The following is a 72089-nucleotide window of genomic DNA, read 5'->3' as shown; positions in this document are numbered from 1 at the left end:
CCCAAGCTTTTGGCTAATTCGAGGCCTGCAATCATGGCCTCATATTCGGCCTCATTGTTAGTCAATTTGTGACGACCCGATCGGTCGTCTTGAGAGTTATAGCCCCGATCCCCTATTAACTACTTCCCCATATCTATTTCTTCTATTGTGACTTTCCGGGAGGTTTCGTTTTGGTTTTTGGAGTGTTTTGAGACACTTAGTCCCTAAATGGGAGCTTAAGCCTTAGGATTTGGACCGCAATCAGAACTTTCTGAAGATGACTCCGAAATAGAATTCTGTCGGTTCCGTTAGCTCCGTTAGGTGATTTTGGACTTAGGGATGTGTCCGGATTATATTTTGGAGGTCTGTAGCACATTTAGGATTGAAATGGCGAAAGTCGAAGTTTTGGAGATTTTGACCTTTAATGGAAGTTTTTATATTGGGGTCGGGTTCTGATTTCGGAAGTTGGAGTAGGTCCGTAGGGTTGAATATGACTTGTGTACAAAATTTGGGGTCAATCGGATGTGATTCGGTTGGTTTCGGCATCGGTTGTCGAATTTGAAAGTTTCAAGTTCTTTTAGTTTGAATCGGAGGTTGATAAGTGATTTTAGCGTTGTTTGATATGGTTTGAGGACTCGACTAAGTCCGTATGGTGTTTTAGGACTGGTTGGTATGTTTGGTTGAGGTCCCGGGGGCCTCGGGTGTGTTTTGAATGCTTAACGGATTTAGTTTGGGATTTATGCAATTGCTGAAGCTGCTGCACCTGGTGTAATCGCAGCTGCGCACTTTGGGCCGCATGTGCGGCACCGCGAAAGTGGCCATGGAGCCGTAGAAGCGGTTTTGGCCCTGTCCAGTTGGGGCCGCAGGTGCGGCGATAGATCCGCAGAAGCGGAAGAGGAGCGCATGTGCGGGCTCGCAGATGCGGCCCATGTTCGCAGATGCGGACCCAGTTCCCGTTAAGTGATTTTTGCACCTGCGATGGTATTTCCGCAGGTGCGGTACCGCATATGTGATTGAAGGCTCGCAGAAGCGAGATCTCTGACAGAAAAAAAGGGCTAAGTGCGAGGGTTTTATTTCATTCTTCATTTTTGGAATTGAGTGCTCGGAATTTGGCGATGTTTCGAGGGATTTTCAGAGGAAGCTTTGGGGTAATGATTCCTAACTCATTTTTGGTTGTATTCCATTTATCTATAGTTGTCTTCTCCATTTAATTTCGGATTTGGGGTTGAAAATTTGGGAAAAAGTTGAGAAAAGTTCTTACGTCGAATTTTGGGATTTGGATTGAGATTTTGGTATCAGATTTGAGTAATTATGGTATGAGTGAACTCGTGAGTGAATGGGTGTTCATATTTTGCGACTTTTACTCGATTTTGATACGTGGGACCGGGGAGACATTTTAGGGCAATTTTCCAATTTCTTGCTTTAGCTTTTTTTTTTGATTAGCTATATTAGATCCTTGTAGTTATATTTATGATATGTAATTGATTTTGGTTTAGATTTTGGCCATTCAGAGTTGGATTTTCGTGGAAAGAGCATTGTTACGGATTGATTGAGCTTGTTTCAAGGTAAGTGGCTTACCTAACCTTGTGTGGGGGAATTCCCCTTAGGATTTGGTATTGTTTTGATATGTGCGCACTGTGTACGTGAGGTGACGAGTACGTACACAGGCTAATTGTTGTAAAAACCCGATTTCTGCTAAGTAATAACCTGTTTTCCTTCTTATTTGAGTCATATCAGCATGCGTAGTATCCTGTTAGATTAGAACAACATGACTGCTTGCCTTAATTATTTATCTGAACTCCGTGCATCATGTCTAGTAAATTTCCTGTTTTTCCTTGTCTTGTACTTAGTTTAAATTGTAGGATCCCATGTTGTAGCTATTGAATTCTATTGTTTGAGCTGTGTATTTACTTTTGGGACTACGGAACAGTATTCCGGGAGATCCCCCTGCATATTTACTTTTGGGACTATGGAACGGTATTCCAGGAGATCCCCCTGCACATTTACTTTGGGACTACGGAACGGTATTTCGGGAAATCCCCCTGCACATTTATGTTTGGGACTACGAGACGGTATCTCGGGAGATCCACTATTGTTATTTTTGTGTACTGAGCTGTTACCTTTTTATGTTTTCATTCTTGTTAAATTGATGCCATTATTTTATTTCGATATTTCACTCTGCCTTGTTTTTATTGTATATATTCTAGTAGGTCCCTGACCTGACCTCGTCACTACTCGACCGAGGTTAGGCTTGGCACTTACTGGGTACCATTGTGGTGTACTCACATGTATATCCCTGCACATGTTTTTCGTGTGCAGATCTAGGTTCCTCCTATCAGCCTCGTTCTTAGTTGCAGTCGCTGCTGCTCCGGAGACTTCAAGGTACATCTGCCTACACCCGCAGATCCTCGGAGTCCCCCTATATCCCCTATGTAAATTCTTATCTTATTTCTATAGACACTAATGTATAGAACAGTTAGAACTTTGTAGAAGCTTATGACTTACGGTGTTTCGGGTCTTGGGAGTGTTAGTTATATTTCGAGAGTTGATTATTGTATATGCCGATCGGCATATCAATTGCTTATTTAAAGTATCTGCTACTGTTAGTTGTTAATATTCATGTTTTTATTTATTTATTTCATCTCCGCAAAGTGTTAGGCTTACCTAGTCGTAGAGACTAGGTGCCGTCACGACAAATTCACGAAGGAAAAATTTGGGTCGTGACACAATTTCACAGTCTTAATAGATTGCCTAATTATATTACTTGTCGGTGGCTTTAGTACGATGCCAAGCTCGGACCCTTTTGCCTTTGAGGCGCCATCCGTGAAGAGGGTTCACATTCCCGAAGATGTCCCCGAGTTAATCAATAACTCTCTTTCGACCTCGGGTATTAAGGTCGGCGTAAAGTCAGCCACAAAATCTGCCAAAATTTGTGACTTAATGGCGGTCCGAGGCTGGTACTCAACATCATAACCACTTACTTCCATGACTCATTTGACCAATTGGCCTGATATTTTAGGCTTATGCATAACGTTCCTTAATGGGTAAGTTGTTACGAAACATATGGGGTGATATTGGAAGTATGGTTTTAATTTCCTGGAGGTGCTTAGTAAGGCAAACGCCAGTTTTTCTAGGTAAAGGTACCTAGTTTCTGCCTCACCTAAGGTCCTACTAACATAATAGTTCGGAAATTGCGTAACTCGTTCTTCCCGAACTAGGACTCTACTTACTGCTATCTCCAAGACCGCAAAGTACAAGTATATTTGTTAGTCTGTCTTTGGTGTGTGAAGCAGCGGTGGGCTCGATAAGTATATTTTGAGCTCCTCCAGAGCTTATTAACATTCAGGAGTCCATGAGAAGTTATTCTTCTTTTTCAACAATGCGGAGAATCTGTGGCTTTTATCGGACGACCTCGAGATAAATCACCCAGAGCGGCTATTCTTCTTCTTCTATGGCTTTGATCTTGTCGGGGTTGATCTCGATTCCTCGGTTGGATACCATGAACCCGAGGAATTTACTTGATCCAACTTCGAACGCACATTTCTCCGGGTTCAGCTTCATCTTGTATTTCTTCAATATGCTGAAGGTTTCCTACAAATGTTTTAAATGGTCCTCTGCTTGTAGGGACTTAACCAACATATCGCCAATGTAAACTTCCATTGATTTTCCTATTTGTTCGTCGAACATCCGATTTACTTAGCGTTGGTATGTGGCACCAACATTTTTTAATCCAAACGGCATTACATTATAACAGTATGTGCCATATTTAGTGATGAAAGAGGTTTTTTCCTGATCATCTAGGTCCATCCACATTTGGTTGTACTCGGAATAGGTATCAAGAAAACTAAGGATCTCATGGCCGGCTGTAGTATCGATCATACGGTAGATGTTGGGCAAAGGAAAGGAGTCTTTGGCGCATGATTTATTCAAATCTTTGTAATCTACACACATTCTTAGTTTACCCTTTTTTATGCCCTACCACTACGTTTGCTAACCAATCTGGGTATTTAACCTCCCGAATAGACCCTATTTTAAGTAGTTTAGATACCTCGTCCTTGATGAAAGCATGTTTGACCTCGAACTGAGGCCTCCTCTTCTGCTTGACCGGATTGATTTTTGGGTCCAGGCTTAGTTTGTGAGTGGTTATCTCCGATGGGATCCCTGTCATATCAAGATAGGACCACGCGAAACAATCTATATTAGTTACAACAAATTGAATAAGTTTTTTCCCGAGCTCGGGAGTTAATCACGTGCCCAGGTATACCTTCCGATTGGGAAAATGCTCGGCCAATATAACCTGTTCCAGCTCTTCGACCATTGATTTGGTTGCGTCGGAGTCACTGCCCTTATGTTAAGCATTTATTCAATTTAACACTTGGTGAAGAGTTGAGGGCACTTCCCTCATATTATGGATCCACGGCCTTCCGAGAAGGGCATTGTACTTCATGTCTCCTTCGATCATATAAAATTTGGCCTCTCGTATGGTTCCGGTGATATTGACCGCTAATGTTACCTCCCCCTTAGTAGTTTCACATGCCATGTTTAACCCATTTAGAATTCGGATTGCAAGCACGACTTTGTCTCGTAGACCGAGCTGTTCCACGACCCTCGACTGAATGATGTTGGCCTAGCTACCTGGATCAATCAACACACGTTTAATTCGAGTTCTATTTACAATTACAGATATTACCAGTGCATCATTGTGAGGTTGTATAATCCCTTCCACATCCTCATCGCTGAAAGATAAAATTCCTTTTGGTACGTAATATCGAATTCATTTCTCCCTAGTGATGGATACTTTGGTGCGCTTTAACATCGGCCCTTGTGGGATGTCGACTCCACTGATGGTCATATTTATGATGTGTTGAGGTTCGGTATTTTCTTGTCCTGTCTGTTTGTTAGAATCCTTGTTTCTAAAGTGGTTCTTGGCTCGGTCGCTCAAGAATTCTTGAAGGTGCCCATTGTTGAATAAACGGGCTACTTCTTCTCTCAGTTGTCGTAATCCTTCGTTCTATGACCATGAGTGCCATGATATTTGCACATCCGGTTAGGGTCCCTTTGAGCTGGATCGGATTGTAGAGGTCAAGGCTATTTGGTATCACTGATGCGCCCGATAACAAATACGATGACTACAACAACGATATTAAAGTTGTATTTTGATAGCCTCGGTGCTTCTTTAGGCCAGGTGGACCTGTCGAAGCTGTTTTTGGTCATGAGCCCCCGGTTGCTTTGACCTTGATCATTTCTCCTATCATTTCTTATGGGGTTCCACCCTGACCCACTGCTCCTTCGATCTCCATTATATGATAGACATCGATCCCTGTTTGATCTTAGTTCACGATCGATGTCTCTCTTGACTCTGTCGAGGGTTCTGACAGGATAAATAGACTCTGAGGGGGGCTCGTGTTGGTCATCCTCGACTCTAAATTTTGATTGATACCGGTTATGTACATCTGCCTAGGTAACGGCAGGGTATTCTATCAGATTCTGCTTCAGTTGGTGTGAAGCCACCGAGCTCCGAATATTGAGTCCCTGAGTGAAAGATTGAACAGGCCAATCATCAGCTACTAGCGGCAGATCCATTCGTTCCATTTGGCAACGGGACACGAATTCTCTGAGCATCTCGTTACCCTTCTATTTAACTTTGAAAAGGTTTGGTTTCCTGGTTTAGACCTTGATTGCACTAGTATGTGCTTTCATGAATGAGTTTGCAAGCATAGCAAATGAATCAATGGAATTAGGAGGTAAGTTGTGATACCATATCATAGCTCCTTTTGACAAGGTTTCCCAAATGTTTTTCAGTAGAACCGACTCTATCTCGTCGTCTTCCAAGTCGTTCCCTTTGATGGCGCACGTGTAAGAAGTTACATGCTCGCTTGAATCGGTAGTTCCGTTATACTTAGGTATTTCGGACATACGGAATATTTTGGGGATTGGATTTGGAGCCGCGCTCGGGGGAAAAGGTTTTTGCACGAACTTCCTGGAATCCAATCCTTTCAATATCGGAGGTGCTCCTGGGATTTGATCCACCCTAGAATTGTAGGTTTCCACCTTTTTGTTGTTCGCCTTGATTTTCTTTTCCCCTGATTCTATCCATTTTGTCAGCTCCTAGAGCATCTTTATAATCTCGGGATTAGTATCGGACTCTTGTTCATTTGACCTTACTATTACCGGTTCATTTCTGCGGACGACCTCACGGAGCGGATCAGGTTCAACCCTGCTCGACGTCTGGCTTTGGCTCTGCAACTGAGCTATCGCCACTTATTGAGCTTGCAGCATTTAGAAGATCATCCATAGGCTAACCCTGTCTTCTTTATTATTTTGTGTGTTTCGGGTCGCCAATCGGGTCCCTCCACAGATGCTGTTTTCGGGGTTGGTAGGCAAGTTGGCATCGATCGCCATATGTGAATTAATATCAATCGGATATGCGATCGAAATTCCAATGGGACCAACGGGTGACCCTACGTTACCGGGCATTATGTTGTTATACTCACCCTGATGACCTGACTCATTGTCGATATGTAGGGGGTGCTAATTGAGAGTTTGACATTTTTTGCCTGAAATCAAAGATACTTCAAAGAGCAAGTGTAAAGTAGTACATGTTATGAAGATTTGTATCAAATAACCACTATTATCCTTAGCCCCACGGTGGGCGCCAAACTGTTTACCCTAAAAATTGGATAACAATTGAATTTGTACGTGGTTTTAAAGATACGTGATATAATTTGATACAGAGTGATAAATCAGATCAATTATGGAAAATAAAAGATAGAAAGGTAAATGCAAACCACGCAAGTTTGAGCAACCTTAGCCTTGTGAGATTAATTTTCCCCGAGCTAGGAATAATATAACTTCTAATATTATTGATGTTGAAGTGCAATGACAAAGATAGAAACGATAGTATTTTGCCTTTTGATATCAATTACAATGCGTTTTGTGAATTGTCAAGTCTACCTTATATATTAGGGGATATCTTCCCTTTAAGACATTATTTTATAAAAAACATAAGTCCTTTATTTTGTAGACCGTTGGCCCCCTTTTTGACTTAATCCCGTAATTTCTACCATTATGATTAATGGCGAGAATCACGGATCCTTGTCGGATGAGTTGGCGAATCTTTTCTTCAAGGCCGTTAGAAGCAGGATCGGTCGTGCCTTCGGTAATCTCAAGGGCAAATTTGATGGTCTCGATGGCATGTTTTGACGATGCTTTAGGTCCGAAAATATCATATTCCGATCTTGGCTGACCATGTCGAACTTCGAACCTCGATATCGATCTCGGCTTCATCCGTAACTTAGATCTCTTGCGGATGTGTCGATCCTGGCCTACCATTCCAGATGCTCGATCAAGCATCGAGCTCGATTTTACCTGTATACACTCACAAAACTTGTAAGAATTCGTGGATAGAGCCCTATAAGTTTGGACCCCAATTTATTTTTTGTTTATTTTTGGCCCAAGAAAATGCTAATTGAGGGTTTAAGTTTGATCGAGGCTTATTTTGAATTTTTTATTATTATTTAAAAACCAATAATTCTCTGAGGTGTTAGGACTTGTAGCAAACTAGAGCAAGAGCTGCATATACTTTGGAGGATTTTCAATGGATATTCAGCAAGAAATAATCCAAGACTCGGGCTTCAAATGCAGTTGATCAAGAGTGTGCGGGTTGCAATCCAATATTTCTGGTCTCGGGTCTTTCCTCAAACAAAAATAGTACTTCACAAGATTGAAACAGTCTGCAAAAGAGTCTTATGGACACGAAAAACTACTGCAAAGAAGAAGGCTACACTGGCATGTGATAGGTTATGTTTGCCATAGTCTGCAAGTGGCTTGAATGTTATTGATTTCACATGTAACAAGGCTGCACTTCTGAAGCATCTTTGGAATACCTGTAAGAAGAAGGAGAGATTATGGATTCAATGGATACATACTTATTATATAAAAAGGAATTCGAGCGACGAGCTCTGAATTGCCTAAAATTGTGTAGCCTATCATAAATGACCTAATGAACAATGGTAATTGCTTTATCATGGGTATTCCTCATTTTTTGGTGTTTTAGGGCCATAAAACATGAATTCAGGATGACTTCCAATTTTTCATGTGCTAATATCCAGAACATCTTCATGAATTCCGGTGACGAGCCCCAAATCGCCAAAAGCTTTGTCGGCTCATCATAAACGACATAATGAATAACTTCGCCTTGATTGTTCCTCGTTTTTTGGCATTTTAAGGCCATAGAATAAACGCTTTCCAATTTTTCGTATGCTAATATCCAAGCCATCATCATGAATTCGAGCGACGGGCTCCGAATCGCCTAAAATTTTTGGGACCATCAAAAATGACCTAATGAACAATAATCATTGCTTTGCTATGACTGTTCCTCTTTTTTGGCATTTTAAGTTCATAAAATAGGAATTTAGGACAATTTTCGACTTTGGTATGCTAATGTCCACGTCATCTTCATGTATCCGGGTGACGGGCCTTGAAACGCCTAAAATTTTGTGGGTCCATAAGAAACGACCTGAATAATGGTCATCGATTCTCCATGAGTGTTCCTTATATTTTGGTGGGGCCATAAAATAGGAATTCAGGATGATTTCTAATTTTTCGTGTGCTAATATCTACACCATCTTCATGCATTCTGGTGACGGGCTCCGAATCGCCTAAACTTTTATGGGCTAATCATAAACGACCTAATAAACAATAGTCATCACTTTGCCATGGCGTTTCCTCATTTTTTGGCATATTAGGGCCATGAAATAGGAATTTAGGACGCTTTCCAATTTTTCGTGTGCTAATGTCCACGCCATCTTTATGAATTCGAGCAACGGGCTCCAAATCACCTAAATATTTATGGGACCATCATAATATTGTCATTATATTTTCCATGACCGTTCATCATTTTTTAGAATTTAAAGGCCATAAAATAGAAATTTAGGATAAGTTTTGACTTTTCATGTGCTAATCCATGTCATCCTTTTGAATTCGGGCGACAGGCTGAAAATCTGGGAATCATCCTGAATTTCTATTTTATACTCGAAAGCGTTAAAATACCACGGGCTAGCCAGTTTTCTGACTGGTAATTGACAAATAGCCAGCGTTTGCAAGGTCATTAAAAACTAGCCACTATTTTGCTGCAACACGGAATGTTCCAGCATAATATACTGGATATTGGAGCACATGTGTATGAACTTCCAGCATATTATGCTGGAACTCCAGTAGACGAAAAGTTCCAGCATAATATACTAGAGATCAAAGCACATGTGTATGAACTTCCAGCATAATATACTCGAGATTGGAGCACCTGTGTATGATCTTACAGCATATTATGTTGGAACTCTAACACATTATGAAATTCCAACATGTTATGCTGGAAGTTCACATGTAAAAAATTCGAACTCTAGCATATTATGCTGGAATGTTTTCCGAATTTTGAACAATGTATTTGTTCAGATATATCTTTACATAAAAAGTAGCTAAATTTTGATTACTTTTGAAACTGTGACTATTTTTTAATTACCACTTTTAAATCTGGCTATTTTTGAATTTCACCCCTCTAAAACGCCAAAAAATGAGAAACGGTCATGGCGAATCGATGACTATTTGTTCATTAGGTTGTTTTTGATGGGTCCATAAAATTTTAGGAGATTCGGGCGAAGAGCTTCGAATCGCCCAAAATTTTGTGGGCCAATCAAAAATGAACTAATGAACAATAATCATTACTTCTCCGTGACCGTTTCTTATTTTTGGCATTTTAGGGACATAAAACAGGAATTAAGCATGATTTCTGATTTTTCGTGTGCTAATATCCACGCTATCTTTATGAATTCAGGTGACCAGCCCCGAATAGCTTAAATTCTTATGGGCCCATCAGAAACGATCTAATGAACAATAGTCATTTCTTCTCTATAATCGTTCCTCGACTTTTGGCATTTTAGGGCCATAAAATCAAAATTCACAACGATTTCCAATTATTCGTATAGTCCATGCCATCTTCATGAATTCGGACGACCGGCTTCGAATCGACTAAAATTCTGTGGGCTCATCATAAATGACCTAATGAACAATCGCCATTGCTTCTCCATGACCGTTTCTTATTTTTTGACATTTTAGGAGATTCGAGATTGGTCGCTCAAATTCATGCAAATGACATATGAAAATCTAGGAATCATCTTGATTCCTATTTTATGGCTCTAAAATGTTAAAATAGCACGGGTTAGCTACTTTTCGGACTGGTAATTGAAAAATAGCCAGTGTTTGCAAAGTCATTAAAAACTAGCCACTGTTTTGCTGCAACACGGAAAGTTCCAGCATAATATACTAGAGATTGGAGCACCTTTGTATGAACTTCCAGCATATTATGCTGGAACTCCAGTACACGGACAATTCCTGCATAATATACTAGAGATTGGAGCACCTGTGTATGAACTTCCAGCATATTATGCTGGAACTCCTCCAGCATATTATGGTGGAACTCCAGCACACGGAAAGTTCCAGCATAATATACTTGAGATTGGAACACCTGTGTATGAACTTCCAGCATATTATGTTGGAACTCCAGCACATTATGAAATTCCAGCATGTTATGCTGGAAGTTCACATGTAAAAAATTTGAATTCCAGTATATTATGCTGGAATATTTTCGGGATTTTGAACAGTGTATTTGTTCGGATTTATCTTTATATAAAAAGTTGATAAATTTCGATTACTTTTGAAATTGTGGCTATTTTTCAATTACCACTTGTAAATCTGGCTATTTTTGAATTTCATGCCTCTAAAACGCAAAAAATGAGAAACGGTAATGGCGAAGCGATGACTATTGTTCATTAGGTTGTTTTTGATGGGCCCTAATTCATGCAGATGGCATGGATAGCACACAAAAATGTGAGAATTATCCGGAATTCCTTTTTTTTGTGTCCCTAATATGCCCCCCAAAAAAAGGAACGGTCAAGGGGAAGCGATTACTATTGTTCATTAGGTCGCTTTTGATGTTCCTAAAATTTTTAAGAGATTCATGGCCGGTCGTCCGAATTCTTGGAGATGGCGCAGACTCATGAAAATCTGGAAATCATCCTGGATTCCCGTTTTATGACCATAAAACGCCAAAATTGAGGAATGGTCATGGTGAAGCGATGACTATTGTTCATTAGGTCATTTTTTATGGGCCCAAAAAGTTTTAGAAAATTCGGGGCCGGTCGTCCGAATTCATGCAGATAGCGTGGACTATTATAGCATACGAAAATGTGGGAATCATCCTGAATTCCATTTTATGGTCCTAAAACACCAAAAAGTGAGGAACGATCATAGAGAAACGATGACGTTCATTAGGTCACTTTTTATGTTCATACAAAATTTTAGGGTATTTGGGGCCGGTCGTCCGAATTCTTAGAGATGGTGTGGACTATAACACACAAAAATCTATAAATCGTCCTGAATTCCTATTTTATGGCCTTAAAACGCCAAAAATGAGGAACAGTCGCCATGACTATTGATCCTTAGGTCATTTTTGATGGTTCGGAAAATTTTTAGGCGAATTTAGGCAGTCGCCCGAACGCATGCAAATGGCGTGGAATATAGCACAAGAAAATCTAGGAATCGGGCAGAATTCCAGTTTTATGGCCCTAAAACGCCAAAAAATGAGGAATGGTCATGGCGAGGCGCTGATTATTGTTCCTTAGGTCGTTTTTGATGGTCAGGCAAAATTTTAGGCGATTCTGGTCCGGTCGCCCAGATGCATACAAATGGAGTGAGGTTAAGACTTAATCGAGAGAGGAGTTTTTGCTGAACGTTTGAACTAATAATTGAGTGAATTCAAGAGACTCACTTGAATATTAGAAGTGAATTATCTAGAGTTAGATCCTAACAATTATCTTGCACCTATTCTATCAACCCTTATTTTCTCCCACTAATAACTTCCTTGCTTATCTTTGTTTAGATTATCATTAGTCAATAGCTTTATATTCTTAGTAAATTTTAGTTAGAAATCATATAAACCTCAATTGTTGATTCTCTTGGATAGCGATCAACCTACAAACTACGAGAATACTATTTAAATCCAATCTCTGTGAATACGATATTATACTATACTATATTTGATTAGCGAGCATAAATTAAGTGTGTGTTTTGAGCTCGTCATTAGGGCTATAAAACTAGAATTCCACCCGATTTCCAGACTTACGTGTGCTATAGCACACGCCATCTGCATGGGCCTGGACGCTCGGACCTGGATCGCCTAAATTTTTGCTGGCCCATCAAATACGACCTAAGGAACATTAGTCATCGCCTCGCCATGACCATTCCTCATTTTTTGGCATTTTAGCGCCATAAAATTGGAATTCCGCCTGATTCCTAGATTTTCATTTGTTATAGCCTATAGACCATGCCATTTGCATGGGCTAGGGCGCCCAGACCCTGATCGCCTAAAATTTTGCCGGACCATCAAAAAGGACATAAGGAATATTAGTTATCATGTCGCCATGACCATTCCTCATTTTTTGGTCATAGAACAGGAATTCCGCCTGATTCTCAGATTTTCATGTGTCCACGCCATCTACATGGGCCGTGGCGCCGGGACCCGTATTGCCTAAAATTTTACCGGCCCATCAAAAATAACCTAAGGAACGTTAGTCATTGCCTCTCCATGACCATTTATCGTTATTTGGCATTTTAGGGCCATAAAACTGGAATTCCGCCCGATTTCCAGACTTTCATATGCTATAGCCTACACTATCTGTATGGGGCCAGGCGTCCAGACTCGGATCGCCTAAACTTTTTTTCGTCCCATCAAAAATGACCTAAGGAACATTAATCATCGCCTCGCCATGTCCGTTCCTCGTTTCTTGGCGTTTTAAGGCTATAAAACTGGAATTTTGCCCGATTCCTAGAATTTTATGTGCTATAGCCCACGCCATCTATATGGGTCCGGTCGCCCGAACACGAATCGCCTAAAGTATCCCATCACAAATACCCTAAGTAATATTAGTCATCGTCTCGCCACGACCGTTCATTAGTTTTTGGCATTTTAGGGCCATAAAACTGGAATTCCACCCAATTCTCAAACTTTCGTGTACTATAGCCCACGACATCTGTATGGGCTCGGGCGCCCAGACTCGGATCGTCTAAGATTTTGCCGGCCCATCAAATACTAACTAAGGAACATTAGCCATCGACTCTCCATGATCGGTTTTCATTTTTTGGCTTTAGGGCCATAAAACTGGAATTCCGCCCGATTCTCAGATTTTTGCGTGTTACAGCCCACGCTTTCTGCATGGGCCCGGGGGCCCAAAACTGGATCATTTAAAATTTTTCCGGCACATAAAAAATGACCTAAGGAACATTATTCATTGCCTCGTCATGACCGTTTCTCATGTTTTGGCGTTTTAGGGCCATAAAATTGGAATTTCGCGTGATTCCAAGATTTTCTTATGTTATAGTCCACGCCAGCTGCATGGGCCTGGGCGCCCAACCCTGGATCGCCTGAAATTTTGCCGGCAAATAAAAAATGACCTAATGAACATTACTCATCGCCTCGCCATGGCCGTTCCACTTTTTGGCATTTTAGGGCCATAAAACTGAAATTTCGCATAATTCTCAGATTTTCGTGTGCTATAGCCCACGCCATCTACATGGGCTCGAGCATCCGGACCCGAATCGCCTAAAATTTTGACATCCATCAAAAACAACCTAAGGAACATTAATCGTCACCTCGCCATGATTGTTCCTTATTTTTTGGTATTTTGGGACCATAAAATTGGAATTCCATCCGATTCCCAAATATTCGGGTGTTATATCCCATGTCATATGCATGGGCCAGAGCGCCCGGACCTGGATCCCCTAAAAATATTTTGGCCAATAAAAAATGACCTTAAGAACATTAGTCATCGCCTCACCATGATCGTTTCTCGTTTTGTGGCATTTTAGGGCCATAAAACTGGAATTCCGTCCGATTCTCAGATTTTCGTGTGCTATAGTTCATGCCATCTATATGGGCCCGGTCGGCCGGACCTGGATAGGCTAAAATTTTGACGGCTCATTAACAATGACCTATGAAAAATTAATCATCGCCCCACCATGACCGTTCCTCGTTCCTACGCCGTTTGCATGGCCCAAGATCGTTTAAAAATTACCTAAGGAACATTAGTCATTGCATCGCCATGAACGTTCATCATTTTTTGGTGTTTTAGCGCTATAAAATTGCAATTTCACCCGATTCTTAGACTTTCGTGTGCTATAGCCCATGCCATATGCATGGGCCCGGGCGCCCGGACCCGTATCGCCTAAAATTTTGTCGGCTCATAACAAACGACCTAAGGAACATTTCTCATCACCTCGCCATGATCGTTCCTCTTTTTATAGCATTTTAGGGCCATAAAACTGGAATTCAGTCCGATTCCCAGATTTTCGTGTGCTTTAGCCATACATGGGTCCAGGCTCCTGGACCTGGATTGCCTAAAATTTTGCTAGCCTATCAAAAACAACCTAAGGAACATTAGTCATCGCCTCGCCATGACAATTCCTCATTTTTGCATTTTAGGGCCGTAAAACTGGACGTCCGCCCGATTTTCTAAACTTTCGTGTGTTATAGCCCACGCCTTCTACATGGTCAAAGGCACCAGGACCTGGATTGCTTAAAATTATGCCGACCCATCAAAAACGACCTAAGGAATATTAGTCATAAAACTAGAATTTTTGACAGTTCATCAATTTTTGACAGTTTAGGACCATAAAACTAGAATTTTGCCTGATTTTCAGACGTTTGTGGGCTATAGCCCATGCCATTTTCATGGGCTCGAGCGCCCGAACCTGGATAACCTATAATTTTGCTAGCCCATCGAATATGACCTAAGCAACATTAGTCATCACCTCGCCATTAGCGTTCATCAATTTTTGGTATGTTAGGGCCATAAAACTGGATATCCGCCTGATTCTTAGATTTTTGTGTATTATAGCCCACGCCTTCTGCATGGGCCCGGGGGCTCGGACCAGTATCGCTTAAAAAATTTTAGTCCATCAAATACAACCTAAGAAACATTAGTCATCGCCTCGCCATGACCGTTACTCGTTTTTTGGCATTTTAGTGCCATAAAACTGGAATTTGCCAGATTCACAGATTTTCGTATGTTATAGCCTACATTATCTGCAAGATCCCCGACGACGGGACTCGGATCGCCTAAAAATTTTCTGGCCCATAAAAAAAGACCTAAGGAACTTTAGTCATCGGTCACCATGATCGCTTCTCATTTTTAGCGTTTTAGGGCCATAAAACTAGAATTCTGCCTGATTCCCAGATTGTTGTCTGCCATTGCCCACGCCATCTGCAAAGGCCCGGGTGCTCGGATTGCCTAAAATTTTTCCATCCCATCAAAAATAACCTAAGGAACTTTAGTCATAGCCAGCCATGATCGATCCTCATTTTTAGCATTTTAGGGCCATAAAACTGGAATTCCGCCTGATTCTCACATTTTTGTGTGCTATAGCCCAGGCCATCTACATGGGCCCGGGCGCCGGGCCCGGATCAACTAAAATTTTGTCGGCCCTTCATAAATGACCTAATGAACATTAGTCATTGCCTCGCCATGTCCGCTCTTTGTATTTTGGCGTTTTAAGGCCATAAAGCTGGAATTCCGCCTGATTCCCATATTTTCGTGTGCTATAACCCATGCCATATGCATGGTCTTGGGCGCCCAGACTTGAATCGCCTAAAATATTTCTGGCCCATAAAAAATGACCTAAGGAACATTAATCATCGCCTCACCAAGATCGTTCCTCAGTTTATGGCGTTTTAGGATCATAAAACTGGAATTCCGCCCCATTCTTAGATTTTCGTATGTTATAGCTCACGCAATCAGCATGGGCCCAGGTTTCTAGACTCGGATCGCCTAAAAATTTCCCCGCCCATCAAAAATGACTTAAGGAACATTATTCATCGTCTCGCCAAGACCGCTCCTCCTATTTTGGCGTTTTAGGGCCATAAAACTGGAATTTCGCTTGATTCCCTAATTTTCATGTGCTATTTCCCACGCCATATGCATGGGTATCGGAACTCGAACCCAGATCGCCTAAAATTTTTCCGGCCATCCAAAATGACCTAAAGTAAATTAGTGATCGTCTCTACATGATCGCTCCTCGTTTTGTTTTGAATTTTAGGGCCATAAAACTGGAATTCCGCCCGATTTCTAGCTTTTCGTGCGTTATAGCGCGTGCCATCTGCATGGGGGCCCAGACCCGGATCGCCTAAAATTTTGTCGGGCCATCAAAAATGACCTAACAAACATTTGTCATCTTCTCGCCATGATCATTCCTCTTTTTGGGAAGTTTAGGGCCATAAAACTGTAATTCCACTCGATTCCCACACTTTAGTGTGCTGTAGCCCATGCCATCTGCATGGGCCAGGGTGACCGGACTTGGATCACCTAAAAATTTTTGGGCCCATAAATAACAACCTAAGGAACATTAGTCATCGCCTCGCCATGACCGTTCTTCAATATTTGGGGTTTTAAGGACATAAAACTAAAATTCCGCCCGATTCTCAGATTTGCGCCTGCTATAGCCCACCCATCTACATGGGCCCGGGTGCCCGGACCTCGATCGCATAAAATTGTGCTGGCCCATAAAAATGATATAAGGAACATTTGTCATCGCCTCGGCATTTCCTTTCCTAATATTTTGGCGTTTTAGTGCCATAAAACTGGAATTTTGCCTGATTCCCAGATTTTCGTGTGCTATAGCCCAGACCATCTGCATGGCCCATGCGCCGAGACCTGGATCGCCTAAAATTTTGCAGGCCCAAAAAAAATGACTTAAGAAATATTATTCATTGCCTCGCCATGATCTTTCCTTGTTTTATGTCATTTTAGGGACATTAAACTAGAATTCAACCCAATTCCCTAATTTTCGTGTGCAATAGCCCACGCTAGATGCATGAGCCGGGGCGCTCGGACCCGGATTGCTAAAATTTTTACTGGTCCATAAAAAATGACCTATGGAACATTAGTCATTGCATCGCGCTGACCGTTCCTCTTTTTTGGCATTTTAGGGCTATTAAACTGAAATTCTACACGATCCCAGATTTTCGTGTGCTATAGCCCACGACATATGCATGGGCCCAGGCGCTCGGACCCGAATCGCTTAAATTTTGTCGTCAAATCAAAAACGACCTAATAAAAATTATGCAGTGCCTTGCCATAACCTTTCCTCATATTTTGGTGTTTTAGGGCCATAAAACTAGAATTTCGCCCGATTCTAAGATTTTCGTAAGCTATAGCCCACACCATCTTCATGAGCGTGGGCGTCAAGACCACAATCGCCTAAAAGTTTTTTGGCCCATAAAAACAACCTATGAAACATTAGTCATCGCCTTGCTATGACCATTCCTCGTTTTGGTGGTTTAGAGCCAAAAAACTATAATACCGCCCGATTACTAGATTTTTGTGTGTATAGCCCGTGCCATTTGCATAGGCCCAGGTGCCCAAACTGGATGGCTAAAATTTTGCCAGCCCATTAAAAATTACCTAAGCAACATTAGTCAACGTCTCGCCATGACCATTCCTCATTTTTGGAATTTTTGGGCGAGAAAAAACTAGATATCCGTCGATGACCATCTGCATGGGACCGGGCGCCCGTACACGAATCGCCTAAACTTTTGTCGGCCCATCATAATAAGGAACATTAGTCATCGCCTCTCCATGATCGTTCCTCGTCTTTTGGTATATTAGGGCCATAAAACTAGAATTCTGCCTGATTCCCAAACTTTCATGCGCTATAGCCCACGCCATCTGCATGGGCCTGGGCGCCCGGACCTTGATCGCCTAAAATTATATCGTCCCATAAACAATGACCTAAGGAACATTAGTCATCGACTCGCCATAACCATTCCTCATTTTTTGGCGTTTTAGGGCCATAAAATTGGAATTCCGCTCGATTTTGAGATTTTTGTGTGCTATTGCCCGCCATCTGCATTGGCCCGGGCGCCTGGACCTGGATAGCCTAAAATATTATCAGCGCATCAAAAACGGCCTAAGGAACATTAATCATCGTCTTGCTATGACCATTCCTCATTTCTTGGCGTTTTAGGGCCAAAGAACTAGAATTTCGCCCGATTCCCAGATTTTCGTGAGCTATAGCCCACGTCATCTGCATGAGCTCATGCGCCCAGACCCGGATTACCTAAAATTTTGTCGGCACAACAAAAATGACCTAAGGAACATTAGTTATCGTCTCGCCACGACCGTTCCTCGTGTTTTGGCATTTTAGGATTATTAAACTAGAATTCCGCTCGATTCCCTAATTTTTGTATACTATATAACCCACGCCATCTGCATCGGCCCAGGCGCCCGGACCTGGATCGACTTAAATTATGTCGGCCCATTAAAAACTACCTAAGGAACATTAGTCATCGACTCTCCATGACCGTTCCTCATTTTTGGCGTTTTAACGCCATAAAACTGGTATCCCGCCATATTTCCAAATTTTCGGGTGCTATACCCACGCCATCTGCAGGGGCACAAGCGTCGTGGCCTGGATCGCCTATACTTTTGCTGGCCCATCAAACCTAAGGAACATTATTCATCGCATTAGCATGACCCTTCCTCATATTTTGGCTTTTGCGGGCCATAATACTATAATTCAGTCTGATTCCCTGGTTTTCGTGTGCTATAGCCCACGCCATCTGCATTGGCCAGGGCGCCCGGACCCGGATCCCCTAAAATTTTACCGACCCATAAAAAATGACATAATGAACATTAATCATCGCCTCGCCATGACCGTTTTTTCTTTTTGGCATTTTAGAGACATAAAACTAGAAATCCTCCCGATTCGCAAATTTTCGTGTGCTATAGCACACACCATCTGTATGGGCCCGGCGCCCGTATCCGGATCACCTAAAATATTGCAGGCCTATAAAAAATGACCTAAGGAACATTAGTCATCGCCTCGCTATGACCATTCCACGCGTTTTGGCATTTTAGAGCCATAAACCCGATTCCTAGGTTTTCTTGTGCTGTAGCCCACGATATCTACATGGGCGCGGGCGCCCAGGCCTGAATAGCCTAAAATTTTTCTAGCGCATAAAAAATGACCTAAGGAACATTAGTCATCGCCTCACCATGACCGTTCCTTATTTTTTGACGTTTTAGGGCCATAAAACTGAAACTCTGTCCGATTCCCAGATTTTCGTGTGCCATAGCCCACGCCATCTGCATGGGCCCGGGCGTCCGGACCTGGATCATTTACAATTTTGCTGATCCATAAAAAATTACCTAAGGATCATTAATCATTGCCTCGCCATGATCGTTCCTCATTATTTGGCATTTTGGGGCCATAAAACTAGAACTACACCCGATTCTAAGTTTTTCGTCTGGTATAGCCCACGCCATCTGCATAGGCCCGGGGTGCTCGAATTCGGATCCAGATCGCCTAAACTTTTGTCAGCTTATCAACAACGACCTACAGAACATTATTCATTCCTTTCCATGACCGTTCCTCATTTATTGGGTTTTTAGAGACATAAAACTGAAATTTTGCCCGATTCCTAGATTTTAGCCCATACCATCTGCTTGGGCCCGTGCGCCCGGAATTGGATCACCTAAATTTATTATGGCCCATCAAAAATGACCCAAGGAATATTAGTCATCGTGTTTCCATGACCGATCTTCGTGTTTTGGAGTTTTAGGACCATAAAATTGGAATTTCACCCGATTCCTAGATTTTTGTGTGTTATAGCCCACGCTATCTGCACTGGCCTGGGCGCCCTGACCCGGATCACCTAAAACTTTGCCGCCCCATCAAACCTAAGGAACATTATTCATCTCCTCGCTATGACCTTTCCTCGTTTATTGGTGTTTTAGGGCCATAAAACTGAAATTCTGCCCGATTCCCAGGTTTTCATTGGCCTGGACCCAGATTGTCTAACATTTTGTTGGCCCATCAAAAACGACCTAAGGAACATTAGTCTTTGTTTCTCCATGACCGTTCCTCATTTTTTGGCGTTTTGGAGCCAAAAAACTTGAATTCTGCTCGATTCCCAGATTTTCATGTATTATAGGCCACGCCATCTGCATGGGCCCAGGCGCCGGGACCCGGATCGCCTAAAAATATTTTGGCCCATCAGAAATGACCTAATGAACATTAGTCATCGCCTCACCATGGCCATTCCTCATTTTTAGCGTTTTTGGGCCATAAAACTAGAATTTCGCTGATTCCCAGATGTTCGTGTGTTATAGCATACGCCATCTGCATGGGCCCGAGTGCCCGGACACGAATCACCTAAACTTTTACTGGCTCATCATAATAAGGAACATTAGTCATCGCCCCGCCATGACCGTTCCTCATTTTTTGGTGTTTTAGGGCCATGAAACTGAAATTTTACCCTATTCCCAAATTTTCGTGTGCTATAGTCCACGCCATCTGCATGGGCCCGGGCGCCCCCACCTGGATTGCCTAAAATTTTGTCGACCCATCAAAAACGACCTAAGGAAAAGTTGTCATTGCCTCGCCATTATCGTTCCTCTTTTTTGGAATTTATGGGCAATAAAACTAGAATTCCGTTTGATTCCCAGATTTTCGTGTGCTATAGCCCATGCCATTTGCATGGCCGAGGGCGAATGGACCTAGATCGTCTAAACATTTTCTAGCCTATAAAAAATGACCTAAGTAACATTAGTCATCACCTCGCCTTAATCGTTCCTCAATTTGTTGTGTTTTAAGGCCATAAAATTGCAATTCTGTCCGATTCTCAATTTTTCGTCTCATATAGTCCACGCCATCTGCATAGGCCAGGGCGCACGGACCTGGGTCGCCTAAAATTCTGCTGACCCATAAAAAATAACCTAAGGAATATTTGTCATCTCCTCGCCATTACCTTTCCTAAGTGTTTTTCGTTTTAGGGCCATAAATCAGGAATTTCGCTCGATTTCCAGATTTTCGTGTGCTGTAGCCCAGGCCATCTGCATGGGCCCTGATACCCATACCCGGATCACCTAAAATTTTGCCGGTCCATAAACAATTCCCTAAGGAATATTATTCATCGCCTTGCCATGATCGTTTCTCGCTTTTATGGCGTTTTAGGGCCATTAAACAAGAATTTTGCCCAATTCACAGATTTCCGTGTGCAATAGCCCACGTCATTTGCACGAGCCGGGACGCCTGGACACGGATCGCCTAAAATTTTGCCAGCCCATCAAAAATGACCTATGGAACATTAGTCATTGCCTCACGCCGACCGTTCCTCATTATTTTAATGTTTTAGCGCCATAAAATAGGAATTCTGCTCGATCCTAGATTTTCGTGTGCAATAGCCCATGCTATTTGCATGGACCCAGGCACTTGGACCCCGATCGCCTAAAATTTTTTCGGCCCATAAAAAATGACCTAAGTAAAATTAGTCATTGCCTCTCCATAACCTTTCCTCATTTTTGGCATTTTAGGGCCATAAAACTAGAATTGCGCCCGATTCTAAGATTTTAGTGTGCTATAGCCCATGCCATCTTCATGAGCCTGAGTGCCCGGACCCGAATCGCCTAAAATTTTGCTGGCCTATCAAAAACGACCTACGGAATATTAGTTATTGCCTCACTATGATCGTTCCTCATTTTTTCATGGCTTAGGGCCATAAAATTATAATACCGCCCGATTCCCAGATTTTTGTATGCTATAGCCCATGTTATCTGCATAGGCCCAGGCGCCTAGACCCGGATGGCCTAATATTTTGCCTGCACATTAAAAATGACCTAAGAAACATTAGTCAATGCCTCGCCATGACCGTTCCTTTTTGTTTCGGCATTTTTGGGCCATAAAACTAGAATTTCGCCGATTCCCAGATTTTCGTGTGCTATAGCATACACCATTTGCATGGGCCCGGGCGCCCGAACACGAATCGCCTAAAAGTTTGCTGGCCCATCATAATAAGGAGCATTAGTCATCGCCTCTCCATGACCGTTCGTCGTCTTTTGGCATACTAGGGCCAAAAAACTGGAATTCTGCCCCATTCCTAGATTTTTGAGTGCTAGCCCATGCCATTTGCATGGGCCCGGGTGCCCAAACACTAAACGCCTAAAATTTTGCCGGCCCATAAACAAAATGACCTAAGGAACATTATTCATCGCCTCGCCATGACAGTTCCTCATGTTTTGGCGTTTTAGGACCATAAAATTGAATTACACTCGATTCCGAGATTTTCGTGTGCTATTGCACCCGCCATCTGCATTGGCCCGGGTGCTCGGACCCGGATCGCCTAAAATGTTGTTGTCCCATCGGAAACTACCTAAGGAAAATTAATGATCGGCTTGCCATGACTATTCCTCGTTTCTTGGCGTTTTAGGGCAAAAGAACTAGAATTCCGCCAGATTCCCAAATTTTCGTGTGCTATAACCCAAGCCATCTGCATGGGCTAGGACGCCTGGATTCAGATCGCCTAAAATTTACTCGCCCCATAATAAATTACCTAAGGAACATTATTTATCGTCTCTCTATGATCGTTCCTCATTTTTTGACATTTTAGGGCCATAAAACTGGAATTCTTCTCGATTCCCTGATTTTCGTATACTATAGCCCACGTCATCTACATAGGCCCAGAAGCCCAGACCCGAATCAACTAAAATTATGTTGGCCCATCAAAAATGACCTTAGGAACATTAGTCATCATCTTGCCATGACCGTTCCTCGTTTTTAGCATTTTAGCGCGTATAAAACTGGAATTCCATCTGATTCTCAGATTTTCGTGTGCTACAGCCCACACCATCTGCATGGAACAAGGTGCCCTGGCCTGGATAGCCTAAAACTTTGTCGGCCCATCAAACATAAGGAATATTATTCATCGCCTCGCCATGACCTTTCCTCATTTTTGGCGTTTTAGGGCCATAATACTATAATTCCGCCTGATTCCTAGGTTTTTGTGTGCTATATAGCCCAAGCCATCTGCATAGGCCAGGGCGCCAGACCCGAATCGCCTAATATTTTGCCGGCCCATAGGCTATGCCATCTGTATGGGCCTATCCATGATTGTTCCTCATTTTTTGGCATTTTAGGGCCATAAAACTCGAATTCCTCTCAATTCCCAGATTTTCGTGTGCTATTGCCTACGCCATCTGCATGGGATCGGCGACCGGACACGGATCGCCTAAAACATTTCCGCCCATCAAAAAAGACCTAAAAACATTATTTATCGCCACACCATGAAAGTTCCTCGTTTTTAGTGTTTTAGGTTCATAAAATTAGAATTCTCCCTAGTTCCCAGATTTTTGTGTGCTATAGCCCACACCATCTACATGCACCAAGGAGCCCGGACCCGAATTGCTTAATATTTTTCCGGCCCATCAAAAATGACCTAACGAACATTAGTAATCACCTCGCCATGACCGTTCCTCATTGTTTTGGCGTTTTAGGGCCATAAAATTCGAATTTTGCCCGATTCCCAGATTTTCGTGTACCATAGCACACGCCATCTACGTGGCCCTTGGGCCCAAACCCAGACCATCTAAAATTTTGCCGACCCATAAAAAACAACCTAAGGAACATTAGCCATCACCTCGCCATGACCGTTACTCGCTTTTTTGCGTTTTATGGCCATAAAACGTGTATTATAGCGCACGCCATCTGCACAGGCCCGAGTGCCTGGACCGGATTGCCTAAAATTTTGCAGACACATAAAAAATGACCTAAGGAATATTAGTCATCCCCTCGCCGTGACCATTCCTCATTTTTTGGCGTTTTAAGGCCATAAAATTAGAATTCCGCCTGACTCCCAAGATTTTCGTGGGCCATAACCCATGCCATCTTCAGCGGCCTAGGCGCCCGAACCCGAATCGCCTAAAATTTAGTCGGCCCTTCAAAAATGACCAAAGGAACATTAGTCATCGCCTCTCCATGACAATTCATCATTTATTGGCATTTTAGGGCTATAAAACTGGAATTCCGCTCGATTACTTGATTTTCGTGTGTTATAGCCCACGCAACCTGCATGGGCCCATGCGCTTGGACCCAGATCGCTTAAAATTTTGCCGATCCATCCAAAACCACCTAAGGAAAATTGGTAATCGCCTCTCCATGACCGTTCCTCATTTTTTGTATTTTAGGGGAATAAATTTAGAATCCCACCCGATTTTTAGATTTTCGTGTGCTATAGCCCACGCCATTTGCATGGGCTCGGGCGCCAAACTCAGATCGCTTAAAATTTTGTCAACCAATCAAAAATGACCTAAGGAACATTAGTCATCACCTCGCCATGATTGTTCCTCATGTTTAACATTTTAGGGCCATAAAACTAGAATTCCACCCGGTTATCTCATTTTCGTGTGCTATAGCCCACGCCATCTGCATGGGACCGGGCGCCTGGACCCGGATCGCCTAAAAAAATTTTGGCCTATCAAAAATGACCTATGGAACATTAGTCATCGCCTCTCCATGACCGTGTCTCATTTTGTGGCATTTTAGGGCCATAATACTAGAATTCAACCTGGTTCCCTGATTTTCGTGTGCTATAGCTCACGCCATCTGCATGGGACCGGGCACCCGGACCCGGATCGCCTAAGATTTTACCGGCCAATCAGAAACCACCTAAGGAACATTAGTCATCGCCTCACCATGAGCGTATCTTGTTTTTTGGCTTTTTAGGACCATAAAACTGGAATTCCGCCCGGTTTTCAGATTTTTCTTGTGCTATAGTCCACGGTATCTGCATGGGCCTGGGATCCCGGATATGAATCGCCTAATATTTTGTCGGCCCATAAAAAATGACCTAACGAACATTTGTCACCGCCTCGCCATGATTGTTCCTCGTTTCTTGGCGTTTTAGGTCCATAGAACTAGAATTCCGCCCGGTTCCCAAATTTAAGTGTGCCATAGCCCACGCCATATGCATGGGCTCTGGCGGCCGGACCCGGATCACCTAAGGTTTTACCATCCTATCAAAAAACTACCTAAGGAACATTAGTCATTGCCTCGCCATGACAAAACTAGAATTCCGCCTGGTTCCCGTATTTTCATGTGCTATAGCCCACGTCATCTACATGGGACCAGGCATCTGGACCCGGATCGCCTAATAGTTTTCCCGCCCCATCAAAAACCACCTAAGGAACATTAGTCATCGCCTCTCCATTACCATTCCTCATTATTTGGCATTTTAGGGCCATAAAGCTAAAATTTTATTCGGTTTCCCAGATTTTCATGTGCTATAGCCCACGCCATCTGCGTAGGCCTGGGAGACCAAACCCGGATCGCCTAATATTTTTCCGGCCCATCAAAAATGACCTAACAAATATTAATCATCGTCTCTCCATGACCGTTCCTCGGCTTTTTGCTATTTAAGGCCATAAAACTGGAATTACGCCCAATTTCCAGAATTTCATGTGCTATAGCCCACGCCATAAAATGGGACCGGAGCCCGAAATCAGATTGCCTAAAATTTTTCCGGCCCATCAAAATTAACCTAAGGAACATTAGACATCGCCTCACTATGACCGTTCCTCAATATTTGGCCTTTTAGGGGTCATAAAACTGGAATTCCGCCCAATTCTCTGATTTTCGCTTGCTTTAGTCCACTCCATCTGTCTCGAAATCGGATCGCCTTAAAAACTTTCGGACCATCAAAAATGACCTAAGGAACATTAGTCATCGCCTCGCCATAACCGTTCCTAAGGAACATTTTCTCGGCCCTCATATTTTTGTGTGCTATAGCCCACACCATCTGTATAGGCCCGGGTGTCCGGACCCGGATCGTTTAAAATTTTGTCAGTCTTTAAAATTGACCTAAGGAACATTTGTCATTGTATCGCCATGACCGTTCCTCATTTTTTGGCATTTTAGGGCCATAAAACTATAATTCCGCCCAATTACCAGATTTTCGTGTATTATAGCCCACGCCATTTGCATAGGCCCAGAGCCCGAAATTGGATCGCCTAAACTATTTCCGGCCCGACAAAAACCACCTAAGGAACATTAATGATCACCTCCCAATGACCATTCCTCGTGTTTTGGCATTTTCCCGGATAACCTAAATTTATGTCGGCCCATCGAAAATGACCTAAGGATCATTATTGATCACCTTGCCATGATTGTTCCTCATTTTTTGGCGATTTAGGGCAATACAACTAGAATTCTGCCCCAATATTTTCGTGCGCTATAGCTCACGCCATCTACATGGGCTCGGGCTCCACGACCCGGGTCGCAAATTTTTTCGACCCATCAAAAATGACCTAAGGAACATTGGTGATCGGCTCGCCATGACCGTTCCTCATTTTTTGGCGTTTTAGGGCCATAAAATTAGAATTTAGCCCGATTCCTAGATTTTCGTATGTCATAGCCAACGCCAGCTGCATGAGCTCAGGCGCCCAGACCCGGATCGCCTAAAATTTTGTCGGCCATCAAAAACCACCTAAGGAACATTAGTCATCGCCTCGCCATGATCGTTCATCATTTGTTTGGCATTTTAGGGGCATATATATATGGAATTCTCCCGGTTCTCAGATTTTCGTGTGCTATAGCCCACGCTATATATATGGGCCCGGGTGCCTAGACTCGGATCACCTAAAAATTTGTCGGTCCATAAAAATCGACCTAAGGAACATTAGTCATCGCCTTCATATGATCGTTCCTCACTTTTTGGCCTTTTAGGGCCATAACACTGGAATTCCTCCAGATTCCCTCATTTTGGTGTGCTATAGTCCACGCCATCTCCATGGCCCCGGGCGCCCGGGGACGGATCGCCTAAAATTTTGTCGGCCCATCAAAAATGACCTAAGGAACATTAGTCATCGCTTTTCTAGGACCGTTCCTCATATTTTGGCATTTTAGGGCCACACAATTTGCATGGGCCTGGTCGCCCAGATCCGGATAGCCTAAAATTATGTCGGCCTATAAGAAATGACCTAAGGAACATTATTCATCTACTCGTCATGATCGTTTTTCATGTTTTGGCATTTTAGGGCCATAAAACTGTAATTCTGCCCAATTAACTGAGTTTCGTGTGCTATAGCCTACGTCATCTGCATGGGCCTCGGCACCCGGATACAGATCGCCTGAAGTTTTTTCAGCCCATCAGGACTGTTCTACATGTTTTGGCATTTTAGGGCAATAAAACTAGAATTCTGCTCGGTTCCTAGATATTCATGTGTTATAACCCATGCTATCTGTATGGGCTCGGGCGCCAGGACTCGGATCATCTAACATTTTTCTGGCCCATCAACATCAACCTAAGGAAGATTAGTCATCGCCTCACTGTGATCATTCCTCTTGTTTTAGTATTTTAGGGCCAGAAAACTGAAATTCTGCCTGATTCCTATCCGAGCGTCTGGACACGGATCACCTAAGATTTTGCCGGCCCATAAAAAACAACCTAATGAACATTAGCTATCACCTTGCCATGACCATTCCTCATTTTTGGGTGTTTTAGGTCCATAATACTTGAATTCCACCTGATTCCCTGATTTTCTTATGTTATAGCCCACGCCATCTGCATCGGTCCGGGCGCGCAGACCTAAATCGCCTAAAATTTTACCGGCCAATAACAAACGACCTAAGGAACATTAGTCATCGCCTCGCCATGATAGTTCCTCATTTTTGGAGTTTTAGGGCCATAACACTAGAATTCCGCCCGATTCCTAGATTTTCGCGTGCTATTAGATGACCTAAGGAACATTAGCCATCGCCTCACCATGACCATTCCTCGTTTTTGGCGATTTAGGGCCATAAAATTAGAATTCCACCCGATTCCCAAATTTTAGTATGTTATAGCCCATGCCATCTGCATAGGCCCGGGCGCCTTGACCCGGATCGCCTAAAAGTTTTTGCAAGCCCATAAAATATGACCTAAGGAACATTAGTCATCGCCTTGCCATGACTGTTCCTCATTGTTTTTTTTAGCATTGTAGGGTTATAAAACTAGATTTACGCCCGATTCTCAAGTTTCCGTGTGCAATAACCCATGCCATCTACATGAGCCTAGGCGTCAAGACCCAAATCGACTAAAATTATGCATGCCTATCAAAAACGGCCTAAGGACCATTAGTCAACGCCTCGCCATGACCATTCCTTATTTTTTGGCGTTTTAGGGTCATAAAACTGGAATTCCGCCCGGTTCCCAGATTTTAGTGTGCAACAGCCCACGTCATCTGTATGGGCCCGGGCGCCGGACCCGGATAGCCCAAAATTGCCAATCAAAAATGACCAAAGGAATATTCGTCATCGCCTCATCATGACAGTTCCTTATTTTAGGTTTTTTAGGGCCATAAAACTGGAATTCTGCCCAGTTCTAATATTTTTATGTGTTATAGCCCACGCCATCTGCATGGGGCCAGGCGCTCGGACGTGGATCGCCTAATATTTTGTCGACCCATCAAAAATGACCTAAAGAACATTATACATCACCTCGTCATGACTGTTCTCATTTTTTGGCATTTTAGGGCCATAAAACTGTACTTTCGTCCAATTGCCATATTTTTATGTGTTATATAGCCCACGCCATCTGCATAGGCCCGGGCCCCCGGAGACTGATTGCCTAAAATTTTGCCAGCCCATCAAAAATGACGTAAGGAACATTAGTCATTGCCTCACCATGACCATTCCTCATTTTTTGGCGTTTTAGGGCCATGAAATTAAAATTCTGCTCGGCTCCTAGATTTTTGTATGCTACGCCATCTTTATGGGCCCAGGCGTTAGGACCCAAATCAACTAAAATTTTGTCGGACATTCAAAATCGACCTAAGGAACATTAGTCATCGTATCGCCATGATCGTTCCTCATATTTTGGCCTTTTAGGGCCAGAAAATTTTTCCGGCCCATCAAAAACCACCAAAGGAACATTAGTCATCGCTTCACCATGAACATTCCTCTTATTGGCCTTTTAGGGTCATAAAACTAGAATTCCATCAGATTCCCTAATTTTTGTGTACTATAGCCCACGCCATTTGCATGGGCCCGGGAGCCTGGACCTGGATCCCCTAAAAATTTTCTGGCCCATTAAAAATCACCAAAGGATCATTGGTCATCGCCTCGCCATGACCGTTCCTCATATTTTAGCATTTTATGGCTATAAAACAGACATTCCACCCGATTCCTAGATTTTTGTGTGTTATAGCCCACGCCATATGTATGGGCCTGGGGGCCCGGATTCAGATAGCCTAAAATTATGCCGGCCCATAAAAAATGACATAAGAAACATTAGTCATAGCCTCTCCATGATTGTTCCTCATTTTTGGCGATTTAGGGTCATTAAACTAGAATTTTGCCCGGTTCCTAGTTTTTTATGTGCTAGCCCACGCCATCTGCATGGGCACGGGCACCCAGACCCATGTCGCCTACAATATTGTTGGTCTATAAAAAATGACCTAATGAACATTAGACATCGCCTCGTCATGACCGTTCCTTATTGCTTTGCGTTTTACGGTCATAAAACTGGAATTTCACCCGGTTCCTAAATTTTCATGTGCTATCGCCCACGCCATCTATATGGGCCCAGGCGCTTAGACCAAAGTCGCCTAAAATTTTGCCGGATTATCGAAATATACCTAAGGAACATTAGTAATTACCCCTCCATGACCGTTCCTCATTTATTGGAAATTTAGGACCATAAAACTCGAATTCCACCACATTCTCTAATTTTCGTGTGTTGCCCACGCCATCTGCATGGGACGGGCGCCCGGCACGGATCACCTAAAATTTTGTCAGCCTATCAAAAATGACCTAAGGAACATTATTCATCGCCTCGCCATGACCGTTCCTCATTTTCTTGACCTTTTAGGGCCATAACACTGCAATTTCGTCTGATTTCCTGATTTTCGTGTGCTATAACCCACGCCATCTGCATGGGCCCAGGCGCCCAAACCCGGATCACCTAAAATTTTGTCGGCCTAACAAAAACCACCGAAGGAATATTGGGCATCACCTCGCCATGACCGTTCCTCGTGTTTTGGCATTTTAGGGCTACAAAATAGGAATTCCACTAGATTCCTAGATTTTCGTATGCTATAGCCCACGCAATCTGCATGGGCCTGGGCGCCCAGATCTGGATGGCCTAAAATTATGCCGACCCATCAAAAACGACCTAAGGAACATTATTCATTGCCTCGCCATGACTGTTTCTCATGTTTTGGCATTTTAGAGCCATAAAACTGGAATTCCATCTGATTCCCAAATTTTCATATACTATAGCCCGCGCCATCTGTATGGGCCCAAGATCCCGGACCCGTATCGCCTAAAAAAAATTCGGCCCATCAACAACGACCTAAGGAACATTAGTCATTGCCTCGCCATGAACGTTCCTCATCTTTTAGCGGTTTAGGTCCATAAAACCAAAATTTCACCTGATTCCCTGATTTTCGTGTGCTATAGCTCACGCCATCTGCATGGGATCGGGCTCCCGGACCCGGATCACCTAAAATTTTGTCGGCCCATAAAAAATTATCTAAGGAACATTAGGCATTGCCTCGCCATAACCGTTCCTTGCTTTTGGGCGTTTTAGGGCCATACAAATTAAATTCTGTCCGGTTTTTAGATTATCTTGTGCTATAGTCCACGCCATCTATGTGGACCTGGGATACCGGACATGGATCGCCTAATATTTTGTTGGCCTATAAAAAATGACCTAACGAACATTTGTCATCGCCTCTCCATGACAGTTGTTGCACCCTATTTTGCACCAGTCAAGAGAGGATTCAACTTGTGGTTTCTCTGTTGTTGATGAAAGAGAGTCACCACCAAATATTTAAAGGTATTCTAGGGTACCTATTTAATTACTAAGTTATGTTCATTATAGGTCTGCAAACCGGTGGATTATAAGTAAGGGTTTTTGTTCTTTCAAGGGGAAGGTGTTAGGCACCCCTTAAAATCTACCTGAGGTAGCTCCATAGGACTTGGAATAATTGTAAGGAATAAGTTATTTATACTATGCTTAATTACTACTAAGGCGTGGCTTACCATATATTAAAGGAAGTATATATGTAGGGCTTAGAAGGGATGTGAGATTATAAAAGAGTTATTGAAGGTTAAGAGAGTTTTGAGAGTGGTCTATATTTTAAGGGTTGTAATTAAGTTATGAAAGTAATTACCTTTAAAGAACGGATGCTTCTACAGTTTTAGAAGATGTAAAATTCTGAAGAAAGCAAATCTTTGAAGAATTCATTTGGGTGATCGTTCGTTACTGCTTTTCATAAAAAATCAGGTTTCATTCCTTGTTATCAAAGACCAACAATTCTTTTCTGATTTCCTTTTGAAAATGGGCTGCTGTTTTGATTACGAGATTGAGCTTCAAAATTTTTTAAGAAAGGTGGGTGAGTGAACAAGATGAATAAACTATCATTAGCGGAGCGAAGATTAATTATTAACTAATTCTCTTTTAATCCAATATCAGTTAAGGTTTGCCTATAAGGTATGAAGATAAAGCACACAATCTAATATATGAGTGTTGAATACATGATAATGAAATACGATAAGACAACAAAGGCAGTAAGTAAAAATAACGAAAGCAGTAACTTGAGTTATGGAAATAATGAGCAGTAACGAAAGAAGTAAGGGAGAGAGTACTGGACTCTGATGATTGGGCCTCAATAAGGTAGGTCCAATAATTGAGAAGCGCGGCTATAGCAGACTGGACTCTCAAAAGATGCAGCAAAGCTAGTTTGGGCCTGAATTCCTTAGGAACGCAGCATGCCCAAATGTATACATGCCCAAAAGAATAAAAGAAGGTCATTAGAAGTATTCCCATATTGTCAGCATATTCAAATATACATAACAAGTATATAGATAAATAATTGCACAAAAGAAAAATCAATACCATGGGAAATTATATTAATTGTGGTGGTTCTACTTAGAAAATAATTCACATTGAAAACCTTTCGTTGTCATTACACATTGAACTAAATGTGTCAATGGATTAAGGGCTAAGGAGGAAATTTCACTCAAGGTCGATGCTCCCTTTGAATCCTCCGACACTTCAAAGTTCCCAAAGGACTCAAGGCCCAGAGCAATGCTTGTGTCAGGGAGGGCAGCCTAACCTAGAGTTGAACTCCACTCCCAAATGCCCTTAATCACTAACAACATATTTTTCTTACGGGTTTAAATGCCAATGAGGCCCTCTCAATGTAAACTAAATGCTATAGCATTACCTACCACAAAATATACTTTCCCTCCTATCATAAGAACATATAGTCCATATTGGATTACCAAACAAGCATATATCACATAAATTCTAAAGATCTGACTTTGAAACACATACATGTGAAGAACAGAGGCATCATAAGCGTATCACAAAGGTTTGAATATGATATTAGAACAATGTTCCCAGGAAAGGCAAAGTTATATAACAATGACTCAACTGATACAGAGATTATCAGAGATATCTAGGACATGATAAACTTTCTCAATAGGTATACAAATTTACAGACTGTAACATGGAAACCCTAAGGTTTTCTACAGAATCATGCTCCTAATAGTGTTAGCTTCAAAAAAACCAACAAGTTCAGATAGTATCAGCAAATATCTTTATGAGACTTAGGGATTCGATTTGGTTTTAAAATTACCAGGAAAGCAAGGACTAGGGTAGTCCTGGACAAGGTATAAAATCAAGAGCTAAGAAAGAACATGCAGTATTCAGTTAGCTACTTAAACATTTTATATTAGTAATGATCTTATGTAAATAGGGGAAACTTTACACATTTATGAAATTGGATTAAGCATGTCATGAGGAGAGAGAGTTACAGATAAAGGAAAAGATATTGCATTTAAGACAGGTTTAACTCAAACTTAAGTCTATATTAGCACATGAATATGAAAATGATAACTCAAACTTAAGTCTATATTAGCACATGAATATGAAAATGATCATGCTTCTGTTTTTACAAGTTACCACCTGGTTATAGCAGAGTAACTAGATCCTTTTTAAGGGAAGACAATCTTAAAAGATGAAATGCATGTCAGTTGTTTTTAAAGATTAATAATAACCCTAGAAGATCAGAGATAGGAGGTGTGATACCAAGTAAGCATGTAACTGGGATATTGACTAATCAAGAAAACCATTAAGTTCAGCCCAACAAGTTATCAGTCTTTGTAACAGAGAAAAGAAATAGGATTATGATTGGGTTATAAGGAAAGATAACTTAGCCGTAACAGATGTGTACAATAGGACTACTGGGAGAAGAGAGAAGAGGTTTTGTTCAAACAAAATTAGATCAACAGAAACAACAAGCAACTAAACAAAATGAAAGACCATAGTGGCAACTCAAAAACGGTCTAGCAAACATAAGTAGATAAGAAATCATATAAACACTCAGAGTCCTTGCTTAATGTTAAAGGATAGAGGATATAAACTTAACACCTTCAGATTCATCTTATTTATGATTATCAGATAATAAGCTCAACTTCAAAACTCACAAAACTACAGAGATGCAAGAAATAAGGATAAAGGTTACTACATGTCATTGAAAGCTATGAAGTTCATGTGAACATGAACATATAATAACTTAAACATGTAGACTGTTGGAAGCTCAGGAATAAAGATCAACAAGAATCAATTAATAATTTGACCAATCACCGATTAAAAACTCAAAGCAAGACAACTAATCACAAGAAGATATTAAACTAACAGAACATAAATATTAACATACTGAACACCATAAAAACAATTGTAATACTCAGAACCTAACTAGCATGCTTGTAGCATTCAAAGAAAATGAATAAGAGAGAAGAATGAGAGATATGCTGACCTTTTTTAGAGCAGCAGACCAAACGAGAGTTCTTTATCAGTTGCCTAAGACCCTAGAAATCTCAAGTTTAGACCAATGACAATACTCAGCAAAATAAAGGAAATAGTAAGGAAACCTAAATTTTAGGTGGTTGAAGTGTTTGTGTTTGTGTTTCTCTTCAGTGTTAGGTGGTTTTTTATTCAGTGGTTCGTGATGTTAGGTGAGAACACTAAAGCCCTATTTATAGTGTCATTTAAGGCTATAGGGTTTCAACAGAATTCAAATTAGATAGTGGAAGATGACGATGAGCTGATGATGTGAGCAATATGAGTGAAATCACATAAGAGTATAGGGGAAAACAACAAAGATTTTTACCTGAGAAGGGAGATTGATCGTTGAAGTCAGAGGACCATCAGCTAAACTCTATTGTCCAGAGGTCACTAAGATTGGCCTCGGGACTTCGAATCCTCATGATGAACTCTGAGAAGGAACTCCATGCATGCTCCGATTTGACAAAACACGAAGGAAAAGCGGAGATTTGATATTGCGTCTTTGGGTCTGGGATTTCAGGATTTAGATGTTTGAATTTTGTGATTGAAAAAGGAAATTTGCAGCAGGATTCACGGATTTCATGAGGCAAAAGGTAATTTCAGGCTCTGATTTGAAAGAACATAACAGAACCCAGATGATTTGAACTTTCGGCTTTGGGTTTAGAGTTAAGCTTTGGGGATTTCAAATTTGTGTGATAAAACGGGAATGAAATCAGCGAGATTCACGGTTGGGGAAGACAAAAAGGATGAATTCATTATTGATTTGTTGACCTTGCACGGATTTGTGCAAGGTTTTGTGATTGATGGAGGCTGGAAGGATGAGAGAAAGAAGAGAGAAAGGGGAAAGGGGGGCGGCAGGGTCAATAGAGAATGATTAGGGTTATTGGGGTTGGGATAGTCCGTCTCTAGGGATAAAATGGGTGTGGGAGATTTGGGCCATTGGATCTTTAGATCGATGGCCCTGATAATTCGGGCTTTAACAATTTAAAATGCCAAAATACATGGACATTTGGATCTCTTGGGTTTTGACGGTTGAGATGAATAGGAAGATGTGTTTTAAATTAAAGAACAAATAAGGGATAAAACTTGGGTCATCGATCAAAAAAACTAATGGCCCAGATTGAATGTGCTTCTTGTGTGAGTGATAAAGACGAGTGACATGGCGCAAGCGGATTGGTTCAGAGAGATTGTCGCGGATCACAAAGGTGGAAAATTGGATGGGTGTTTGGTTTGGATAATTTCGGATTGGGGTTTGTATTTGGGCTAAAATAATTTAACTAATAGCCACTTTGTAATTAGTTAAGGAATTGCAATCGTAGCCTTTTAGTCTTTTACCCTTTTGAAATTAATTTAATTAACTTAATTATATTCAATAAAATGTAGTAAATTATAATACTTAAATACTACTAATTAATTATTTGTAAAAAAAACTTTGTTTTTCTAAATTGTAATACTAATTTTGAATTATTAACATAGTAATCTAATTAACCAAAAATTTAAAGAGCAATTTACTAAATTAATTATAGAACTTACGCATAGAAATTATTTTAATAATCCTAAAATAGTAAATATATTTGTAATTACATAACGTCAATGCTATGTGATTAATTTTAAAACTAAGGCTTGGTTAATTTGAAAAAAATATATACATTCATTACTGGAAAATAGTTTAAAACTATTTATTGTAAATTATTAAGTATAAATAAATTACTTTAAAAGGGGGAGGGTAAAAATTGGCCGTCAACAACAATTCCTCATTTTTTGGCATTTTAGGGCCATAAAACTAGAATTTCATCCGGTTCCCAGATTTTCGTGTGCCATAGCCCACACCATCTGCATGGGCTCTGGCACCCGGACACGGATTGCCTAAAACTTTACCGGCCCATCATAAACGACCTAAGGAACATTAGTCATTGCCTCGCCATTACCATTCCTCATTTTTAGCATTTTAGAGCCTGAAACTAGAATTCTGCCCGGTTCCTAGATTTTCATATGCTATAGCCCACGCCTTCTGTGTGGGACCAGGTGTCCGGACCCGGATTGCCTAAAAATTTTCCGACCCCATCAAAAACCACCTAAGGAACATTAGTCATCGCCTCGCCATGACCGTTCCTCATTTTTGGCATTTTAGGATAAAAAATGAAATTTCGTTCGAATCCCACATTTTCGTGTGCTATAGCCTACGCCATCTGCACAGGCCTGGGAAGTCGAACTCGGATCGCCTAATATTTTTCAGGCCCATCAAAAATGACCTAACAAACATTAATCATCACATCGCCATAACCGTTCATCATATTTTGGCGATTTAAGGACATAGAACTGGAATTCCGTCCGGTTCCCAGATTTTCGTATGTCATAGCCCACGCCATCTGCATGGGTCCGAGTGCCCGAACCTGGATCGCCTAAAATTTTACTGGCCCATTGAAAATTACCTAAGGAACATGATTTATCGCCTCTCCATGACCATTCCTCGTTGTTTGCATTTTAGGGCCATAAAATTTGAATTCTGTCGGTTTCAAAATTTTCATATGACATAGCCCACGACATTTGCATAGAGTCGGGCGCCCGGCTCCGTATCGCCTAAAATTTTGTCGGCCCATCAAAAAATGACCTAATGAATATTAGTCATCGCCTTGCCATGACATTTATCGTTTTATAGTGTTTTAGGGCCATAAAACGCGAATTTCGCCCGATTCCCAGATTTTCATGTGCTATAACACATGCCATCTGCGTGGACCTGGGTGCCCAAACCAGGATCACCTATAATTTTTCAGGCCCATCACAAAAGATCTAAGGAACATTAGTTATCGCCTATCCATGACCGTTTCTCATTTTTTGGCATTTAAGGGCCATAAAATTTGAAATCCGCCCGGTTCCCATATTTCCATGTGCTATAGCCCTCGCGATCTGCATGGGCACGGGCACACAGATCTGAATAGCCTAAAATTTTGTCGGTCCATCAAAAACGACCTAAGGAACATTAGTCATCATCTTTCCATGACCATTCCTTAATTTTTGGAATTTTAGGAACATAAAACTGGAATTCGGCCTCATTACCAATGTCCCGACATCTACATAGGCCCCGGCGCCCTGACCCGGATTGCCTAATATTTTGTCGGTCATTATAAACAACCTAAGGAATATTAGTCATCGCATCGCCATGACCGTTACTCATTTTTCGGATTTTTATGCCATAAAATTAGAATTTCGCCTGCTTCCCAAATGTTTGTGTGATGTAGCCCATGCCATCTGCATGGGCACGGGCACTTGCACCCGGATCATCTGAAATTATGCCAGCCCATAAAAAAAGACCTAAGGAATAATAGTCATCGCCTCGCCAATACCGATCCTCCTTTTCTGGCATTTTAGGGCCATAAAACAGGAATTTCGCCCCATTCTCAGATTTTTCTGTGTTATAGCCCACGTCATTTGCATTAGCCCGGGTTCCAGGATTCGGATTGTCTAAAATTTTGCTAGTTCATAAAAAACGCCCTAAGGAACATTAGTTATCGCCTCTCCATGACCGTTCCTTATATTTTGGTGATTTATGGCCATAAAACTTGAATTCCAATAGATTCCTAGATTTTCATGTTCTGTAGTCCACATCATCTGCATGGGCCGGGGTGCTCGGATTCGGATTGCCTAAAATTTTGTCGGCCCATCAAAATGAGCTAAGGAACATAAGTCATCGTCTCTCCATGACCGTTCCTCATTTTTTGGTATATTAGGGCTATAAAATTGGAATTTGCCCAGTTCTTAGATTTTCGTGTGCTATATAACACACGCCATCTACATGAACTTGGGTGACCGGATTCGGATCGCCTAAAATTTTGTCGGTCCATAAAATACGAACTAAGGACTCTTAATCATAGCCACACCATGATCGTTCCTCATTTTTTGGCGTTCTAAGGAGGCCCTGGAATTCTGCCCGGTTTATAGATTTTCATATGCTATAGCCCACGTCATCAGCATGGGCCCGGGCGTCCAGACCTGATCGTCTAAAATTTTGTTGGCCCATAAAAAATGACCTAAAAATATTAGTCATCGCCTCGCCATGAACGTTCCTCATTATTTGGCAGTTTAGGGCCACAAAACTGGAATTCTATCTAATTCTCAGATTTTTGTGTGCTATACCCAATGCCATCTGCATGGGGACCGGGTGCCCGAATTCAATCGCCTAAAATTTTGTTGGTCCATAAAAAATGACTTATGGAACATTATTCATCGCCTCGCCATGACCGTTCTTCATTTTTAGGCATTTTAATGCCATAAAACTGAATTCCACCTGATTCCCAGGTTTGCGTGTGTTATAGCCCACGCTATATATACGGGCCCGGGCGCCCGGACCCGGATCTCCTAAAATTTTGTCGGCCTATCAAAAATGACCTAAGGAATATTTTTCATCGCTTCGCCATGAGCGTTCCTCATTCTTTGGCGTTATAGCGCCATAAAACTCGAATTCCGCCTGATTCCCAGATTGCGTGTGCTATAGCCAACGCCATCTGCATGGGCTAGGTGCCCGGACCCGGATCACCTAAAATTTTACCGGCCCATCAAAAACGACCTAAGGAATATTAGTCTTCGCCTCGCCATAACCGTTCCTCATTTTTTGGCATTTTAAGCGGGGGCCTGAAATTCTGCCCGGTTCATAGATTTTCGTATGCTATAGCCACGCTATCTGCATAGGACTGGGCTCCTGGATCTGGATCGCCTAAAAAAATTTTGTCCTATAAAAAATGGCCTAAGGAAAATTATTCACTACCCCGCCATAATTGTTCCTCGTTTTTGACATTTTAGGGACATAAAACTTGAATTTTGCTCGATTCCTAGATCTTAGTGTGCTATATCCCACGCTATCTGCATGGGCATGGGCGCCGGGATCCGGGTCGCCTAAAATTTTGCCGGCCTATCAAAAATGACCTAAGGAACATTATTCAATGCCTCGCCATGACCGTTCATCATGTTTTGGCATTTTAGAGCCATAACACTAGAATTCCGTTCGGTTCCCAGATTTTCATGTGCTATAGCCCACGCCATCTGCATGGGACCAGGCATCCGGACCCGGATCGCCTAAATATTTCCCGGCCCATCAAAAACCACCTAAGGAATATTAGTCATCGCATCGCCATGACCGTTCCTCATTTTTGGCATTTTAGGGTAAAAATATATGAAATTCCATTCGGTTCCCAGATTTTCGTGCTACCATAGCCCACGCCATCTGCATAGGCCTAGGAGCTTGAACCCGAATTGCCTAATATTTAACCGACCCATCAAAAATGACCTAACAAACATTAATCATCACCTCGTCATGCACATTCCTTATGTTTTGGTGTTTTAAGGTCATAAAACTGGAATTCCGCCCTATTCCCAGATTTTCGTGTGCTTTAGCCCACGCCATCTGCATGAGCTCGGGCGCCCGCCCTCGGATCACCTAAATTTGGACTGCCCATCAAAAATGATCTATGAAACATTAATCATTGCCTCTCCATGATCATTCCTTATTTTTGGCATTTTTGGGCCATAAAACTGGAATTCCGCCTGATTCCCAAATTTTCAAGAGCTATAGAGCACGCAATCTACATGGGCCTGGGTAGCTATAGAGCACGCCATCTTCATGGCCTAAAAATTTGCACACCCATCAAAAATGACTTAAGGAATATTATTCATTGCATCTCCATGACCATTCCTTATTTTTTGGTATTTTAGGGCTATAAAACCCGAATTCCGCCAAATTTTGAGATTTTCGTGCGTTATTGCCCACGCCATCAGCATAGGATCGGGCGCCTGGACACGGATCACATAAGATTCTGGCGGACCATCAAAAATGACCTAAGGAATATTAGTCATCACCTCGCCATGACCATCCTCATTTTTGACGTTTTAGGGCTATAAAATTAGAATTCCGCCCGATTCTCAGATTTTCGTATGCTTTAGCCCATGCCATCTGCATGGGCCCGGGCGCCAGATTCGAATCGCCTAAAATTTTGTTGTCCAATTAAAAAAGACCTAAAGAACATTAGTCATCGTCTCGCCATGACCGTTCCTCATTTATTGGCGTTTTATGGCCATAAAATTGAAATTGCACCTGATGCCTAGATTTTCATGTTCTATAAGCCACGCCATTTGCATGGGCTCGGGCGCCCAGACACGGATCTACTAAAAACCTTTTTGCCCATAAAGAATTATCTAAGGAACATAAGCCATCACCTCGTCATGACCGTTCCTTATTGTTTGGCGTTTTAGGGCCATAAAACTAGAATTCTGCCTAGTTCCCAGATTTTCGTGTGGTACAGTACACACCATCTGCATGAGCCCGGGCGCCCGCACCCGGATCACCTAAAATTTTGCTGACTCATCCAAAATGACCTGAGGAACATTAGTTATCGTCTCTCCATGAGTGTTCCTCATTTTTGGCATTTTAGAGGGGACCTTGAAAATCCGCCCAGCTCCCAGATTTTTGTGTGTTGTAGTCCATGCCATCTGCATGGGCCCGGACGCCCGGACCCAGATCGTCTAAAATTTTATCGGCCATCTAAAACAATCTAAGGAATAGGGGTGGGCATCGGCCGGTTCGGTTTTCATGAAGTTCGGTTCGGTTTGTTCGGCTTTCGGTATTCTGTTTGTTGCACCAATAACCGAACCAAAATTAGTTCGGTTTCTTTGGTTTTTGCTAATTCGGTTCGGTCAATTTTCGGTTCAATTCGGTCGGTTTGGTCTTGTCGTATTGAGCTTTTAAATCGGACTTTTTCTACTAAAAAATATGACTAATTTCATGTTTTAGTGCAACTAAAATTCGAAAACGAGATTATATCATTCATATAATAAAATATTTCTAATTAAAATATGAAAATACTAGAATTATCATAAATATATTGGTGTCATTCTGTTATTATACCATTTTGTATAATTAATACTTATTTAGAAAAAAAAGAAGAGAAAGGGTTTGGATGGGATATGGAAAAAGCGTGATTACAAGTGAGAGATTTTGTTTGTTATAAGTTTCTTATATGGAAAGAAACATTATGTTGCCATCTATATAAATCTCCTTATGATGCTAGGATTATGTGATTTTGTTTGAAACCGTGTCTAGTTTTAAAACTTCTTCCAAATAAAAAGGGATAATTTTTGAATGTGGGACTTTATTTGTGTTTGGACTTCAAATTTTATAATGTAAATATGTGAAAAAGTTGGGCTAGACAACTTAAAAGGAGCCCAGAGGTTAGGACCCATATTAGAAAACTTCGATTTTTCGGTTTAACCGAAAACCGAAGTTGCAAAACCGAGCACTGAATCGAACACCAAAATTATAGAAAACATAAACCGCAAACTGACCGAATAAGCCGAAAAATCGAAACCGAATAAACCAAAATTTGCGGTTCGGTCGGTTTTTTCGGTTCGGTTAGTATTATTCCCACCCCTACTAAGGAATATTAGTCATCGCTTCGCCATGACCGTTCCTCATTTTTTTTTGTATTTTTGGGTCATAAAACTAGAATTTCGCATGATTCTCAAATTTTTGTGTGCTATAGCCCATGCCATCTACATGAGCCCGAGCCCGGACCTGGATTGCCTAAACTTTTGTCAGCCCATAAAAAACGACCTAAGACACATTAATCATCGCCTCGCCATGACCGTTCCTCTTTGTTTGGCATTTTAGGGCCATTAAATTAGAATTCTGCCCCGATTCACATATATTTATGTGCTATAGCCCACGTCATCTGCATGGGCCCTGGCGCCCGGACCTAGATCGCCTAAATTTAGTCGGCCCACAAAAAATAACCTAAGATACATTAGTCATTGCCTTGCCATATCCGTTCTTCATTTTTAGCATTTTCTGGCCATAAAACTGGAATTTCGTCTGATTCTCAGATTTTCTTGTGCACTAGCCCACGCCATCTGCATGGGTCCAGGCGGTCGGACCCGGATCGTTTAAAATTTTGTTAGCCTATCAAAAATAATTTAAGGAATATTAGTCATCGCCTCCCCTGACCGTTCATCATTTTTTAACGTTTTATGGCCATAAATTTGGAATTTCGCCCGATTTCCATATTTTCATGTGCTACAGCCCACGCCATCTGCATGGGCCCGGGCACTCAGACCCTGATCACCTAAAATTTTGCCGGCACATAAAAAATAACCTAAGGAACATTACTCATCACCTCGCCATGACCTTTCTTTATATTTTGGCATTTTAGGACCATAAAATTGGAATCCCGCTCGATCCCGAGATTTTTGTCTGCTATTGCACTCGCCATCTGCATTAGCCCGGGTGCCCGAACCCGGATCACCTAAATGTTGTCGGCCGATCAAAGACGACCTAAGGAATATTAGTCATCGTCTTTCCATGACCACCTCGTTTCTTGGCGTTTTAAGGTCAAAAAACTGGAAATCCTACTTATTCTCAAATTTTCGTGTGTTATAGTCCACGCCATCTACATGAATTCGGGAGATCGACCTCAAATCTCCTAAAATTTTGCGGGCTCATCGAAAATGACCTAATAAACAGTAGTCATTGTTTCGCCATATCCGGTCCTCATGTTTTAGCATTTTAGATCCATAAAATAGGAATTCAGGACGATTCCCAGATTTTCATGTGTTATTCATGCCATCTGCATGAATTTCGGCGAACGACCCTGAATCTCCTAAAATTTTGCGGACCCATAAAAATGACCTAATAAAAAATATTCATATATTCGTCATGACCGTTTCTCATTTTTTGGCGATTTTTGGGCATAAATTAGGAATTTAGGATGATTCTGTGATTTTTTTGTGCTATAGTCCACGCCATATGCATGAATTCAGATGACTGGTCCTGAATCTCCTAAAATTTTATAGGACCATAATAAACGACCTAATAAATAATAGTCATCACTTCACCATGATTGTTCCTCAATTGTTGGCGTTTTAGGGCTTTAAAATAGGAATTCAGGAAGATTCCCAGATTTTTGTGTGTTGGGTATTTTTTGGTCATACAATACGAATTTGTGATAATATCCACTTTTTTGTGTGTTCAATTTTGTAGTTTTTTTTACGGACTCCGATTGGCCTCAAACTTTATAGGTCAATAGGAAATGACCTAGTAACCATTACTCATAGCTTAGTCATGATTTCCATCTAAAATGACCTAATGAATAATAGTCATCATTTTGCCATGGTCGTTCCTCAATTTTGCGTTTTAGGGCCATAAAACAAGAATTAAGGACGATTCTCAGATTTTTGTGTGTTGTAGTCTACGCCATCTGCATGAATTCAGGCGACCTTGAATCTCCTATATATTTTCGAGCCCATGACCTAATGAACAATAGTCATCACTTTGCAATGGTCATTCCTCGTATTTTGGCATTTTAGGGCCATAAAATATTAATTCAGGATGATTCCCTGATTTTCGTGTGCTATAGTCCACGCCTGTATGAATTTGGGCGGGCGGCCTCGAATCTCCCATAATTTTTCTGGCCCATAAAAAATGATCTAATGAATAATATTCATCATTTCTACATGAATGTTCCTAATTTTGTTTTGCGTTTTAGGGCCATAAATAGGAATTCAGGACGATTCCCAGATTTTCGCGTGCTATAGTCCATGCCATCTGCATGAATTCGGGCGACCAGCTCCGAATCTCCTAAAATTTTGCAGACCCATAAAAAATGACCTAATGAACAATAGTCATCGCTTATCCATGATTATCCCTCATTTTTTGGTATTTTAGGATCATAAAATAGGAATTCAGGATGATTCCCTGTGTGCTATAGTCCACGCCATCTGCATGAATTCGGGCGACCGCTCCGAATCTCCAAAAGTTTTGAGGGCCCATAAAAAATGACCTAATGTACAATAGTTATCACTTCGCCATGACCGTTTCTCATTTTTGGCGTCTTAGGGCCATAAAATAGATGATTGCTAGATTTTCGTATGCTATAATACACGCCATGTGCATGAATTCGGGTGACCGGTTCTGAATCTCCTAAAATTTTACGAACCCATTAAAACGACCTAATGAAAGTCATCTCTTCTTCATGAACGTTCCTCGTTTTTTGGCATTTTATGGCCATAAAATAGAAATTTAGGACGATTCCCTTATTTTTCATGTGCTATAGTCCACGCCATATACATGGATTCGGGCTACCGACTCCGAATCTTCTAAAATTTTGCAGGCCCATCAAAAATAACCTAATGAACAATAGTTATCGCTTCTCCATGACCGTTTTTTTATTTTTTTGGTATTTTAGGATCATAAAATAGGAATTTAGGACGATTCCCAGATTTTTATTGCTATAGTCCACGCCATATGCATGAATTTGGGCAACCAGTCCTGAATCTTCTAAAATTTTACGAGACCATCAACAACGACCTAATGAATAATAGTAATTGTTTCACCATGATCGTTTCTCATTTTTTAAAATTTTAGGGCTTCAAAACAAGAATTTAGGACGATTCTCAAATTTTTGTGTGCTAGGTATTGTTTGGTCATACAACACGAATTTGTGATAATATCCACTTTTTCGTGTGTATTAGTGCATGTCAATTTTGTAGAATTTTTTTGACGAACTCCGATTGGCCTCAATTTTTATAGGTCCATAGGAAATGGCCTAGTAACCAATACTCATAGTTTCGTCATGACTTTCGAGTTCATTTTATGACGTTTTATGGTCACGCAATATGAATTTGTGATTATATCCATTTTTCTTGTGTATTAAATTTTATAGGTCCATACAAAACGGTTTAGTGACCATAAGTCATTGTTTCTACATGACTATTGTTGCTTTTTGGTGTTTTGGATTTATTTTATGGTATTTCGTGGTCATGCAACATGAATTTGTGATGATATTCACTTTTTCGTATGTATTAGTACATGTTGATTTTGTAGAATATTTTTTATAGACTCCGGCTGGCCTCAAATTTCATAGGTCCGTAGAAAATAACTTAGTGACCAGTTCTCATAGCTTCGCCATGACTTTCAGGTTCTTTTTATGGCATCACATGGTCATGCAATATGAATTTATGATGATATCACTTTTTTTGTGTGTAATAGTATATTATGATTTTGTAGAATTATTTTTAAGGACTCCAATTGGCCTAAATATTTGTAGGCCCATAGGAAACTGTCTAGTGACCAATACTCATTGTTTCGCCATAACTTTGGGGTTCATTTTATGATATTTTATGGTCATGCAATACGAATTTTTGATTATATTCACTTTTTGATATTTTGGGGTGATGAAATTGAAATTCATGATTATGTCTTTTTTATGTGTTTATATACACAATAATTTTCTTGAGTTTAGTTGACGGACTCTGATTAGCCTAAAAATGAGTGGATCCATCAAATACAATCTTGTGAGCAATACTCACCATGACTAACATTATTTTTTGGTGTTTCGGGATCATAAGAATACTATGTGGAATCTACCTGTGTTATGAACGGTCACTTGGATCCTACGGGTGCTGACGGACTCCGGTTGACTTGAAATTTAGTTGGTCCATAAAAAATGCCCTTGTGAGCAATACTCGCCATGACTAATGTTATTTTTTGGTATTTCGGGATCATGAAATAGGAGTTAATGGTTATGTCCATTTTTCGTGTATTTGTATATATGATGATTTTTCTGAATTTGGTTGACAGCCGTTGATTCGCCTAAAAATTGGTAAAACCATTGAATGTGGCCTTGCAAGCAATATGACTAACGTTATTTTTTGACATTTCAGGGTCATAAGAATATTATGTAGGCCACATAGAGGCTACATATTTTATGCATGGCCACTTGGATCCTACTAGTATATTTAAATAATTAACAGACTTCGATTGACTTAAAATTTAGTGGGTCCATAAAAAATGACCTTGTGGGAAATTCTCGCCATGACTAACATCATTTTCTGGCGTTTCGGGGTCATGGAACGAGAATTAATGATTATGTCCATTTTTCGAGTGTTTATATACATGATGAATTTCATGAATTTGGCTGACAACTTCTGATTCCCTAAAAATTGATGGAACCATCGGATACGGCCTTGTGAGCGATACTCACCATGACTAATGCAGGAGCGTATCTAGGGGATTCTTAGCGTCACGTGAACCCATGGTCCACTCCCTAGATTATGTAATGTTATGTTTTTCAAAACTTTTATATAATATTATGTCTTTTTAAAAATATTTAAATATATATGTGTGTATCCAAGCTCAAAGTATCATTTGATACAATGGTTATTAGGTGCACCTCTCTGAGGTTGGGAGTTCAAATTTTACGTCTTTCTTGTTATTTTTTCTTTCAATTTCTAGAATTGAGCGCATCCATGAAAGATGGGCATATCTGATATCACTTCTTCCGTATTAATTAAGTACTTTTTATTTTTCTTTTTTTTTATTTGGTTTATTCTTTTGAAATTTTTGGGCCTAACACATTGAAATTTCTATTCTCTTCTTGTCATCATAAATTTTATATAATTAAACCAAATGTATATATTAAAACTAGTGCAGTGGATGATGTATAATATATAGTCAAAGGGTTAAACTGGGCCCTATATTTTCAAAATAGATTATGATATATATATGTAAGAAAATTATTATTAAAAATATTTGATCTTATAATTCCAAAAGTGTAATGGGTGCAATAAGATTGAACCTATAAAATTTATATTTTGGATCTATCTTTTTGTAATGGTGCACCTATTCTCCCAAAATTCTAGATACACCTCCGTTCCCGAGGCTTGAATATAAGAGATCTTAATTGAAAAGAGAGACTATATATTGAATAGGCTGCATCTATACTTTCATTAATTATTCCACTCATATTCTTTAATCGATCTATTGTTGTAAGGATCATATGAATATATGCCGCTATCTAGCAGTTCCCACGTACAAATACGATCACAATGCTCTGGATGCTTTTCAGCATTATAAACCTCAAAGCTAGCTTCAGTATAAGAATTGGAATCAGGACTTGTCTTGTACCAAACTTTGCACCAAAATAAAGTTGTACCCCAAAAATTTGTTCTGAAGGAAAACTTGTACGTGTTACTAGGCGAAACCTGATGTTCTCCTAAATCGTCGTCGCTCGATTTGCAACGGACGGTTGCTGGTACGTGCAATTCGTTTTTCAGTATTACGTCTACGTCTTGCGCCCAGAGGAAATCGCCCTGTACATAAGGTATAAGTTGTGAAGAGGAAATAACAAGGCAAATATAGAACAAGAGTCCCCTGTTATCCATTTGTTGATCTTGTTTTTAAGTTCAATTTTATCTTGTTCTTTGGTAAAACTTCGAGAGGAAAAGCTTATTAAAATATTGGGGTAAGAGTTTTCTTCAGTAAGTTTTTTGTCTCTTGAAATAGTTAATGGACAAGTACATAAATGCAATTGATCAGTTAAATGTATCTGAAGTAAGATCATTCAGCGTACGTTACTTATGTCAGTTTGCTAAAGAGTGAATTACATTTATATCAAGTGCTAGCGAACTTGCAGCCCTTAGCGCGATTACAAAAAATTGGTATAATACATAAACAAGCCCTCAAACTTGGCCTCAGCTGGCAAGTACGTCCTCTAATTTTGGGTGTGCACAAGTATGCACCTCAACTTGTCTTCACTTTATAAGTTGAACGCTCAAACTTACGAAATAATCATCTAGACACTTACAAAATTTATGTGTTACGTTAGTACCATAACAGCATTTGTGTTTACGTGTTCAATTTTATATAAGTTTAGGTGTCTAACTACTTGTGCGCACCCAAAGTTGGAGGGTATACTTGCCAGCTAAGGCTAAGTTTTAGGGCGAGTTTATATATTATGCCTAAAAAAATCTCATTATATTTTTAGAATAATCTTTTTCTAATATTCAGTCGGTTAAAAAATCAAAATATAGGCTGTGAATAACTAATTTCTGATATTATCGATCGTATGTTAATTTCAAATAGTTCTTGATCCTTGTTCTAATAGTATTACTTTTGGTTCTTCATTTTTTTCCAATTTTTCTCTTCCTTCCAGTTTCCTTTTTCATTGTTTTCATTCCTCTCACTTCTCCTCATCGTAATTTATTCACTAGAAACTAAAATCACTGCTCTAAATATTAGCAAAGTTCTTTTTCCTCCAATAAACAAACCCACATCCTAAAAATATTCCATCATCTCTGTATAAGGTCAAAACCTATTAGTCAGTCGTATGGACTGGTCGAGATAATAATACTTCGATCGAAAGGTATCTGCGTAAGCTTAGGTCGAGGTCCAAAGTGAGGGCGTCATAATTCGAGCTCCAAGACTGATCAAGGACCGGCTCGGTGTCATTATAGGGCACATAACCAAAACAAACCACGAGGCAATGCGAAGGTTACCGGAGACGCACAGACTGACCGACACCCACCCCGAATGTCAAGACTCCGAGTCAGGATCGAGCTCGAGTCGAGGCCGATGGCCCGATCCAATATCGAGTTTGAGTCAGTATCGAGCTCACAGACAAAGGCCGTTGTAACCGCACTAAGGGAGAAAATCTTGACAGGGATTAGGAAAAAAATAATTCATCATGGGCTCTCCACTATATATTTTTTATTATTATATACAAAATAGGACCCCTCTATTATAAAGAGGGGGATTATTGTAAGCACATGGCAGATTCACACATTGTAACAAAGATTACTTCTCCCATTGAAACGGGAATCTCTTGATCTTATTTACTTGAGCACACTCTTTCTTCTTGTTTAATAATTTATCTTCAGCTTCTATAGTCAATAATCTGCACATTTTCATTTCTATGTGCGATTTGTGTCAAGTTATATCATATATCCTTAAAATTACTTATAAATCTAATTATATCCGATTTTTCGAGTAAACAATCTCATAACATCCATGTCTACCACTTATATCTTTTTACCAGGTCCTTCTTTCTTATATGACCAACACAAAAATTTCAAGACAATAATGCTCGAAATTAAAGAGGAAAAAAGTAGAATAATAAAGTATATAGAGAAAAAATTAATATCTCATTTCACACTACTAGAAATTAGATTATCAGTGACGACCTTTTGTGTTGACTCCTTTGATCGCCACTAAAGGTTAGTGTCCCCCGTTTCAATAGCGCATTTGTTACCTTTGCCATAATAGCTAATTGCTCAAAAATACAACGACACCGTATTGTTACCGGGGCCCTCTAGTCGTCGTCGGAGTGCGCAAATGACATCACATTATTTTTGGTAGTTGTAAATTGATATCCCTGCTCCGTCTGAAAAACATGGGAATGGCAGATTTGTTATTCCCAAGACAGCCAGAGGCAATTTTGGCCATAATTCATAGTAAAATAGAATCAATCACATATCCATCTTTCTCACTATCTTATACTCTCATTTGTCATTTCATCGAACAGGTAGTAGTCAAAACCCCTACGTAAACTTCTTCTGACAATTATACAAATATAGTGAGAATTTGAAAGGAGAAATCAGTAATGGATGATGTAGCTGATAAAATAGCTAAATTTCAGGCAACAACTGGACTCGAAGACTCCGATTTATGCACTGAAATTCTCTCCGCACATAATTGGGATCTCGAACTAGCGATCTCAAATTTCACCTCCAGTTCCACCGAAAATTACCGTTCTGCTTCTGAAGCTACTACTAGCACGATTCCCGAAGAAGTGGAAACCGGACTTGTTGTCGGTGGGCCCCATGGACCGCCGCCAGGACTCGCTTGGAAGATTATTACTCTGCCGTTTTCAATTATTTCCGGTAGTCTAGGGTTAATTTCAGGAGCTGTTGGATTTGGTGTGTGGGCGGCTAGTGGAGTTCTTTCGTATGGATTAAGCATGATCGGGCTGAACTCGGGCCGAAATGGTGAGTCGTCGGCCCGTTTAGTGTCCGTATCTGCAGCAGTATCAGAGGCTATGGATTTTGTTACTAGTTTCGAGAGGGATTTTGGTAGTTTAAAGCCGAATTTTGTAGCTGAGGGTTTTATGGACGCATTGCAAAGGTCTAGGAATGAGTACAAGCTACTGTTTGTTTATTTGCATTCACCGGATCATCAGGATACGCCTGTGTTTTGTGAAAAGACACTTTGTAATGAGGATTTGGTGGCGTTTATTAATGAGAATTTTGTTGCTTGGGGTGGAAGTATTAGAGCTAGTGAAGGTTTTAAGATGAGTAATAGTTTGAAGGCTTCGAGGTTTCCGTTTTGTGCTGTTGTAATGGCTGCGACGAACCAGAGGATCGCTTTGCTTCAGCAGGTATTACAATTTATAGTCATCTAGTCTTGGAAATTTACACAGCAGTTATATTACTATTTTGTTTACTGCAAATTGCTGGTATAGTATACGATGGATTGAACGTTCATTTATGGAGATAATGTCTAGATTGGTTTTTGTGTGTATGTATATTTTGGTCATAATTGTTCGTGTCAGCTTACTAGCACCTCAACTATTCCTTTGGTACATGCATCTTTTCATCAGTATAGGTAATGGGTAAATGTGCTCAAGGCTAAGACAAATAGAAAGAAACCACCTTAATTTTTTTCCTTTGTTAGGAATTGATCCCTTGTCTCCCATGCTTCTAGTTCCAGCTCCATTGGCCAGTAAGCACACCATTTGATGCATGAATTGCTTGTATATTATCAGTTGTTGTCCTAGAGATATTTGGTTGAACTGAATACGATATTAAATAAAGGGTGAAGAGTTTGACTATAGTGGGAAAATATGATTTGTGAATGAAAAGATAGGAATTAGGATGATATATCACTAACTTAAAAGCAATAAGCACAAGCTTGTTCCCTGAACTTGGTGGAGAAAGAAATACTAGAGCTTGTAGCCTCAACAAGCTCTCTCTAGCTTGTTTGCCCCTTTACATAGTTTTTGGACTTTATGGATGACCAATGTTTATTGCTGCGTGAGGTAATGCGTGACAAAATTTGACGTAGCGGTGACTGACATGTTTGATTGGATTTGAGAACTTTATTTCTTGTGACATAATTTGATTGAGGCAAAGATTGCTCTAATTACAACATTGCACAAATGGTTTACCCCCATCAGCTTAAATGGGGAATTCTCCATTAGTATTTTAATTTGCTAACATGTCTTCTTAATAACTAAAGCAGCATAGCAATCTATGACACATGTGGCTTAACATAATTGGCTTATAATTTTATTTTGTCCACAAACAAGGCATATAATCTGTCTTCTCACTCCTTTAAAAATAACTTTTAATCAAACAGACAAAAAGGAAAACCAGAGAACTTTTTGTACTTGAACTATTGGTAGGTTCAAGATGTTAAATTAGGATTATGGAATATTAGTGCAGCTGCTTATCTAATTCCAACAAAGTCTATATGCTATTGTTTTGAACTTTTGTCATATCATTAAAATTGTATCTAGAAGTGACTTATGAATTATGTGTACTCCTTGGGGAGTTCTTCGGGTACATCTGATTGTTGAATGCTTAAGTGGAATTATTTTAGTGATTTAAACATGACGAAGGCCTATGGTTGTTGGTTATAAGGAAAAAAGACATGGTTATTGTCATTTTCCCTCATTTTTTGTTGAAATTGTAATATTTGATGAAATAGAGGAAAACATGGTTGATCCCTGTCGTACTCCTCACCCTTTCCCTACCCAAGCAGTTGAGTGTCTCTATGTTAGTGTGACTTCTGCGGAATGTATGTATCAAGAGAGTAATTTATCTTCTTTTTACTAAAATGGGCTCTAATCACAACACTGCCTTTCTTCATTTTTGAATGAACAATCTTACATTCTTCTTTTGGTTAAGAATGTGTAGTGACTTGAAATTAATTGGTGCTTGTATCAAAGTAAGTTGTATGAACCTAAACAACCTCCTGTCAAAGTAATAGAAGAGTATAGCTGAAATGCTAGAGTATACGCCGTAGATGTAAAGGGTCCAAAAGGTAACGTTACAAGACACATGGCTGCAGAAAGGAATGACATTTAGGGGATAATAGGAGAATGCAACTAATTTTTGATGCTACATATTTTATCAGACTGGTTAAGTATGGACTTATTGTTTGAAGTGGGATGGTCAACTTGGAAAACAATATCGTCCTCCATCGTTCTGTTGGTGCTTTTGCCTTTTTTACCAACAAACTTAACTTTGCAGAAAACATTATTAGGCTTATAGCCCAAAGTGTTAAAAACCAATTGATGCTATATTTGCGACATAAGAGTGCCTCAAAAAAGGGAAAAAAAAAAAAGAAGAGCAACATAGAGCAGTCATACCATAATTGCTACTACTATTTTCTGAAGGAAGCACACTTGTCTCGATGACCTTTTTTGTGTAGAAAAATAAACCTGCTTCATAGATCTTCTTCTTAGTCCAATGACTTGTATACTTATTTTGGTGATCAACGCTCTGTAGGTGGAAGGGCCAAAATCTCCTGAAGAATTGCTTACAGTACTGCAAAGAGTGATCGAGGAAAGTGCCCCTGTGCTTGTCACGGCCAGGGTTGAGGCAGAAGAAAGAAGAAACAATATGCGTTTGAGGGAGGAGCAAGATGCTGCTTATCGCACTGCGCTAGAAGCTGATCAGGTAAGTGCTTTTAGGTTGCGCATATGCCTTTCCCCTCTTCAAGTTATTTTTGCATAGCTGAACTGTTTGCCCTTTGCTAGGCTAGAGAGCGTGAGAGGAAAGAAGAGCAAGAGCGGCTGGAAAGGGAAGCTGCTGAAGCTGAAAGGAAAAGAAAGGAGGAAGAAGAGGCCCAGGAAAGAGCTGCCCGTGAAGCTGCTGAAAGAGAAGCTGCATTAGCTAAAATGCGCCAGGAGAAACTATTGGCATTGGGAACTGAACCTGAGAAGGGTCCTGATGTTACTCAAGTATTCATCTTGCTCTTTATTCTCATATTATAAGTCTGTTTTACTAATTTTCTGACAGGCATGGTTTTTCCTGTAAGATAGAAACTTTAACTGCTCAAGTCTTATTTCGTAATTCTCCTTTCATGACTTACCATAATTTCATTTCATTCATTTGATTGTTCTAGCTCCGAAGAACATATACATGGTGGTAAACCATTGTTTGTAGAGTCTCGTTCAGTTCAGTCTTGAATGATTTCGTTAAGATTTTGAACAGAGAAGATTTAGTGCTAATGGACGCTGTCCGGTAAAGGGACTTATCAGAAAGCATATGGAATCCTGAAAATTATCTTGTACTGGTTAACTGGTTTTTTAAGGTTGTGCACATGTTAAATGCAGATGATTTAGGGGAAACAGAGGGCAATATAAAAACTGCAGAATCTCAAGCTCTAATGCTTTAAATTTTATATGTGATTCTCGGTGACCAGAAAGGTTTTGATATTGGTGTTTCGTAATTCTTGTTTTCTTGGATCATTCAGGTTTTGGTACGGTTTCCTACTGGAGAGCGCAAGGACAGGCGGTTTCATTGTGCAACAACAATACAATCGTTGTATGACTATGTTGATTCTCTGGGATGCCTTGAGGTTGACAATTACAGCCTTGTATCCAACTTCCCCCGCACTGTGTATGGCGCAGAGAAGCTTTCTTTGTCCCTTAAAGATGCTGGATTACATCCTCAGGCCAGCCTTTTTATTGAGTTGAGCTCATGAGAACAGCATGCAGACTGATGGTTTCAATTAGAAGTCTTGTTCTAGAAAATTTCCTTCTCAAATATTTGTACTCAGCCATAGTTAGCAAACATTCATTTGACAATTGTTGCCTATATACGATGCTACTGCTTTCCCTGATAACAGTAGGAAATAAGTGAATTGGATGATACTTTCATTAGGCAAAATCAAATACAAATTGTAAAGAAGCCAGTTTTAGCATTCAGTATTAAAGCAACCTAGCACTTTTGCGGCAAGAAAGGGGAGAGAACAATATATTCTGCTTGTGAATTTCTTCAAGCCTTTATTAACATGGAATAAAGTCATCTCGTCCAATTATCCCTTCATAACATCGGTCCTTACACAAATGTTCTCCAGTTTCTTGCTCAAACTATTTAGTCCAGCAGTTGCTAAGACTAAGTAACAAGTTCTTTTGTGTTTAGACATTATAGAATCAAACAAGCAATAAACCAATGACAATCAGTCATATAATATATGCAAAGGTCCTACACACTTAAAAAAAATAGAAAAAGGACAATAGGATGAGTAGTTATTATATTGTAAACACCTAAAAAATCCAAACCATGAGTTATGTGCAAAAACCAAAGTTTGCCACAAAAATTAGAAAGAAAGTGGCTTCGCCCGGACTCGAACCGGAGACCTTCAGTGTGTTAGACTGACGTGATAACCAACTACACCACGAAAATATGCTCCATTATTTATTAATATAATATGGATCTTCCAGTTGACTTCTGGAGTAACTTCTTGACCTAGTCTCTCCTAAATTTATTACATGAGCTCTTTAATGATGTGGAAAAATATCATTTTCACTTTGTTATCTTTCTCTTTTGCTTCTCTGATTGAAAGAATGACAAAGATCAGTGCGACAAGTTCAAGTCCCAGTAAAATGTGCAGCATTTTTAGGCTCTTAGGAGGATGCAATTAATTGGTTTTGCGTACATGCTCTTGAACGAGTTATCATAAGCAAAAGTGTTTGCTTTTGAGCTATGAATTGTTGTATTCTCTCTCAGTTACAAGGCTTTGAATTCAGTTTCTTGGTACATGAATAGTTAATTGGAAATGCTAGTCAAATGACAAAAACATCATTTTTGCTGCTACAATTAGATTTTTTAGAACACGAGGCCACAATGTTATTAACGTAAGATTGCACAAGATCTTATAATATTGCGAGCAAATTGACTTTCACAGTGGTTTCGTGGTGTAGTTGGTTATCACGTCAGTCTAACACACTGAAGGTCTCCGGTTCGAGTCCGGGCGAAGCCATTATTTTACACTTATTTTTTTGGCAACTTGTTGGATGTTTTTACCACCATATAGAATAGTATGGCACTCTATAGTAAACCAAGTAGAGCAAATATTATAATTTTGTAATATTTACATATTCATGATTTTGGAGATGGAATATTCACACAGTGTGTTCAACATATCCAATATCCAATCCAATCGGACAACAAACAAAAGAAATTTACACAGCAATGAACAATGAATTGACATTTTGAATTGCTGAGAATTGACTTAACAAGATTAACATGTATGAACATCCACAGACTTCACGGTGGACTACCAGTTATCCTTGACAATCTTCGACTTCTCAAGTACAAATTTCCCTTCCTTGTACTTCTGAGTCTCTTCATAAGCTCGTTCATATTTCCAGCCAACAACCTCACGACAGTCGCAGCAATGGACATCAGCAACTGTATGGAGGCCCGTCATTAGCTGCCTATCCTCTTTTGGCCCCACGACTATGTTCATTGCATGAGAAAACAAAAATGCTCGCCCATGTCTTCCCTAATGTCAAATTAGACAACAATTTATTCATGATAACATCAAAAAGGATAGATTTTGCACTAAAATAAAAAGGGCAGACCGGTGCACAAAGCATTCAGCATTCACGCAGGGTCCGGAGAAGGGTCGCACCCCAAGGGGTGTGACAGTCGGTCTACCCTAATGCAAGCATTAGTGTCTGCTTCCATTGCTCGAATCCGTGACCTATAGGTCATATTGAAATAGATAAAAATAAAAAAGACCAAGATGCGACATCTTTCTAACTTGTTTCCTTTTCAGCTATGTTGTGCAGACTCTCCAAAATGCTATTGCACCCGTGTTGGATCCGACACGCACCCAGCAACATTTTTTGAAGAGTCCGAGCAACATAGCATTTCAGGTATGTATCTGAACTACAAACACATAAATGCTCAATTCAATAGCAGAGGAGCCACTTGTTTGTATACATAGAAAGATCATTGCTTTGCTATTAGAGATGAGTAGAAATAAGTGTGACAATCCAATTATCCAATTTCATACTATTATCTTTGACACTGTAAACACTAGTGGCAATGGCTAACTACAAAACTAGTACTACACAACATCGCAGAACAACAACAACAACTACGCTTCAATCGCAAACAAAATGGGGTCGGCTAAATGAATACTCACTGAATATGTTTTTCCACTTAAATTCATCTCAGGCCAACAATATACAATCATCATATGCTTAATAAAATATTTGTATTCATATAATTCAAAGCAAAGGGAAAAAATCCCAAAATTCTAACCTGAAAAGCCTTAGAAATGATGTCATCGTGTAGTGCAACTTCATTCTTACAATTGCAGCAACTGTACAGTCTAGGGCCAATAATTTCGGCCATTGATGATCAAAATAAGCACAGTTTTCTCAATAGCTGTGACACTCTTCTGAGATCATCACAGTAATATGTTATTTACCAAGCAGAATACAGTTCCAATATAACCAAATTAACAGCAAATAGCAAAGTGCAAAGCAAAAAAGATTATACCTTTTGATTTTCAAGAGCTAGTACAATATATTATCTCCACAGCCTTTCTTCTTTGACCAAAAAAGTATCTGATATTATCTACAGACGAACAAAAGGCAGTGTAACAGTGTTGATCATAACCATCAAAATCAAGTTTATTAAAAACCAACTAAGCCATGATCAATTAAGTGATGATCTTTTTCTTTCTTTTTTTATGATGATTGGTATCGGAGCCGGGGGCGGAGCTACGTGGGCGTAAGGGGTGTACCCGAAACCCCTTTGCCTGAAAATTACACTATGTATTTAAGGTCAAATTTTTTTCATGTAGATATATTAGATGTTGATATCTTCTTTTCATTATTGTTGTGCTTATGTTTCACTGAGCCGAGGGTCTGTTGGAAACAGACTCTCTATCTCCACGAGATGGGCGCAAGATCGCGTACACACTGCTCTTCCCTAGACCCCACTATGTGGATTACATTGGGTTTGTTGTTATTGTTGTTGTTGTTATATAGTAGATGTTGAATTCCCTTTACTTTTTAGCGTGTTTACTTTATAAATTTTTGAATCCTCTTGGTAAAAATTTTGCTTACGCCACTGATTGAAACCATACTATTCCACCAGATACCTACTATTTCCTATCGCAAAGGTCAATTAAGTGATGATCTTTGATAACATACCAAGGGAAAAAAAGGGAAACTTGGGAAAACAAAGCAACAAAGATCCAATTTTTATCTTAGACGGGAAAAGAAAAGAAGAAAAACAGTACAATCCAGTTGAGAAAAAGAAAACCTCATTTGGAAATAGTAGGTGAAAAGTCAAGATGCTACTACCATTCAAAGGGAAAAAAGGAAAATAAATCCAAAGAATTAGAAATATGTAGTTAAGAAAAGTACCTGGTCATAGTGTGGTAAGCAATGGCAGATTGATCAGTTGCTTTTAGATAGAGAATATGTGTGTGTTTTGTGTTTTTGTGTGTGTTGGGGTTGTCTGTACAGTGGGGGGTAAAAGATGTGTCGGAGTTTGGTGAGTTATGACTTATATGATTACAAAAGAAGAAGCATCAGGGTGCACGACGACGTTTCAAATCTATTCTATTCTCCTTTTCTTCTTCTTTATTTTTCACCAATTCTCCTTTTTTTTCTTGTGCCTGTTTTTATTTTGAAAAATATTTTTTTAATATGTGTTATGTGACACTGAATTCAAATTAATCCGTACCTAATACGAATACTATATCCAGTGGCAAAAAAAGAAGACCATTTTAATATGAGCTATATTTTCGATTGAACTCTCAGCACTGCTCTATGCAAACCCGACTAGGTCAGCCTATAATTTCTCCTCTATGATGTTATCTGTTGGTAGTATAATTGTTTTTGGGAGATGCTTGAACATTTATATTACAAGTGACCCTAACAGATTCGTTACTAGTTGCTTTCGAAAGAATTAACATGTAATTACTCCGTAATTGTAAATATTTCTTACACTATGCTTAAACAATTACTAATTGTTTATGTTTGATACCTATTATGAGCACCTCATTTTTTATTATATTTAAATTTTTATCACTTTCTACGATGTAAATATTTTTAGAAATTTAATATATATTTTTTAACTTTGTTACACTTTTTTTATATATAGGGTAAAAATTAAAAATAATTTAAAAGGTCAATTATTACTATTAATATTTTTTTATCTTTATTTTAAAATAAAATAAATTAAAAAATCGAAAAAAAATTAAATATTTTTTTTAAAATTTTCGGATGGGAATAAAAAATAGGAAAAGTAGAATTATGGAATTAAAAAGTAAAAGTAAAAGTAAGTAAAAATTGTTTTAAAAAAGAAAAGAAAAAGAAAGTGGAAAATTAAAAAATATAAAAGTAAAAGAATGTGGAAATTTAAAAAATGAAAAGTAAAATAAAGTTGGAATTAAAAAATAAAAGTAAAGGTAGGTGAAATTTTTTTAAAAAAAAAAGTAAAAGAAAGTGAAAATTAAAAAAGAAAAGTAAAATAAGTAAAAAATAAAAAAATAAAAAAGTAATAAAAGTGGAAATTTAAATATAATAAAAGTAAAAATAAGTGAGAAATTAAAAAATAAAACTAAAGCAAAATGGGGAATTTATTTTTTTTTTAAGAAAAATGGGAAGTGGGAATTTTTTTAAAAATAAATAATTTAAACAAAATCTTAAAAATATCCGAAATTTTTTCTATAAATATTAGAGAAAATGTGAGGAGAAGGAAGAGATAAAAAAAGAGAGGAGGGAATTGAGAGAATTATTTTTCTTCTTCTACGCCAAGGGAATTTCTACTCGTGTCATTCTTTCTTTCTCTTTCTTTCGAAAAATTCAGCAATTTATCACCCCGTTTAAAACTCAAAAATGCCACAAATTCAAGCCTAAAAACACCCTTGAAGTATCATAATAAACGTAACAAGGTTCCGACTTTGTCTCTCCGTCTTCGTTGAGGTCTTCGGCGAGCCAGACTCCGGTCAGATTTCCTTTCTTCATTTCATTTGATTTCGTGAGAAGCTGTATCGAGGTCCATTTCGTACTTTATCTTTGATTAATATATAAGTTTGGATTTTCATTATTATGATGGGTATTTGAGTAAAATTTTATAGTTCATACTTACTGATTATTTGAGCACGTTTCTTTTCTTGTTCATAGTTAGCATAAATTAGTTTGTCATCTTTTGTTGGTTTAAAGCTTTAGCAAGAATATGTTTGTTTCCTTTTAATCCATAAACAATAATAATTTTTCTGTTCTTGGTTAGTTTTTATTAAATTTTTTAGCTATTTTTGGTGGATTAGTTTTATAGAATATTTAGTTCCATGAATTAGTAAGGCATGAAACCTTCACTGTCATTATTTGTTTAATATAATTTTAGAGAAGTAAAAATTCACGTTAGAGTAAATCAAGGTGCAAAGGGCAATAATGTATAAAGAAAATTGGGCCATACTAACGTTGATGTGCCATGAAATAATTTTGATGTTAAGGAAGAATGAGCCATGAAATTTTCTGACATTAAAAATAGAAAGATGGGGCCTTTAGGAATTTTTGGATCGGATGGTTTAAGTACTATAGCCCATGGTAATAAAATTCATAAGCTAGCTCATATTTCTTCCATAATAAATAATTGCAAATACTTTTTATAACTTAGTAAAGTAATTCATTTTGTAAATAATTCTAGTAATTAAATTCCATACTTCTAGTTCTACACAAATACTTCACATAACTCTTGACTTTACAATAATTTTTAAATTAGTTTAGGAAAAATAATTCATGAACACGGTAGTATATTTCAAGTGCGCTCTAAATTAATCAAATCATCGTAGTTATGTACACGTTCGCGCGACACAATTATGATTTCCAAAATAATTCAAGGTACGCATTCGCGCGATGTTGACTGAATAATCTTAATAATAATAAAAGTGTTATCAATTGTGTACACGCATGCGTGATATGATTTTTAATGCGCCAAACAAAATGAGTACACGTACGCGTAACTCGTTTCAAGATAATTCCATAATTACGAATAATCAAGCAATTAAAAGCGGTTTAAGGCAAAAGTGCATAATTTTTCCTAGAACATAAAATATCCAGAATTAGTTAAGCCAGGTATAATTATTAAAGCGATTGTGCTAGAACCACTGAATCCGGGAATGCCTAACACCTTTTCTCGGGTTAACAGAATTCCTTACTCGGTCTTCTGTGTTCGTGGACCATAATTCAGAGTCAAATTTTCTTGATTTGGGATTTAAAATAAATGGTGACGCGGAACACCGTAATTCAATAATTCCGAGTGGAGACTCTTAAAAAAATAAAAATAAAATAATTTCATTTCAATAATGTCACTTAAATTGAAAAAAACTCCCTATCCCTCGGGAAAAAGGAGGTGTGACAGCTCTGGCGACTCTGCTGGGGAACGAACCCAGAATCTCTGGTTCAGGGTTCAGAATTTGAGCTTGTAATGTAATCTATACTTAGCTTTCTTTATTGTTGATACTACTGTATTTGTGGGTCTGATGTGCTAATTGTCGCTCTTCTACCGCTTTGATATTATTTGAACTGTATAAACTGTGTTCTTACGCCTCCCTTTTGAGTCTTCTGAAACTATGGTGCACATGTACGTGTGGCCCACTTTTCTGTTAAAGGTCATACCAAATAGAACGAGGCTGGATCAACAACTAGGCTGGGCAAACTTTCGTGCTCCTGGTACATTGCCCCCACCTCGGCTCGTGCTATCTTCTTAGGTAAGCCATGTCTAGAACATACCCTAAGGTTTTTAAACCTAGAATAACATAGCTTTCCATACCGGATCCCTAGTAGGAACGTTTGTTTGCATCATGTGCAATTGACTTTAGGGACTCAACACAAGGGTTGGGTCCGTCTAGGACAGGTGTACCTGAAACAAAAGACCATCCTGATGCATCCTACGTGCTATTTATGCATTTATTTGTTTCGGCTTGCATTTTGATAGGATAGGGAAAGAAAATCGAGAGAAAAACCAAGACTGAGGGAGGAGAGAGAAATTTGCCCGGTTCTGAAAAATTCCGATATTTGGAAAAGTCCTGAAACTCTGCCAAAATATTTGGAAAAAAAAAGAGTCATTTCAAAATGAGTCAATATTTTCAAAAGCATATTTTTCCGGTTGTGTCAAAACTGACCGAACTATGCGAGTCTGATTCTCACTGGATGTGAGATATGTAGGCAAACCTCATCAGTTCCGACACCAATTTTCAAAAAGAAAAAAATCCATAAATATTTTGCTTTTCCTTAATTCCCTCTTTAGAATTCTTTCCTTAGAAAATCCAAAAAAAAAACTAAATCCAAAAATATTTTTCTTCTTTTTCGAAGACTTTTATTCGGAAAAAGAAATTCAAATTAAAATCCAAATATTTTCTTCCTTCTTTCAAAAACAAAATTCCAAAAATTCCATAAAAAGGAAAAAAAACTCAAAAAAATATATATTTAAAAGTCTTTATAAAAAGAAGAAAAAGAAAAATGGGTGAGTCTAATCCCGATCTTCCTGAACTACGTAATGATCTGATTCATCCGACGTCATAATACGTAGGCAATCCCCATCAGATTCGATCATAGCCATAAATAAACTGAGCAAAAAAAAAAAAAAAGAAAATTGAGTTGAAAAAAAGTGACAAAAATAATAGAGAAAAACAAAGAGCGAAAAACAATAAAAAAGAGAAAGAAAAAGAAATCAGGATATGAAAAAAAATGAAAAGAAAAGAGATACACTGTGGAAAAGGATTAGTTAAAACCGGGATGAAACACGCAACCATTCAAACCCATGATAGAAGCATTTAACTGTTTAGGTGTATTGCATCCCAACGTGCGATTCATATATGTTAAATGTCTCAAAACTAAAAAGGTTGTGTGTGCAAATTAGATAGGTTCTGTTCAGGTGATTGGTTTTGTTGGTAATTTGGTTTCCCATCCTTCCTTCACAAGATTCAAAGGCAGGGTTCTTATGGCCTCCGAAAGCCATCTACCAATTATCGATCCTGAGGATAGCCCATCATCGGCGATTCTATAGCCAGAATCAGTAGTTGCTGAAGAAAATAGGATGTTGCGTCTCCACATGTTGAAAATGTGGGACGCCTGGTCTAAAGGTAGGGAACCGCCGAGTGCAATACCTGGGTTCCCTGAGTTGATCCCCAGGTCAGATGAGGCTACTAACGTCTATGTGCCCAATCTATTCGTCCCGTGCGGATACCCTCAAATGCCATCTAACGCTCCCGGAATGCCTTCTGTGGTTCGCCCCTAGGCGCCGGCTTCAAAGGCACCGCCAGCAATGTTCTTTGCAGCACCAGTATGCACCACAGCACAACCAACTATACCACGGCCGTATGTTGAGCCTCCAACGTTCACTTTTCAGGGTCTACAGTTTCAACCAGAAATAACATATGTGACCCCATACTCATTTACTTAACCTCCATAATATGACTTCTCGGTTGGGCAAGAAAAAGTTGTCACGAATCCCGAGCAAGAGAAAATAGCTCGGAAGATGAAGAGCCTGAAACAAAGCTTGAAAAACATGCAAGGTCTGAGTGGCCAAAAGAGTGTCTCATACTCCAACCTGTGTATGTTTCCCCATGTCCACTTGCCAGCTGGCTTCAAGATGCCAAAGTTTGAAAAGTACGACGGCACAGAGACCCGATCGCTCACCTGAAATGATTTTGTAACCAGATGAGGGGCGCTGGTGGAAAAGAGGAGCTGTTAATGGTCTATTTTGGAGAAAGTCTCACTGGAATTTCTTCCGAGTGGTACATCGATCAAGAAATTACTCATTGGCACTTGTTGGACAATTTGGCTCGAGATTTTGTTTGCCAGTTCCAGTATAATGTGGACATCGCTCCCGACAGAAACTCTTTGTCCAATTTGAAAAAGAAAATAGCAGAAAGATTTCATGAATATGTTGTCAAATGGCGCTAGCAAGCCACCAGGGTAAAGCCTCTAATGGACGAAACTGAAATGGTTACAGTCTTCCTACAGGCCCAAGAGGCAGACTACTTCCAGAACATGATGTCTGTTATGGGTAGACCGTTCGTTAAGGCTATTAAAATTGGGGAGGTGGTCGAAAATAGTTTGAAAATTGGTCGAATCTTGAGTCAAGCTGCTTTTAAGGCCGCATCACAGGCTGTTCAAAATGGTTCGTGGGGTTTGATGAACAGAAACGGGAGAGAAGGGGGAGCCATGATGGCTTCTAGCTCGAGGGGGCCCGCATGTCATTTAACCAATCATATATACTTCTTAAGGTCCCACAACACTATTATCCCCATCAAGATGATGCTTATTTCGTAGTACCGCCTCCCTATGCAGTGATGAACGCGTGACAGTACACGCGGTCACAACATTATACACAAAACCGAGCTCCACCTCCCAGAAATGCACATCTTTACCAAGCTCCATATAATCCCCAACCAAATAATCCCCAATACAATCCTCGCCCAAGTGAGCCCCTCAGAAGGAATCAATTCACCCCTATTGGTGAATCATATTCGAGCTTGTTCCAAAAGCTAGTCAAGCTAGGTCTGCTGCAGCCAGTAGCCACGAACTGGAAATACCCCGAGTCCCCGTCGCACTGGGCTGATGCTAGATGTGAATACCACTCTGGAGCAGTGGGACATGATATTGAAGACTGTTGGTCTCTTAAAAGAGCAGTGGAAAACCTCATCGAGGTCCAGGCGATAGTGCTTAGGGATGAAGAGGACCCTAATATGATGAACAATCCTCTGCCTACTCACACCTATGGGCCAGTAGTCGGAATGATTTGTGAAGATAAGGAATTTGATCTGGCACTGAAGGCTATGGCATCTATTGCCGAGACGGAAGAAAATCCAAAAAACGGTCGCCAAGCCTGAAAATTCCCCATCATATGGGATTCTTGTTAGCCAGTCTTGTTATCCTTTTTGCGTCCGAATTATCTCATGGTGTGATCTAGATGTTTTACTTTATTGTATTACTTTCCAATGTAAACCCTTATATCTTTAAAATTAAAAAATAAATCAAATGAAATTAATATTTCATTGTCTAGGAATGTCTATTTTCTTAATCTTGTCACTTTTCTTATTTTCTTTTCAGTTCTGTTAAATGTATATTTCAATAACATGACATGCTTGTGGACTTCATGCCTAGATCCTAAAATGCTATCAGACTTCGAAATAATGAATCAAGAATCAGAATACAATGAAGATAGGTTTAAGAAAATAAAACAAAGAATCAGAACAGCTAAAGGAAAATTGGCTCCAGATTGGAAAGATCCATACATGGTAACCAGAGTACTGCCAAAAGAGAGCGTTGTACCTGGGAAACATCGAAGGAAATGTCCCTGAAACAACTGTCAATATAAGTGCAGTCAAAAGGTACTATTGTTTGATCCTCTATATATATTAATGTTCTCTGATTGGGATGAAGAAGACTTTCTTTCTCACTATTCAAATAATATCCACCTTTTGCAAACCCTTTGAGCCGGTTCACTTTCTTTGATTACCCTCTTTGGAACCTGAAAGTATTATTGAAAAAACAAAAACACACAAAAAAAAAACAACAAAGAAAAAAAAAGACAAAAAGAAAATGAAATGAAAAATGAAAAAAAAGAGGAAAAAGGAAAGGAAAAAGAAATTGAAAAGAAAAGAAACAGAAGAAAAAGAAAACGAAAGAAAATCCAAACAATTTTATGTCACTTGAACTACGTTTGACTTGATTTCGAAAGGATACGTAGGCAGTCTCTCTCTGGGGTTCAGTCACACTAAAATAAAAATCCATATTCCCCCAAAAGTGAAAACTGGGGCAGATGTTACAATGGTTCGAGTTATGGAGGATACAATCACTTGGATCTGATACAATAAAATGAGAGAAACTAAAATGAGAGAGTCTTATTGGTGAAAACCCTCATGGGCACTGTAAGGCGATGATGAGTAAAGAACTAAAATAAGAGAGTCTTGTAGTGAAAACTCGCAAAGAGCACTATAAGGAGATGGTGAGAAAAGAAATGAGAGAGGTCAGCTAGTGAAAACCCGCAAAGGGCGCCACTGATCGAAAAGAGGATCCTCACAGCCATTGGCATCGACACAGTCCTGGGCAAGGTTTCTCGGTTTCGAGATAAAAGTTGTGATAAATTTTTGAGAATCGGAAGGTTTACACAGATCAGGAATCCAGTCCAAAAGGCATGTCATATTCATTGAAGTCCGCATGTACTCCAGATAAGTCTTTCTTTCCTTTTCCTGAATTGGATACCTCTTGTCTAAATTCATTGTCCATTCCATTATTTGTTTTTCTTTGAATCCCTTTCGATCTAACTCTATTCCAAAACTAAGGCGAAGAAGGGATGGCAAAACTAATTTATAGGGCTTTTGTTTGATACAAGCTAATACTCAAAAGACACCCAGCCTCGACAGGGGCATCAAGTCAACCCCAAACTGGCTATGGTGACTGATGCTTTGAAATCAAAAAATCTCGAAAGGAGGAAATCAAATTAAAATGCCTATAAGAGAGGAACGAAGTTGAAAAGGTTGAGTCCCATGTGACTAACCGTCTTGGCAAGGTTTGAAAAGCCAAGGATTCCCCAATGCTTTGAAGTTAAAATTAGAAGAAAGAAAGTCAAATGCCCACAAAAGCAAAATAAAGTTGAAAAAGATTAAGTCCCACGTGACTAACCGCCATGGTAGAGTCTTGAAAAGCCAAAGGTTCTCTGAGGACAGAAATGAAATTGGTCTTCAGGAAACAATCAGTTGCAGTTGAAATTATCATCAAAGAAGCCGACCGAGATCAAGTGACTGAAACACTCAATGCCACAAAACCAACCACCGTTTCAAACTGACAAATTATTTTTTGTTTGAAAAAAATAGGAAACAGGTGAAATCCAAAAGCAACCTTGCAAGAAGCAAGTGCAACCAAAAAGAAACTGCGCGGAGACTAAGATAGCTCTGCAGCAACAGCAACTCCAAAAAGGGAAGTCTTCACCAAATTCTTTCTCGCATTTTACTTATTCTCTTAATAAAAAGAAAAGAAAGAAATTTCCAAATCATGGTAGTATAGGGTCTCCAATCCCTAGTTGTGTTTTCTAACATAGGGTCTCCACTCTCTAGTTGATTTTATTTTATACATAGGGTCTCCACTCCCTAGTCTCCTTTCCAACATAGGGTCTCCACTCCCTAGTTGATATTATTTTAGACATAGGGTCTCCACTCCCTAGTCTCTTTTCCAACATATGGTATCCACTCCCTAATTGATGTTATTTTAGACATAGGGTCTTCACTCCCTAGTCACTTTTCCAACATAGGGTCCCCACTCCCTATGTTGTACCGGTCCGTGTTGCAGCAAAATAGTGGCTATTTTTCAATGACTTTGCAAACGCTGACTATTTTTCAATTACTAGTCTGAAAACTGGCTAGCCCGTGCTATTTTTACCCTGAATTCTCAATGGGGTATTATCACTTTTAGCCCACGCTAAAAATTATTCACATTTGGTAGCCGAAAAAATATATATTTTTTGTATAATTTTTGTATATAACATACAAAGTGTATATATACACAAAAAATATACTTCATCCGTTTTAATTTATGTGAACCTATTTTCTTTTTAGTCCGTGCCAAAAAGAATGACCAATTTCCATATTTGGAAACAATTTCCCTTTATGCAATGATTTATAGCCACACAAAATAAATGTGCCTCATTTTTTTACACCACAAGTTCAAAAATCTTCTCTTTTTTCTTAAACTCTGTGCCCAGTCAAATATGTTCACATAAATTAAAACAGATGAGGTACAAAATATATATATATATTTCGGCTATTATTTTGAGAGCAGCTATATAATGTCATTTTCCCATTCTCGATTTACTGTATGGCCCTTTAGTAAGATGACGACACTATATGGCCCTTCAAAATTCTTATTAGCCCATATTTTAAACATTGACCCGAAATGTTCCCAAGCCCAAAAGTATTACAATTGGTAACCCACCTTTAAATGGTCTTTTATTTTAAGACATTTATTCGTTAGTGTAGCTCACCATAAATGGCCAGTTAAGACACTGATCCGCTAGCATTAATTTCTTTTTATTTTTTATATAGTTTTAAAAACAAATGCCTTTTCAGTCACGCTTTTCCCATGTATTCCGGTAACTGCTCAAGATGATAAAACCCCCATAATATAAAGAAGTCTTAGAGAAGATAGCAGAGAGAGGCTGGGTAGAAATGGCGTGAGTTAGTCACTTTTTAATATGGTATTTAGTTTTTATCCAGTATTTTTAATTCTAAGCAAAAATAGCCATTACTCTATTAAAATTAATATAAAAAGATAGTTTTATCCTTTCTTCATGAGTGCTGTGTAAATACCAAAGACATGGTGTCTTTAACTTTATGAGTGCTGTGTAAATATTAAGGACATTTTGTCCTTAATTTTTTTACACAGTACTCATGAAGTTAAGGACATGATGTCCTAAAGTTTAACAACATAAGGTGCAAATACATGACACTTTATCCTTAATATTTACACAATACTCATGAAGTTAAGGACACCATGTCCTTAATATTTGCACAACACTCGTGAAGTTAAGGACACCTTATCCTTAACATTTACACTGCACATATGAAGTTAAGGACATAATGTTCTAAAGTTTAACAACATAAGGTGCAAATACATGACACTTTGTCCTTAATATTTACACAACACTCATGAAGTTAAGGACACCATGTCCTTAACATTTATACTGCACATATGAAGTTAAAGACATGATGTCCTAAAGTTTAAAACGGAATGTGCTAATTCATGATACTTTGTCCTTAATATTTACACAACACTCATGAAGTTAAGGACACCATGTCTAGCATAGGAGTATTTTCGTTCGGACGGGTAAAAATTTATTAAAACAATGGTTAAAGAGTAAATATATTTTAAACAGTGATTTAAGAATAAAATCTCTAATTAATGGCTAACTGTGCACTTCCACGAGGCCGGGCGACCTGCAAAGCCCAATACTAATTTTCATGAGGCTCGGTTGTTACACTTTTTTTTTATTATTTTTTTTTATTTTTTTTATTTTTAAATCTGGTGGCTTTGCCTGACCTTTTACTACAAGAGTTGAACTTGAAAATCAAGTTTAGAAAGCTAAAAAGCTAACACCAAAATATAGTTACATAGTGGCTATAAAGCTGAAAATTCAAGGTGGGTCATATATGTGGGGTGCTTGCTTTTTTCTTCTTGACTCTAAATGAAGGAAGTTGTAATTTATCCGTATTAACCAAGCCTCTAACCTGCCCAGGTAGGCTATCAAAAGTGTTATATTACCAAGATCTGTCAGATACAGTTAAGGGATGCCAATTTGTCCGCAACACGATTTGCTTCTCTATAGCAGTGCCGAGTTTTAATATCATGAGTATTTACTAGCAATTTTATCTCTTCTACTGTATCACTGATTCTCCAAAGTGTATCCCATTCTCCAATCAGTTAACTGTTCATTGGTCTCACAAAAATGACGACTATTTAGAAGATAGAAATTGATATTCTTCCTTTATTGCAATTCACTTTGTGGGACCATCACTGGTTACATGATTATTGTTCATTAGATCATTTCGAACGGGCCCACAAAATTTCATACGATTCGGAGCCATTCGCCCGAATTCATTAAGATAACGTGGACATTAGGACATGAAAAATTGGAAATCGTAATGAATTCCTATTTTATGGCCCTAAAACGTCAAAAATGAGGAACAGTCATAGCGAAACAATGACTATTGTTCATTAGGTCATTTCTGATGGGTACACAAGAATTTAGGCAATTTCATACCGAATTCATGAAGATGGTATAGATATTAGCACACGTAAAATTGAAAATTATGATGAATTCTAATTTTATGATCCTAAACGCCAAAAAATAAGGAGCAATCACAAGCGAAGTGTTGACTATTATTTGTGAGGTCGTTTCTGATGGGTCCACAAAATTTTATGCGATTTGAAACATGTCGTCCGAATTTATGTAGACGGCCAGAACATTAATAAGAATACTGTAAGTTACACTAATGTATACTAAAAAAATTAGACAAATGTATGGAAATATGATCAATCGTTAGCGAAATAATAAGTTCTCCCTAAATAATAATGGAGCCAAGCGAATTGGGACAAAAGGAGTATACTATACTTATGTCACGAGTTTCTTCTCTTTTCCTGTTTCCCACTTCTGCTTTATTTTAATTTTACTTTAATGAGATGAGTATTTAGATATAGGTTCTCCACTCCCTAGTCTCCTTTCCAACATAGGGTCTTCACTCCCTAGTTGATGTTATTTTAGACATAGGGTCTCCAATCCCAGTCTCTTTTCCAACATAGGGTCTCCACTCCCTAGTTGATTTTATTTTAGACATAGGTTCTCCACTCCCTAGTCTCCTTTCCAACATAGGGTCTCCACTCCCTAGCTGATGTTATTTTAGACATAGAGTTTCCACTCACTAGTCTCTTTTCCAACATAGGGTCTCCACTCCCTAGTTGATTTTATTTTAGACATAGGTTCTCCACTTCCTAGTCTTCTTTCCAACATAGGGTCTCCACTCCCTAGTTGATGTTATTTTAGATATAGGGTTTCCACTCCCTAGTCTCTTTTCCAACATAGGGTCTCCACTCCCTAATTGATGTTATTTTAGACATAGGGTCTTCACTCCCTAATCTCTTTTCCAATATAGGGTCTCCACTCCCTAGTTGATTTTATTTTAGACATATTCCAACATAGGGTCTCCACTCCCTAGTTAATTTTATTTTAGACATAGGGTCTCCACTCCCTAATCTTTTTTTCCAACATAGGGCCTTCACTCCCTAGTTGATATTATTTTAGACATAGGGTCTCCACTCCCTAGTCTTCTTTTCCAACATAGGGCATCCACTCCCTAGTTGATGTTATTTTAGATATAGGGTCTCCACTCCGTAGTCTCTTTTTCAATATAGGGTCTCCACTCCCTAGTTGATGTGAATGCCGGGTACACCACTCCCTGATCTCCTTACCGGTATAGGGTATACCAATCCCTAGTTGTGTTTTTCCAACATAGGGTACACCACTCCCTAGTTGATTTTATCTTAAACACAGGGTACACCACACCCTGATATCATTGCCAATATAGGATATATCATTCCCTGGCCATATTTTCCAACATAAGGTACACCAATCCTTAGTTGAGATATTTTTTTTTACAATAAAAGAATACAAAAAACAAATCAGCATGATCTTTTCGGGGTACACCATTCCCGAACTTTTATTGCTTTCAATAAAGAAGTAGTTTAGAATTTTGTTACAATAACTCACGAAATTTTCCTAGTGCAAATTGGGGCAGAAAAATTTTGTTCGTTTATTTGTTTTGGTGTCTGAGTAGGTTTTACCTCGATGCACAGGGTTCGAGATGACCAAAAGATGAAGTCTCAATTCATAATAAAAGAAAAGAAAAAAAAATAAGTGAATCCAAAATGCAAAAGCAGTTGAAAAGATATGAAATGCTCAAGACATGACTGAAACCACGAGCATTGGAGTCCCGTTTTAATTAGAAGAAGCTATAGAACAATGAACTAGCACCTACAACTAGCGAGCATCAAGGTTTAGATCAGAGTTTGCATGAAGAACCAGTCAAGACTCGAGATCAAATTTCAGAAGATTCATAGATAGGAATTTTGTAACTCATAGTTGATAGGCTTGTTTAGTTTCTTTTTTATTTTGATATAATAACAGGACCGCAGACCGGAACCTCGACGGAACATCACTCGACTCCTCAACTCATCATTCCACCATTCTCCTTGAACTACACACGATCTGATTCCCTTATAACCCGGGATATGTAGGCTGTCCAAAACCAGGACTCGGTTAAACCCTATCTTTTATTTCTTTTCCTTTTGAATAACGATTTGGTCAAAAATTAGTCACATAGCTCACCTAGTCTTTGCCTGAAAACTCTTCATATTTTCAAGCAAAGAGGGGCAGCTGTGAGCACCTAATTTTTGACTATATTTGAATTTTTATCACCTTCTACTATCTAAATATTTTTAGAAATTTAATATATATTTTTTAGCTTTGTTACACTTTTTTTTTATATATAGGGTAAAAATTTAAAATAATTTAAAAGGTCAATTATTACTATTAATATTATTTTTATTTTTATTTTTTTAATCTTTATTTTAAAATAAAATAAATTTAAAAAATTTTCGGATTGGAATAAAAAAATAGGAAAAGTAGAAGTATGGAATTAAAAAGTAAAAGTAAAAGTAGGTGAAAATTATTTTAAATAAAAAAGTAAAAAAAAGTTAAAAATTAAAAAAAATAAAAGTAAAAGAATATAGAAATTTAAAAAATTAAAAGTAAAAGAAATTTGGAATTAAAAAATAAAAGTAAAGGAAGGTGAACATTTTAAAAAAAAAGTAAAAGGAAGTGAAAATTAAAAAAAAAAAAAAAAAAAAGAAAGAAAAATAAGTGGAAAATAAAAAAAAAAGTATAAAAAGTGAAAAATTAAAAAATAAAAGTAAAGGAAAGTGAAAAATTTATATTTTTTTAAAAAGAAGAAAAATGGAAGTGGGAATTATTTTTTAAAAAAATAAATAATTAATTAAATAATTAAATAATTAAAACAAATCTGAAAAAATTTCGAAAATTTTTCTATAAATAGTAGAGAAAATGTGAGGAGAAGGAAGAGAGAAAAAAGAGAGGAGGGAATTGAGAGAATTTTTTTCTTCTTCTACGCTAAGGGAATTTCTACTCGTGTCATTCTTTCTTTCTCTTTCTTTCGAAAAATCCAGCAATTCATCACCCCGTTTAAGACTCAAAAATTCCCCAAATTCAAGCCTAAAAACATCCTTGAAGTATCCTAATAAACGTAACAAGGTTCCGACTTTATCTCTCCGTCTTCGTTGAGGTCTCCGGCGAGCCAGACTCCGGTCATATTTCCTTTCTTCATTTCATTTGATTTCGTGAGAAGCTGTATCGAGATCCATTTCTTACTTTATCTTTGATTAATATATAAGTTTGAATTTTTTTTTATTATGATGGGTATTTGAGTAATATTTTATGGTTCATACTTACTGATTATTTGAGCATGTTTCTTTTCCTGTTCATAGTTAGCATAAATTAGTTTGTCATCTTTTGTTGGTTTAAAGCTTTAGCAAGAATATGTTTGTTTCCTTTTAATCCATAAACAATAATAGTTTTCCTGTTCTTGGTTAGTTTTTATTAAATTTTCTAGCTATTTTTGGTGGATTAGTTTTATAGAATATTTAGTTCCATGAATTAGTAAGGCATGAAACTTTCACTGTCATTATTTGTTTAATATAATTTTAGAGAAGTAAAAATTCACGTTAGAGTAAATCAAGGTGCAAAAGACAGTAATGTATAAAGAAAATTGGGCCATACTAACGTTGATGTGCCATGAAATAATTTTGATGTTAAGGAAGAATGAGCCATGAAATTTTCTGACTTTAAAAATAGAAAGATGGGGCCTTTAGGAATTTTTGGATCGGATGGTTTAAGTACTATAGCCCATGGTAATAAAATTCATAAGCTAGCTCATATTTCTTCCATAATGAATAATTGCAAATACTTT

General features: G+C 39.2%; 2 protein-coding genes and 2 non-coding genes across 5 annotated transcripts; 2 read left to right on the top strand and 2 right to left on the bottom strand.

Moving 5' to 3' along the window:
• Nucleotides 1–48901: 48901 nt before the first annotated feature.
• On the top strand, nt 48902–53492 carry LOC107823379 (plant UBX domain-containing protein 10). The gene is made up of 4 exons (XM_016650013.2): nt 48902–49884; nt 52019–52189; nt 52270–52473; nt 52989–53492. The coding sequence occupies exons 1-4, from the start codon at nt 49111–49113 to the stop codon at nt 53217–53219; spliced, it is 1380 nt and encodes a 459-aa protein (XP_016505499.1). The 5' UTR covers nt 48902–49110; the 3' UTR covers nt 53220–53492.
• A 357-nt stretch (nt 53493–53849) lies between these two features.
• On the bottom strand, nt 53850–53928 carry TRNAV-AAC (transfer RNA valine (anticodon AAC)). The gene has a single exon. It is a non-coding gene; the product is annotated as a tRNA-Val (tRNA).
• Nucleotides 53929–54426: 498 nt separating this feature from the next.
• TRNAV-AAC (transfer RNA valine (anticodon AAC)) lies at nt 54427–54500 on the top strand. Its single transcript has one exon. It is a non-coding gene; the product is annotated as a tRNA-Val (tRNA).
• Nucleotides 54501–54574: 74 nt separating this feature from the next.
• On the bottom strand, nt 54575–57063 carry LOC107823377 (protein yippee-like At4g27745). 2 transcript variants are annotated; one of them, XM_075231912.1, is made up of 4 exons: nt 56908–57063; nt 56033–56110; nt 55793–55928; nt 54575–55025 (listed from the first exon to the last, which is right to left on the bottom strand). In XM_075231912.1, the coding sequence occupies exons 3-4, from the start codon at nt 55883–55885 to the stop codon at nt 54798–54800; spliced, it is 321 nt and encodes a 106-aa protein (XP_075088013.1). In that variant the 5' UTR covers nt 55886–55928; nt 56033–56110; nt 56908–57063; the 3' UTR covers nt 54575–54797. The 2 variants fall into 2 exon arrangements, with proteins under 2 accessions (XP_075088013.1, XP_016505498.1); XM_016650012.2 differs by having other exon boundaries at nt 55793–55931; nt 56908–57062.
• Nucleotides 57064–72089: the final 15026 nt, after the last annotated feature.

This window comes from Nicotiana tabacum, chromosome 15 (genome assembly GCF_000715075.1).
Source record: "Nicotiana tabacum cultivar K326 chromosome 15, ASM71507v2, whole genome shotgun sequence".
Lineage (NCBI taxonomy): Eukaryota > Viridiplantae > Streptophyta > Magnoliopsida > Solanales > Solanaceae > Nicotiana > Nicotiana tabacum.
The sequence above is the reverse complement of the archived record's forward strand: the minus strand, read 5'-3'. Positions and strand labels throughout refer to the sequence as shown.

What these genes read in the sequence shown, in the direction of transcription:
- LOC107823379 (XM_016650013.2), top strand. Translation starts at nt 49,111, where the DNA reads ATGGATGATGTAGCTGATAAAATAGCTAAATTTCAGGCAACAACTGGA. An exon ending in CTGCGCTAGAAGCTGATCAG is followed by an intron (nt 52,190 to 52,269) that starts GTAAGTGCTTTT and finishes GCCCTTTGCTAG; the next exon opens with GCTAGAGAGCGTGAGAGGAA. An exon ending in AGGGTCCTGATGTTACTCAA is followed by an intron (nt 52,474 to 52,988) that starts GTATTCATCTTG and finishes TGGATCATTCAG; the next exon opens with GTTTTGGTACGGTTTCCTAC.
- LOC107823377 (XM_075231912.1), bottom strand. Translation starts at nt 55,885, where the DNA reads ATGGCCGAAATTATTGGCCCTAGACTGTACAGTTGCTGCAATTGTAAG. An exon ending in TCATTTCTAAGGCTTTTCAG is followed by an intron (nt 55,026 to 55,792) that starts GTTAGAATTTTG and finishes ATTTGACATTAG; the next exon opens with GGAAGACATGGGCGAGCATT.